We start from the raw sequence: 70,297 nt of genomic DNA, 5'->3' as shown, positions 1-70,297 counted from the left end.
CTAGTATCTCAAGTTCTAGTGCACGCAAGTTTATCCCATGTGCTAATTCTTGATCATGGTGATGAGAACTTCTGATTGTGACCTCAGTTTCAGACGTTCTTGCTCCATGCCCCACCCTGGGACTCCCATGCAAACTGGCTTACGGAAGTGCTCGCTGTTGAGTGCTTTGTGTTTTCTTCTCCTAGGTATCTCTGATCCTGCACCATTTTTAAGTTAATTTAGGTCAAGTGGTTCCTGTGCCAGGCAAGTGACGTAAATTTGAACATCAAGTTCGTGTGAGACATAGGGCTGGGATTTTGGTACCTCATAAGAGAGTTCCTCCAACATCTGCCTACAGAGACCAAAGAGAGAAAAGCTTTATTTTTATCTTCTTGGGTCAGTGGGTAGATTCCTGTCTCCCCTCATTTCTGCCCTTTTCCATCTTATTGAAGGTATAGCCCTCGAAGTGTGCTGGCTTTAAGTAGGGGACTCTGTTCTACCTTCTCACCTTTGGAACCCAAGGTCTATTCTTCTCAGTGGGAACATTGAAACCCAAGCCCTCAGACTTTTATTTTCCTTATTGGAAGCATATGACCCTTTAAACCTCTGTGATCACCTGGCTTTTAAATCATACTTTTAATTGAGCTGCCTGAGTAGAATTGACTGTTTTGAATACTTGCTGCACAGCTGTTACTGGGGATTTGTTTTCCTTGCTTTCTTGGTTAGTTCATTTTTTAAAGAAAATTATGAATTACTGTTCTATGAACTGCACATTTTTCTGCAGTATTCCCTCAAGCATTTTTTTTCCAGAAAGGATATATGGGAGAAAAACTTCTTGAGATTTTCTCCCTTAAAACATCATCAATTCCCCTTACATTTGATTGATAGTTCGACTGGGTATGGAATTGCAGGTCAAAATTGCTCCATTCTTGGCGGCATGGACTCCACCTCTGCTCCCTCCACTGAAGGATGAGATAATTAAGGGGACTGAAAAACCAATGTGTGTGATGAGGCTGGCAGAGGTCATGGCTGGTAGATGTCTGGCTCAGGTCTATTGAGTCGCAGGGCAAATGACTTACTATGCCAGTAACGTTTTGAGGGTGTGCTCTAAGGAGAAACCCATAGGAAAGTCAGGAGAAACACCAAAGCAGGATATGGTGGAGGACACTAAGCAATGACATGGCTCCAGCCTCAGCCTGTTCCTACGGGGAGTCTGCAGTGCGAGTGCCACCACTGAGCTGTCCCATTTTAAAGCGAAGGGGCCCAGGTTGTGTACCTCTTATCAATCAGCTGACAGCCTGCCCCCAGGAAGGAAGGAAGGTGTAACTTCCCAGGGGAGGGCAATCCTCTGGGCAGCGCAGCTATGAGTCTAATCATCATAGCAGCTGGGGGTGGGGGCTCTACAATAGACATCTGGGTGGGGTGCCAACAGTGTTATTTCAACATTTAATAAATGATTGTGCCTTTTCCTCTTCTCTCCCTAGCTGTGCCCTCTCTGGGAATACATGCCATTATGAACAGTAGAGAATACATGATGCCTGTTCTGGAAGAATGGGCCTCATATTAGTCAACCATAGAAGAGAACACAAATTCCTGTTTTGGATGTTACTGGGAATGCCAGAAGAATATGACATGCCTATGTCACATTCAGGAGCTTGGGGGCTCTAGGTTGGAGAATTGAGACAATTCCTGTCTGATGATGAATCAGATGAGTGGTAGGCACAGTGAATACTACAGAGTAAGAATAGGGAGGTAAAGTAGGGGAGACCTAGGGACAAGACCAGAAGAGAGGTTGAGTCCAGGTGGAGGAAGGCCTTAGACTGTAAGCAACAGGGCATCGCTGATGAAGCCAGCCAGAAGGAAAAGATGCACACTCCCAAAACCATTAGAGAAAACAGTGGCCAAAATATTGACAACTGCTAGATTTTCCTAAAGCAGTCAAGAGATCAGTGAGGACTTCCAGGGTCTGGGAGGTCTTCTGGGGACACTGGGATTCCAGCCAATCTCTAGGGGATGACGAGGACTTGGGTTGGGGAAGAAGGGATGGGGAGGGCATTCTAGTCAGAGGGAACAGTACAGGCAAAGGCAGGAGAGGGGGTTGAGCTCAGCATCCTCAGAGCGTCATGTGGGTCTGCTCTGTTGGGTGGTAAGTGCCATCTTGCTGTGAAGGAGGGGGCTCCAGGGCCCAGAGGAGCCCTCACGGAGACCTGAATCTTGCCACCATGTCCCCCAGCAGAGTCCCCCATGTGTCCTAAAGGGCAAAATTGTTTTTCATATTTAAGTTAAAAATGGATAATTCCACGGGGCTATGAGATCACCTGGAAAGGGAAGGGAGCTGGAGAGCTTTGGGTCTTTGTGCTGCTGGGAATTCAGAGACCAGTCCAGGGCAGCAGTAAGATCACCACTCCTGGAGGGGTCCTACAGTTTTCCCTCCTCAGGAGAAGATGACACGCACTAGGGGGAAGTCTAGGTGTGTAGCATGGATGGCGGTAAAATTTGCCAGCCACAGGGGAGGTCCCAATTTCTGGTAAGTGGCCTGTCTTTGGACTTGTCCTCTGAGGTGGTTTTCCCTGTGTCTTCATTCCCTCTTGCTGCTTGAACACGTCCACACTGTCTGTGTTACAGGCTGAGTCGTGTCCCTCTGTATTCATCTGTGGAAGCCCTAGCCCACAGGACCTCAGAATGTGACTGTATTTGGAGATAGGGCCTTTAAAGAGGGGATTAAGGTAAAATGTGGTCATATGAGTGGGCTCTAATCCAAGATGTCTGTCATCCTTAGAAGAAGAGGATGTCTGTCGTCCTTAGCAGAAGAGGACTTTTGGGTATACAGAGGCACCAGGGATGCATGCACAGAGGAAAGACCAGGTGAGGACACGGCTAGAAGGTGGCATCTTCAAGCCAGGAAGGGAGGCCTCAGGAGGAGCCAGCCCTGCCAACACCTTCCTGCCCTCTTTGCTTGGCTTCTTTCTGTTCTTCTGTCAAGATTCCCCTGCAATGAGACCTCCCGGGAGAGCTCCCCATTTCTGGGCTCCCTCAGCCCTCTTGCCTTCCTTCTTGGAGCAGTGACCTGCCCTGGGGGCAGGATATCTTGGTCACTTTCCCCTCAGCTGGCTGGTATTCTCCCTGGGAGGGCCTGACTTCTCCATCCCTGTGTAGCACAGGCCTGGCTCAGCGCATCCTGCATTGGCTCAGACGTGTTGATGGCTTCTCTAGGAATCGGTGCCTTTCCTGGCCGCCTGCCACACCTTTGCATGTGCTATGCCTTCTGCTGCTTCCAGACTGATTCCCGCTTATCCCTGCAGGGCCCGCGTTGGCGTCACCTGCTCAGAAGCCTCCTCCACTGAGCTGGTGTGCCATTCCCCTCTGCTTCCACCACAGCTTGCTGGCCCCTCTGTTTTCGGCACTGGGTGTCGTGACTCTTTCTGCCATGCCAGGAACTCTGCGAGAGAGTGTGGCCTTCCTCATCTTCATGGAGTCACCTCTTGTTCCCTGCACTGGATGAGCTGCCCTGGGGAAGGGGTGAAGTTAGGAAAGAAATGGCCAGTCTGTAACCAGAACTGAAAGGAAATTCGAGAGTTCAGTAATTCTTGGGTTTTCTAGGTTAGAAAATAAAAATATTTCTCATCTTTAGCTCCTCCCAGAGCAAGAGCAAGACACAGCTCTGTTAAGAATTCTAAAAGTATGAAGATGACACTTTATAGAGTTCCTCACCGGGGACAGAAGGGCTCCTAGCAAGACAGAAGGCATGGTCTCACTGAGCTCGATGCTGCCCAAGTACTGGAATGCAGTCTAGACAGCAGGGTGTGCCTCGCAAGGAAGCTGTGGGCATGCTTGTTGGCATATGGAGGGAGCCACGATCAAACACATGGAAAATCCTCATGTCTGAGAGAGAGCTCTGTTGGCAAAAGTGCTGCCAGCCTAAAAGAGATGGCGATGGTTCAAGATGTCAACAGATCTCTGAGTTCCTGATTTACTGTAGAAGTGCATGTTCCCCACTGCCCCCATCACACGGGAAGGGGAGGATGTTGGAGAAGGAAGGAGCTTCCCTGGAGTGGGCCCAGGAGTTGTGGAGAGTGATGTCAGGGATGCTGTCCCCAGGGAGCAGACCCAGGACCTGATCAGAGGGTAGTCCCTGCCCTTAGGTTGTTGGGGCCTGACAGTGTTTTTCCAGTAGTGTTTTGAATTTCTCTGGACAGTTGTGGTTCTTGGTCTCTGGATAAAGAGGAGCTGTGGACTTGCTGTATGCACACAGCCCTGGACCTCAAGGCTGACGCTGTGATTGCGTGAGGCTTCTGGAGCGTCGGGAAAGGCATGTGTGTGTCTAGCATGTGCACAGGAAGTGATAGGGCAGACTGAGGGAATTTAGATTATTATTCAGCAAACATTGGCTCCCTCTCTCTCCTACTGGAGACGATATATTTCCCACTCCATGGATATATGCTGACCTTGGCCACAGGACTTGCATTAACTGATGGAATGTTGGCAGTTCATGGATGAGAAAGGCTTGAAATGTGCTTGTGGTGTTTGGTTTGTCTTCTTGCCATCTTCACTTCACATGGTCTTTACCTTGGGTTGCTGCTGTCCCTGTCCTGGATTAGATTTGAGACCAAGCCACAGGGAGAAGTCAACCCCAGCCAGACCCACAGCTGAGCCAATCCCATCCTAGATCAGTGGCCTTTCCCAACTAACCAGCATCTTGTGAGTGACCATGCATGAGCGATGATGTTTTGAGTGACAGAGTTTGGAGTGGTTGGTTATGCAGCTATAGCTGACTGATACACCTTCCTTCCAGGGAGAATAGGTAGCAACCAAATAAATCACAGCCAGGCCTGTTTTCTGGGCTGGGCAGGAGCAGCAATTGAAGAGTTTCACAAAACAGCACGTAGTCAAAGCAGACAGAGCTGTGGCCCTTGATCCTTGGGCAAGCATTTGTCTCTCAGCTTTCACTTGGCCTCTCTAGACTCTGGTCTGAGTCCCTGCAAGCTGTTCTGAGAATAATGAAAAAGGAGAAGGATGATGGGGCTGTGGGTTCACATAAATACCCTAACAGGATCATTCCCCTTAAATGAAGATGGAATGTGCCTTGTTCTTTTCAATTATAGGAATAATAAACATTCTCTTCTCCTGATCAGCTTTCCTAACTACAGGCAATGCCGTTAACTGTAAAACACCGAACACAGACTCGATGTACTGTCCCCATTACATTACTATTAAAGCTGCCATCAGACAGTTATTGCCAGTGTTAGTTTTGAGCTACAGAAGGGAGATTTGATTTATCAAAAAATCCCACACCCATGTGACAGATTTATGGGACCTCAGCAAATGTTCTTTTAACGAAAATTATAATTTTAAATACTCCTCTGAAAATGGTGTCATTAAATCTTATGCCAGCCCATGTATTTAAACAAAATTCAAGTGGGTTTATTGTCTTCTCTTTCCTTTGATAATTAATCAGATGAAAGTTGATCTTTAAAATGGAGTTAGCAATTGCCTTGAAAAATACAAATTCTTGATTCTTTTTCCTAATCTGGCTGTCCCCATCTGCCTGTGGCCTCTGACTGGGTCCTTATGGGGCCAGCAGTGATTTTGCTCAGATAAACGTAGTGTTAAGTAAGACTTTTTACATTGTCTGATCACATTGCAGTGTGCATAGTTCTTCTGTGTCTCCCCTACCAGCCTGTGAACTCTCCCGGGGCAGGAATGAGATCGTGTTTGTGTTTGTGCCCCTAGGGCCTCTGAGGGTGCTTTACACAGATGGGTGCTCCATTGTTGATTAGGACTGAATTGCAGAGGTCCATCTCCCAAGGCCTTTGGGGAATGGAAGCCCCTGATGCATGATTCAATCACATCTGTGCAAATTCAAGCACAATTGCTATTAGCGCCCACTTACCGTAATGAAGGATGAGCGTTGGAGTCAAGCATGTGCATGGCAAGTCAGGGTAAGAAAGACGCAAGCAGAGGTCCTGCTCAGGAATGTGGGCTCTTCCCTGCTGTTACCCTGTGTCCCAGCCTGACTGGTGAAGACACGAGTGGGAGGCCCTGTTGTTAGGGCTAGAGCATTAGGTGGGGAAGGAGAGTGAGAACATGCTCTCCCTGCACCCTGGGTGCCCCCACATCGCCACTGGCTTGTTTACATGTCTTCCTCTTTTGCCACCAGGAAAAAGCAGCATGAAGGCCAGAGGCGCTTCATGTCCATTTTAAGCTACAAAAACACCCAGCCAGGCTCTGAAACCCCAACTTGGAGGGGCCCAACTCAAGTTGGCCCAGAAGCCATTCATGATTCTCTCAACCCACTGATCTAGTCCTTCCCTGGATTCTTATGAACTCAAGTTATGTCTTGGTGAGACGTTGATTATAAAGTCACTCAATGCTTGCTTATGTCTCTACACTTTCTTCTGACTGAATTAGATTGTAGCAACAGTTTCTGGTCTCCTTCCTGCATCTTCTGTCAGTTGTCTGCGAGAGAGGTGTGTGGGCTTTGGAGTGGGACAAGCCCATGGTCTCCCCCTAGCTCTGCCACCCGCCTGGATTTCCAGAGCTGATAAGTTTCTGAGAGCTGGGGCCCTATGGAAAGGCCCTGAGTAGGGTGGACGGAGAATCCCTAGGTTTGGGGCCGTCCAGACATGGTCACTCACTGCTAGAGCCTAAGGACATGAGATATGATGCAGGCTTGGTGACCTGGCTCATGGGTGGAAGTTTCTGTGTGCTGACGTGAAGCTGGAGTGCTGGGCAGGGGGCTGCTCTCACCTGCAGGCTGCAGTCCCCCAGAGCCAGCCCACCACCACAGCCTTTTCTCAGGTGGGTCTTTGGGAGTAAACCAAAAGGGTGAGGGTGTGGTGGGGTGAGGGAGCAAAACATCCCCAAACCTTGAATGAGTCTAGCTCATTCTTCTCCAGTGCTTAATACTAATGTGTGGCTGGGTGGGGCTCCGCTGCCGACTTCTCAGAGTCCCAGTGAGTCTTCTAGCAGCTGGCTCTGATCAACACAATGGCCCTCTTCTCCTTTCCCTTCCATCTGTGACAGAGGGAGATGGTCCCACATCCAAGAGTTTTGTTGGGCCCCTCCAAGTTGGGGTTTCAGAGCCTGGCTGGCTGTTTTTGTAGCTCAAAGTGGACGTGAAGAACCTCTGGCCTTCACACTGCTTGAGATGGCGTGGCTTGGAGGTGGGGCAGGTGGGCTTAAATAGGATTTACTGGAGGCCATTGGTTTGGACTGAGCTCCTGCCCTAGGCCCCACAGATGAGACCAAACCAGAATGGAGTCACTTGTGCTAGGTGCCACGTCATAAAACTGAACTTGGAAATGGGCCAGTTTTCTTAAAATTAGGAAAAATTTATCACAACCAGTCAGAAGGGGCCTGGTGTTCCTGAGCTGCAGGCAAAATAAGGAAGTCCCCTCTCTTTTAACCCTATCAGGAAAGTCACTTTGAAACCACCTGTCTGTCTTTTGTTCTCTGTGTCTGCTTCCCTCTACCCTTTTTGTCTGTAAAGCCTACCTGCTCTTCTCAGCTCAGTGGAGCATCCATTTCATACACAGGATGCTGCTTGATTTATGAATTGCTAATAAAAGCCAATTAGATCATTAAACTCATTTTGTTGAAATTTTGTCTTTTAACAGTGGGGAGAATGAACAAAAAGAAACAGCCTTTCAAAATAATCAAATGTACTAACTCCTGGGTAAGAGCAGCTTTGTGCATTTTGGAGGAGTTAGGAAAATGATTTTTGTCTTCTTACTGCTTTATGTAAGGAGTACAAACTCAAGAGCCATCAGCAGTTGAGCAAAGAATCACCCTCTGAAGCCAGAGTGGCTTTCCCAGGGCTGTCCCTACCTACACGGTATGATTCTTTGGTGGCTCATGCCTATAATCCTAGTACTTTGGGAGGCCAAGGCGAGTGGATCACCAGAGGTCAGAAGTTCGAGACCAGGCTGGCCAACATGACAAAACCTTGTCTCTACTAAAAAACAAAAAAATTACAAAAATTAGCCAGGCAAGCTGGTGTGTGCCTGTAATTCCAGCTACTTGGGAGGCTGAGGCAGGAGAATCACTTGAACCTGGGAGGCTGACGTTGCAGTGAGTGGAGATCACACCTCTTCACTCCAGCCTGGGAAACTCTGTCTGAAGAAAAAAAAAAAAAGATTGCACTATTTTCAGGTATGGTGAAGCCAACAGATCAGGAGACGGGTGCCACCGAAGGACTAGTTTGTTATACTCACAGATCCCAAGAGAAGGGGGCTTGCCACACCATAGGGGCCACATGGGGATGCACCAGGGTTGGTCAGGAGGCAAAGGAAGTGGAGGATACTGGGGTTACACCTGGCAGAGACAATGCAGCTGTCTAGATACAGGGTGCCAACAAGCAGCAGTGCCTTACCTGGCAGTGGGTGCTGTCTGTGGGATCCAATCAGTGAGGCTACAGCAGCCTAGAGCATATCATCCCCACGTGGCATCAAGCCATGTTCACTGTGCCAGGTGTTTTAAAGGTGCCTGATTTGTTTTGATCTGGCGTAGACACACAGACATGGAAATGACGGTCATGACGGAAGAAGTTTTTTATACTCATAGTTTCCTGGAAACAGGAGGCAGGACATGCCACATAGGGCCACATAGGGAAGCACCAGGGTGGGTCAGGAGGCAGAGGGAGTGAGGGGAAAATGTGGGCAAGGGCCTTTATTGTGGTTTCTTTCGGAAAGAATGGGTGAGACTGTGTAAGCGAGTTTAGCAATGGGTAGTTTGAATAATCTCAGCGACCTCTGCTGCAGAGGGGCTGAGCCCACTTCTGGTCCCTGGTGCTGAGAGTATCACAGTAGCTGGGTAGTGGTCTGGAGTGTGAGAGCCCCATAAAGGAGGTGGTTGGGGTTGTAGGCTCTGGATTGGTTGGTTTGCAATGGAAAGGCACACTCGCAGGCAAGTGTGAGATTGCTTGCAATCTCCAGGAGTTAGCTAGCCCTGGGAGGGGTGGGCCTTCTAGGGTCGGCAAGGCCCCAGATATCAAAACATCAGAACGCAGAAAATAAAAAGAGATGGTTCACACAAGAGTCAGAGTCCCACTGCTTACATTCTGGATACAGAGGGCGAGGGGCCTGTACATTAATCATGCCACATGCATACAATCACCCAGACATCTGTTTTGGATCCAAAATTCACACTCTTGCCAGTGTCTGGCACCCCCACTGCAGGCTTCTATGGAAGGGGAGGAGGGGCAATTTCCAGGGGCACGAAGTGGGGCGGAGGTTTCTTATGCACTCCCCCAGCCCTTTCCTTTAGCCTGCCCCTGCCTGCCCACAGCGCAGAAGACCCTGGCACTGCTGGCCCCTGAGGCATTTGAGCCGTGCTGGATGAGGTTGGGGGCATGGGCGACTCTGGCAGGGAGGAGAGTTGTATCAGTGTTATTGTTTAAAACTTCCCATGTGTGGTGATAAGAGCAGCAGACTGCCTGGTCGTCGGTTTTATTCTTGCTTTACTTTTTCTGTACATAATACATGCTCTTACCGCTTGCAGCAGGGGCCGATGGCTTCCGCTGCTGTCCCTGCCCCTCCCCTGTGGCATGCCACTGGCCTTCAGGATTCTGCAGCACCACTTGGGATGGGTCTCCTTTTCCTCTGTTGCTGGCTTCGGATCTGAGTGTCTTGGGTATGCTAATTCAGTCACCTCCAGCTACTGAAGTTTAATTGCTGCTGTCTTCTCTCCTGTTCTCCCATCTCTGTGGGTTTATGATTTTAACAAATCCTTTAATATAGTTTTAATGGAATTTCAGGAGGGAGAAAAATTAGATAAATACATTCAATCCTCCATCAGAAACCAGAAGACTCTTTAAGAATTATTTTCATAAACATCCTCATATCCCTAATGCTTCTCTGGAGCATTCTGGATCCACAGAACCTAAGCCAGAAGGACCCCAGCATATGAAGGTTTTTAAGTTACAGCAATTGAGATTTCCTATCATCCACTGAGTCCTGCCGACTTGCTCACTAGGCCCCTGGTGTGAAGACGTGGCTTGCATGGTGGAGGGGGCTTCTGGGACCACAGGTTCATGTGCTTGGAGTATTGCACAGCTCAGAAAGGGAGGGTGGTCTTCAGGGGACCCCACCACATTCGTCCTCCCCATCCTTATCCCCTATTTCCATTTTCTACCATCAGCCATTTAAGGCATATATTAGATCATATTGTTCCCCCGCTTAAAGCCCTCCAGCGCCTTGTCTCACTCAAAAGATGCAACTTTCTGACATGAACCACGTAGTTCTGCATGATTTGGGCTATGGTTCCTTCCCCTCGTCCTCTACCTTCTTCTCCTCACTCGCTCTGCACCTCCCACGGGCTGCCCTGGGCTTGGAGGGCTCGTTGGTGCTCCTCTTGCCCAGCCTCCCCACTTTCTGGTCTCAGATTGAGCATCAGCTCCAAATAAGGCCTTTTCTGAGCACCCCTCTGTCCTGGCCCTGCCTCCGCTGGGAGTTCCTGCCTGCTCTACGTCAGGCCAAGCCTGGTCCGTGTGGTTTTACCTCAGCTAACATCTGCCCACACGGGAGGGGAGGCAACGTCCAGACTCTAGACATTCCCTTGTAGCATGAGAGGAAAGCCGACAAGAATCCCCATATAAGGGATTGACTCAGTTATCTGTAAGAGGATCCAAGAGTGGACACTGAAGTGTGCAGGTGAAAACTTTGGGGAAGACCCATCAAATGGCCCAGGCACAGTCCTGAGAGGGTAGCATTGTGAAGTGACTTGCGTAGGTGGACAGTCCTGGGCGAGAACCTAACCTCTGCTGCTTCTTCTTTCTGTGCTAGTGTTATTTAAATGTCCTAAGCCTCAGTATCCTCATCCATTAAGTTGGAGATAAAAAGAGCAACCCTTTCATAGGCAGGCATTTGGAGATGGCATAGGTGAGGGCTCTTTGGCTCCTCCTGGCACAAAGAAACTCGGTACACAAGCAATCCTTGCCCTCTGGAGGTTCTAGGAAGGTGCAGTCGGTGGGTGCAGAGCTGTGGCCTGACCCGGATGGTGGAAAATGGTGGTGAAAAGAAATGGTAATGGAGGTGGAGTACAGGGAGGATGCACTGGATGGTCCAGAGTAAGGGTGCTGGGAATGAGAGAAGGGTTTTATTCCCCAGGACTGATAGGGGTTTCTAGAGGAGATGGGCTCAGACAGTCACGAGTACAGGTCCCTGGTGATGTGAACCAGGTGGGCACTGTGTAGGACGCTGTTGCTGGGTTCAGCAGCAGAGTCGGGAGTCAGTGATAAGTCTCGTCAGCATGTCACAGCTGCTCCCCGGGAACTCCTAGCAGCTTCCTGGCTCACCTCCTTTGGCAAGAGATGCTGTGATCTGCAGAGTGTGGGCTCTGTCTCTTGGTGTCCGTTGGTGTCAGCTTCCACACTGGCATTTGACAGAGGTGGTGCTCCTATGCCCCACTCCAAACTACAAACAGAAGTGAAAGCCTTCTGAATTCCCCAAGGCAGAGAAAAATAAGGAGCTTTCACCGCAAGCAAACGTGATGATATAGTTCTTTCTCTGTTTAAAACTCTCATCAAGGGGATGGGAGCCTAGTCAGTTTTTACCAGTTAACACCATAGCATGGGAACAGCCTTTCTTCTGGCAGGATAAGCCTTATGTCTTCATTTCTCATTAACTTGTCTCATTTCTGCTAAGATTCTATTCCTGAGAATTGCCTCTGTTTCTCTCACCTCCCTTCATGCAGCAGTTTCAGCAGGAAGTCAGGGTACAAGGAGGAAAGCTTGGTGCAAAGTCTTTGGACCTTTGCCTAATCTCTCTAGGTTTTGGTTTGAGATGCAGCATCTATGAAGCTGTGCACTCTGGATGTGTTCAGGTAAGCACACCTTACCCGCACACACCCACACTTTACAGTGGGCCAGCTGGTGGGGGCACGCTGTGTTCTGACATGTGTCCCAGGGGAAGAGAACCTTCATGGGGGGTTATGCTGAGACTGGGGATGGTCTCTATAATGCACCTGTCACACAGCCTGGCAATTGAAGGTGCTCGACAAATGAGTGACTAAAAAGGAGAAATAGAAAAACTGATTTCAAAGAGCAATGCCCACACTCAAGTGGAATTTTCCATTGCAGTCTAGGCAGCAGCCTAGGGGCGTAATGGCATAGGGCCAGCTAGCACCCCTTCAGTTGATAAAAGCGGGCACCCACAGAGGAAATGAACTGTAGCTACTGGGGTAGGGGAGAGGGATGACTTCATCTTAGTTCCCAGGTTCCAGATGCCATGGAAAAGTCTAGAACGCTCTTTGGAAAAAAGAAGTGGCCGACTAAGCAACGTTCTCCCTAGCCCCCAATTTCTTCCTCTGCAAAAAGAGGATTGTAAAGTATGCTCCGGGTTGGTATAGTTAAATGAGATAAAGTGACAAGTAGCTGAGGAACTAGAAAGCATCTAGGAAGATGCCTCCCTCTTGCCCAGAAGAGTCTCTGGCTGTATGTGGTGGAGCCAATACATGCATGAGGAGAGTTTTTTGAGGAAGAAGTTTAGTGTGACCACTGATAGAAGGGAGGGGCCATAAGGCATGTGTGGAGAACAAAGCCTGGGAGATTCAGCCAAGGCTGGAGAGGGCGGAGAGGAAGGGGAGGGTGGAGTGGGGCAGGGATCTGGAAGGCAGCCCTGCTAGGAGGCTGGGAACCCTTGTTTGGGCTGCTCCAGACTGGTCAGGCTCGGGGGTACATGAGACACTTCCAGAGTCCTGATAAATGATCATTTACTAACAAACTCTCCTGCTTGTCAGCAGGAATGTTGGTGGCCTCTGCTCATTGGCCAAGAGGAGGGCCACTCTGGAATGCTGTCAATGAATCTCTTAGAAGTGCATGCACACGTGCATACACACACACACAGATATACATAAAGCAGCTGCACCCTATGCCATTGTGGCTTTAATTTGCATTTTCTAAATGGCTAATGATGTTGAACATCTTTCCACGTGCTTATTTGCCACTTGTACATCCTCTTGTGTAAAATGTATCTTCCTATTTTCTATCCATTTTCTAATTAGATATTTTCAACTTTGGCGTTGCATTTTGAGAGTTCTTTTTTTTTTTTTTTTTTTTTTTTTTTGAGACAGAGTCTCACCCTGTCACCCAGGCTGGAGTGCAGTGGCATGATCTCAGCTCACTGCAGGCTCCGCCTCCTGGGCTCACGCCATTCTCCTGCCTCAGCTTCCCCAGCAGCTGGGACTACAGGCACCTGCCACCACGCCCGGCTAATGTTTTGTATTTTTAGTAGAGACGGGGTTTCACCGTGTTAGCCAGGATGGTCTCGATCTCCTGACCTTGTGATCTGCCCGCCTCTGCCTCCCAAAGTGCTGGGATTACAGGCGTGAGCCTCTGTGCCTGGCCAAAGAGAGTTCTTTTTATAGTTTAGATATTAGTCTTTTGTCAGAGATGTGCTCTGCACATATTTTCTCCCAGTCTAGAGCTTATCTTTTCATCGTCTTAACCGGACCTTTCTCAGGGCGGAAGTTTTCAGTTTTCATGAAGTCCAATTTATCAGTTTTTCCTTTTGTGAATTATGCTTTTGGTATCACATGTAAGAGCTCCTTTCCTAATCCTAGATTCTGAAGATTTTTTTCTAAAAGTTTTCTAGTTTTATTTTAAATTTAAGTCCATTATCCATTTTGAGTTAATTTATGGTGTGTGAAACTTACATTGAGGCTTGCATTTGCTATAGGTGTCCAACTGCTCCAGTCCCATTTGTTAAACAGGAATCTTAAACATTTTTGAAAGCACTAATCAGTCATTTTAATATTAATATCTGATAACTCACTTGTGGTCACTTATAGGTTTGTTTCTTTTGTCTGTTTTTTCTCTTGATCCTGTTTTTTTTGGGGTATACCTGTTAATATGTGTTTGGATACTGGACATTATAAATCAAACATCATAGGGGCTATAGATGATATTTTCCTTCATAAAGTGTTTACCCTATCCTCCATCAGTCAATGTAGAATAATAGACCTCTTTATTTTTGTCAGGGGCTGAATGCCTTGAAACTTCATGTCATGCTTTGTAGGGATTGGTTTGCCTCTTGTGCACATGCCCACTTTCAGAGTATAGCCTTCCCAATCAATATCCTGCAGTATTTACCAAGGATCATCTTCCTATGTGGGTCAAAACCTCCAATTTTTATTTCCCCAGCATCCAGATCTCTAATCAATTGCATTTCAGATACTTTCTGCTTGGGTTCTTTGCCTTTAGCCCTGTACTGCATGAAGGTACTTTGGAGGGTGGGAAAGAAATAGATGCAGTATGTTTGTTTGACTTTTCTGCACCTCCCTGCTTTCAGGTCTCTGAATCCTTCATGTTCCGTTTTGGCATATCTCAGACTCCAACTATTGTCTCCTCTGTCCCGTGATGTTGCAGAAAGCTCTCCCAAACTTTGAGGTCATCCTCAGTCAAGCCCCTGCAGTCTCCCTGAGTCTCCCTGCTGCTGCTGTAGCTCACCCATGCAGAGGGGCACCTGCAGCAGGACACAGGGCTCATCCAGGGCACCCCTTCTCTCCAGGACCTGAATGCTTAGGGCCTGCCTCTTCTTATGCCTTAAAACAGTATTTTTGTTTTGTTTTGTCCTTTGATGTAAGTTATTTCTAGTTGCCCTTGCCTGGAGTGTTAGTCTGCTATAAGTTGCTCTGTCATAGTTGAAAGAATTCCTCCAGACCCTATGTTTTGACCAAGGTTTGCCTGACTCTAAATTCCTTGACCTTTGTACTCTAGCTAAACTCAATATACAGTTTTCATGAAAATAAGAAAACTCTTTGACAAAAGATTCATACACAAAGACAAACACACCAATTCATGCTTCACATACATCACACCCAGAGTTTTCTATTTTTTACTGCACTCATCAGAAAACACCCACTCTGGATACTTTTGAGGTAATGGTCTAGGTCCTAATTTAAATACAAAAAGGAAAACACCATCGCTGCCTGGAGGGCCTGGCATCTCCTGTGTCCTGGATGGCACCAGCTCCCCAGGCATGTGGAAAAAACCACAGCCCCCCAGAGCTATGCCACCTGCCTGGGGGCTCTAACCCATTCCTGCAGAATGGCTGCACCTCCACCCTTGCTATATGGCAATGTCCTTGGAGTGCTATACATCTTCCAAAGCCACCTTACATCTGTGGACTCCCCAGTCTAGTAAAGCAAGAAGGGTGGAAGGGGAGCCTCAGCGGAACCGTGTCTATTCACACCCACCCACCCACTTGGCATCTCTTTCTCGGCCACAGGACTCCCAGCGTTCCACGCCTTCCTGCTGCCCCGGGAGCCTCTGTGGGTTCTTCTGTCTCCTCACTTAGCATCTTACCTCTCACCACATGCTTGCTTGTGTCACCCACTCCAGCCAGACCACAATCCCTGGAGATTCCTGAAACTCTCAAGGTCTCTCAGACCTCTGCTCCTCGGCAATGCCAATCAAAACACCCCTCTCTTCCTTCCTGCCCTTCTCTGGGCTGTCACATGGGTGTAAGACACCACCTCAGGGAAGCCTTCCTGGATCCCCCAGCTGGGTGAGAGGGAGGTGCCTGTGACTGGAGACCCACCGCTGCCCTCGGCCATGGCACTCTCTGCCCTGCTGCCATTTATGCTCTGTTTATGTCTAGGCCTCCTGCAGTCCTTGGCTGTCTTCCAAGAAGCAGCCCTTACCATGGGTTGGTGGTGTTAAGTCAGCCTGAGTCCAAGCCTTCCAGGCTGAGCTGCCAGCTCCGAGGAGCAAGTACAAACAGGGCCTAAGGAGACAGGTGTTCTCCTTTTAGGAGCTGGGCTGAGGACCCTGGCAGGACTTCGGTGGACTGAAGGAGAAAAGGGGAGTGAGGGCTTTGGATCTGCACCCATGGCATGGCCAAATACTGGACAATAAATATGAGGTGGGCAGGTTCCTGGGTCGGAGCACACCAGCCTGGCCAAAGCATCACACCCCCATCTCCTTGTGCTCAGATGGGGAAACTGAGATGCAGAGGGGGGCGCCCAGGCCACCTCTGGCCTCGTCTCAGGTATTGGAATTAGGTGAGGCCTGGATGAGCCCATAAAATCATCATTTTGGGACCAGGACAGGATGATTCTGGAGAGGAGTGGGAGGGTGAGGGGATGGGACATGGCACACAGGGTAACTCGGGAAGAGATGTCATCTCAGCACCCGGCAGGAGACAGATAGCACAGTCAACTAGGCTATGAAGAGGGGTTTTAATGAAGAGACTCTTTACAAAGGTGTAGGAGTAGGCAAACCACGAGACAGCGCAGTCTCCTAGGCCTCAGAGCTTTGGGGCCCCAGGACCCAGGATGGAGGGTATGGGGGGATGGGGTCACCGGGACCCAGAGATGAGTGAACTTTGTGACGGTGGTAGCTGCGGCCTCTGTTCACTTCTGGAAGACATGCGGGCTGCCCTGTTCCTGCTGAGGGAGAAGAAGCTGGGCATTTCTACCCTGACCTCCCACTACTCTGGCCTCCTCCCTGTCTCTCTAACTTCCTCCTGGGAGTCTCCCCTGGCCAAACCCAACCCAGAGCAGAGGGCAAGGCAGCCATGCTAATGGTCCCTGTGGGTCAGGGCAGGGCAGCAGGGGTGAAGGTGGGGTGTGCAGGGGACAGGGACAGCTGGGAGGAAGAGCACTCTGTAGTGAGGATGGGAGGCCTGGAGCTTTGCCATTTCTGTGTCCTGGGCCCCTGGCCCCAATATGTCTGCATATATGGAGGCTGATGAGTGGCACTCCTGAGAGTCCTGGCCCTCGATCCCACTCTGTTCTGCACGCCAGACCCCAGGAGGTCAGCACTGGGGTTCCAGGCCCTGAGACTCCCAGGGCACACCCAGCTTTTCCCTCTGGGAGCCCTAGAATTGGGTCGGGGTCTCCTTTCCCAGTACCTTTACTGCCTCCTTCTTCCTTTGCCAGTAAAAGAAACATCTGGGCCAAGAAACAGGGTGGAGTCAGTCAGGGAATAGGTGTGTCTTCCCTGGGGATGCTGGGGCTTGGAGAGGTCACTCACCCACCTCCAGCTATGGCCAGGAGTAGAGCACTGCTGAGACTCACAGCCCACAGGGAGGTCCGCCGGTTCCTGGCTGGGGTGTGAAAGAGGAAGCCAGGTGTTTGGAGGCCAGGCAGGGCTACCTCAACTCAGAGAGAAGGCCACCATCCTCTCATTCTTTGATTCGTTCACTCATGATGTGTTTGCAAACACTTACTGAGCACGCTGTGCGCCCAGCACATATCTAGACAAGCAAACAATCATGGTGTGGGGTTCAAGGGAAATAGGACAGGACATGGGAGGGGAAGTGACAGTGAGGATGGCTGACAAGCCTCTGGGGTGGGAGCTGATCAGGGAAAGCTTCTTAGAAAACAGGAGTCTGAGCTGGACTTGGAAACACAAATAAGGGATCAGTTCAAGGGCAAGGCTGTGTCCCCGGCACAGGACACGCTCAAGGATAGAGGTATGGAGCTGCCTGTATGCACTTAGTGTGCCTGGGGAGTAGGGGGCTCCCGAGGAGGGTGGGCTTTCTCTAGGGGCATTTGGGAACCACTGCTGGTTATAAGCAGGGAGTGTCATGGGTAGACTTGCTCGTTGAGAAGAAGTTCAGAGTGTGATGTGGCCTGGAGGGACAGGGAGGCTAATGGGAAATGTTGCTGTAAGTTAGATGAGAGATGAGGAGGCCTGAGAGTGGAGGTTAGAATGAAACTATGGGAACACATAGAAGACTTATTTAGCAAGACATGGTGATTCTCCGTGCTAAGTGGAGGGAGATTCCTGGTTTAGGAGACTGAGGGCTTGAGTGGGGCCATTTGTTGAGAACGGCCCTGGAGGAAGAACAGGTTTGGGGGTTTGATGGGATTGGGCATTTTTCTTTTTCTTTTCTTTTTTCTTTCTTTTTTTTTTTTTTGAAACAGAGTCTTGCTCTGTTGCCCAGCCTGGAGTGCAGTGGCATGATCTCGGCTCACTGCAACCTCCACCTCCCGGGTCCAAGCGACTCTCCTGCCTCAGCCTCCTGAGTAAGGATTGGTCATGTTTCTAGGCATGGCATCTCTGAGAACCAAGAGGCCTCCATGAGTGATGTCCTACAGGCAGATGCCTCCAAGGGGCTCTGGAGCTTGACATGAGGACATCAAGAAATCCCAGAAGGTGCTGCCTTCACCCAGGGTGAGGATAAAGAACAAGAAAAGCTTGAGTTGGGCAAAAGAGAATGACAGAGACAGCAATGGCTCCAGAAATGCAGGGCAGGGAGGGGAGAGGCTGGACAGGGTGGTGGCCACTGACCTGGGCAGAAAGTGGGGTCATTGCAGGAGAGGAAGTGAGTCCTGCAGTCAGCACAGCTGGTGACCTTCAGTGTGGACTGTATGTCTATGGGAGGGGAGGGACAGGGGCTAGGGGGTGCCAGGTGCCTTTCATCCCTCCCCCAGGCCCAGTCCCCATGCATACTCACCACAGGACTCATTGCAGGCTGCCAGGGAGGGTGAGAAGGTAGAGAAACTGAGGTGCTGGGGAGGCAGACAGAGCCAAGGGGTTCTGGGGTGCAAGTAGGAGATGGAGCCGGGAAGGCATTCATGGAGAGGGGTGGGGCTCCTGGGGATGATCGAGGGGGCTGCAGAGTGAAATCTGCATGCCTTGGGTCTTGGCAGGTGTGGAGGGCTGGGCCGTGTGCAGGGATCGTCCCCACCCCTTACCCTTCTCCTTCAGCCCATCAGATATCTTATTCAGCCTCTCAGTAAAGAGATTCTTGTGCGTGTAGATCTCTTCCAGAAGTACTGTTTTATCTGGGTAGAGCAGGAGGGAAGGGGTGTTCAGGGTTACAACTTGCTCAAGGTTGGGTTTTCAGACCCTTGTTTCTACATGGAAGTTCCAAAGAGCACACGGAGACAGACTGCATTCATCTCCCACCTTCACAAGACCTCCCACCCATGGCCACATGGGCCTCTGAGAATGCCTTGGAGGGTGGGCCTTTGTCAACCCAAGCCCCAAGGCCCTGGGGCTCTTGGCTTCCTCACCATCTCGTAACGTTTTAATGGCTTGGTGTACTTGAGTGAAGAATTTGGCTGTTTCTTCTTCCAAATGGTCACGATCTGAGGATGAGATACAGGTCAAAGGGAAGTCAAGGGAGTAAGATCCCAGGTCAGGTAAAGAGGCCACATCCAATCCCTGATCTCCTGGCTGTGCCTCACCAAGGTACCAGGGTTTGAGAAAATTATTATCCTCTAGGAACAAGGAGTGAATACTTTGAGAAAGTTCTGTGGGTGGCCCTGGGGTCACCCAGAGGATCTGCAGGTCATAGTCTATCAAGGCAGACAGTTCTGGCCAGCAGCGGAGGCAGTTCTTCCCTTCAATGGCAGGCAGGAGACAGATGATCAGGAGAGGCAGCATCTTCTGGGTTCCTCCTACTGTGCCCCAGTGCCCTGCCTGGAAGTTCCACGTGGAACACTGGTGTTCTGTCCCCTTGGCAACCACATTCTCTTGGCAGGACAAAGTGCATTCTGTAGGGCAAGGCAAGGCTCAGCTGTGGTGTCATGATATGAACCCAAGCGTTGGGATCGGACCCAAGTGGGAGCCTCGGTACATAGTTCTTCCTCTGAACTTGGAGTCACATGCTCAGCAGGGAAGGTCCTTGTGAGGATCAGAAGGATGGCTGCACTGCCTGGTGGTGGATGCTCAGCTATCCTGACTGTGTTCATCTGGTGTGGAAGAGTTTAACAGAGCTGAAATTTGAGAGGCAGAAAAGAGCAGCACAGTGAGAGGGTTAGCTGAGTGAAGAGAATCAGAATCTCTTTACACTTTTCCACAAAGAAGTGGTCAACCAAGGAGAAGTTAATGGAAGAAACATGTTTTCATGGCATATATAAACAGGCAGCTGTCTCATGTTTGGTCAAGCCAGAGGGTCTTAGCTCTTAACACCACAGTGCAGGCAGAGTATAGACAATTCTACTCAGCATTGCATGGAAGTGCAGAGAGAGAAGTCACGTTCAGAGCAGTGGTTCTTTTGTGCAATGCACCCTGAAAAAAGGCAAAACTCCCTACTCTTTTGTAATAAAGAAAGCCAGTGGGATCCTTGTCACTCCTCAGGGGGCAGGCTTTGCCCTTCTATGCCATGCTTCTGAGTGCCTTAGGCTGGATCAGGGGCAGCTAAGACCACTAGGCATTTAAGGAATGCCTCTAATATGACCAAGAGACAAAAACCATAGCAAGAATTCAAAACAAAGGCAAACAAAAACTGCAGGAAATAGGAAGAGTACAGAGTTATGACAAGAAGCAGAATAAAACTTAGAACCTTGCTGGGCATGGTGGATCACACCTGTAATCCCAGCACTTTGGGAGGCTGAGGCGGGTGGATCACCTGAGGTCGGGAGTTCGAGACCAGCCTGACCAACATGGAGAAACCCCATCTCTACTACAAATACAAAATTAGCCGGGTGTGGTGGTACATGCCTGGAATCCCAGCTACTCGGAAGGCTGAGGCAGGAGAATCCCTTGAACCTGGGAGGCGGAGAATATGGTGAGCCTGAGCCTAGATCATGCCACTGCAACTCCAGTCTGGGCAACAAGAGTGAAACGCCAGTAAAAAAAAAAAAACAAAGAACAAAACAAAACAAAAAGCCTTATAACCCAATTACCATTAAATTGACAAAATATTGTTTTTCCCAGACAAGAAGAAGTTGCTATGTAAAAGAAAAAGTTATTGGGGACTAAAAATATGATAGCGTAAATTTAAAAATTCCATAGAAGTGTTGGGAGATCATTTCAGAAATGTTCCAGACAGAACTACAAAAAGACAGAGATGGGAAATAGGAAATAAAAGACAATAAAATTAGATAATTAATCCATGAGGTCCAACATCCAGCTAATACAAGTTCCAGAAAGAAAATGAAGAGGTGAAAATTATTTATAATAGAAGTTGTGTTGGAAGTATATACAGAAAGAGATTCTATTGTGTAGGGGGAGGGATGTGGCATTGAGGTTTACTAGAAGAAATAGTTGAGGCTGGGTGCGGTGGCTCATGCCTGTAATCCCAGTACTTTGGGAGGCAAAGGGAGGTGGATCACTTGAGGTTAGGAGTTCAAGACCAGCCTGGCCAACATGGTGAAACCCTGTCTCTACTAAAAATACAAAAAATTAGCCGGGTGTGGTGGCGCGTGCCTGTAATCCCAGCTACTCAGGAAACTGAGGCAGGAGAATCGCTTGAACCTAGAGGGCGGAGGTTGCAGTGAGCTGGCATTGCACCACTGCACTCCAGCCTGGGCAATAAAGTAAGACTCTGTCTCAAAAAAAAGAAAAAAAAAAGAAGAAATAGTTGAATTAATAAACTCAGGTTGTGCTAGTCAGGTGGGCTCTGTGATGGGAGGGAGATTCCGAGTACTGCAGAGATGTTGCTCTATCCCTGGCTTTGTATGGAATCAAGGATGAGGAATAAGCCTGTTTTTTTCTACTCAGTCAATACCTCTGGAAAGGCAAGGCCTGGAAGGGTCCCAAAACAAAACTTCCATGTCCTCAGGATGCATCACCCTCTAGGCACATTGGTGTTTGTCACACCAGAAAGTTCACGCAAGACATGGTGTTCAGAATTTTTACTGGAGTTTCATTATGTAGGTGTGATTGACTGAATCATTGGCCATGTGATTGAACTCGATCTCCAGGCCCTGTCCCTCCCTGGAGGTTGTGCTGATATTCCCTGGCTCAAAGCCCCAGCCCTCTAATCACATGGTTAGTCTTTCTCTTGTGGTCAGCTCCTATCCTGAGTCATTTCGTTAACATAAAAGGGTATGGTTAGGTAGGGTCTCATAAGCCCACCATGAATAATAGACCGTCCTATCACTCAGGAAATTTCTGAGGATAAAGAGATTGTCTCCCAGGTACCAGGGACAAAGGATAGCCAGATTCTTTGCATACAACAATAGCACATAAAGTTCTGATTACCCGTTAACATTTGGGCATGAATTCATTCAGATCGAGGCTTTGTAATGCTTCTGTGGTCTCCTGGAATCTTCTGGGAGGATCTCAAGTCCCAGGTACAAGCTTTTGCTTTGCCCATGCTGAGTTGTGGAGATATTAGAGTAGAGGCAATTACAAATCCAGGGACAAGTGGAACATGACAAGGGCTTCTATCTTAGCAAATTAACTCACTTGGTTGGTAAAATCATCTTAGAGGTCATTGACCTGCAAATCCTTTCCAGTTGTTATAGGAACCTTGTCTGAAAGGACAACATTTGATATACTCAAGAGACTGGCATCTGGTTGGTCAATGCCTTTATAAAGGGTTGGATTTAGTTGTTTGATTTTTTAATGGAAAAATTACAAAAAGTTCATCATCAGATAACCTATCATAAATGAAATATTCATTTCATTTTCTTTCCGGTTAAAACTTGTGTCTTGAAATGCTTTGTTGTATCTACTTAGAATGATCAATGGGGATGCCTGGGGGGAATCTCTCTTGCAGAATTTGTTGGTAGAGAACATTAAAATTGCATGAAGCCAGTCATGTAATTTTGATAACCATCAAAAGGATTTTGACTAGAATTGGGGGGAATTTAAAGTGAGATGATGCTTCTGGGAAAGGTGAAACCTTGGGTGTTCAAGGAGGCAAGTTTCTCAATCTGTAGGGCACTCCCTCGTCTACCCCTGCTGCTGGGCAGAGACATTCTCTCCCTAGTTAGTGGCTGTGGCCAGAGGATCTGCAAAACAAAGAGTGCCTGGCTACCTCCCTCTGGTCCTAGAGAGTCATGCAGGGCTAGGGCTGGCCGTCGCCTTGCCCAGGACTCAGTGTAGCCCATCCACTGCTCCAGGGAGAAGTGGCTGAGGCCCTGAGGGGAACAGATGAGGGTTCAGATTCATGCTTTGTGCCCTCAAGACAAGTGCCTGCCACCCCATTCCTATTCCTTCTTTCTCTTGAGTTCTTTCCATTTTCCTGCTATCGAGCTCAGCTCTGCATCTGTGAAGCCTGCTCAGGTCTCTCCACCCACAGAGATTTCCACGTCCTCTCATTTTTGTCAGGGCCCATGTTTGTTCTTTCATTAGGCAATTAGCGGCATGCGGACTTGTGACAGGCTTTCTGTTGATTCAAAATGTCATTAAAATCTGCTGTAACCTATGCTTTCTCAGGTCTTACCAGCCTGCTTCTAAAAACAGGGTTACAGTCACAACAGCACATCCTTGGGCCATCTCCTTTTGGCAAGGTCTGCTCTCCTGGCTCCCCTGGCTGTCAGAGTCTGGGTGGCCCTCAGGGGCTGTCCCACTGATGCCATGATGCAGCTCATGTGGCTGGCCTGGGACGTCTGCTCCTCTCTCTGTGGCGCTGGACTCACCTGCCACTCCCCACACACCACCATGTTCCCAGCTTCTCCCCTGTTTCAGTGAAAGGGGTTCTCGCTCCTTGAAGGATCCCAGGGCTCTCTTGATAGCCTTCACGAGGCCCTGGACCCTGACCATGGCCCTGGAGAAATGGAAAAATGGCTCCTCTCATTTAGCCACAGGCCCACTGCAGAATGTCTGTTTCCCAAGCTCTGAGTGGACCCGAGGCCGCTGCCTGTCTTCTCATGGAGGTGAGCGGCAGTCCGGGGAGCGTGCCTGCTCATCACCCTCTTGGCTCCTAACCATAGCTTCTTTCTCACAAAGTTCCTTTTCCAAAAGGATGAGCCTCCCCAAGAGTCTTGCAGACAGGCCTAAACTCTAAGGTAACTGAGACAGTGGGGACAAGGACTGCATTTATGCTGGTCAAAGCTGATTTTGATGGGACAAGTCTCTGGTTCCCAAACGGGGTATTTGTTTTCTCTGGAGAAGTAGGAGCAGAGATAGAGGCCCCCCGCCCAGGCATAGGATGTCTTTACCCTACCTCCTTGGGCTTTGGTGTTTTGTTTGGGACCATGGATACAGCTGAGGATGAGAGCACGGTATCTCCTCTCTGAAGAGGTGGCCATCAAAGCTCTCATGATAAACACCTGAGGTCAGGAGCACATGGCCAATGCCAGGAAGGTTGAACATCTTTGAAGGACAAAAGGGCTTCCTGCCCAGCCCTGCTGACATCCTTCTCTACAGCAATGTGTTCTCCTTATCTGGGCAGAATGAGCCTCTGTTCTTCCCACACACATCTCTCAGGGGTGGTGGCACTGCAGAGGGTCTAGAGACCCCTGCTCCAGTTGGGTGACTGCCCCTCTGTCAAGGCAGGCAGGGTGCTGTGTAGTGCTCCCTGGGTGGGGAAGAATACTGCAGACATTAGGAACATTGTCGTAGGAATGGAAGGGTTCTGTCCCTGAAACTTACTGATTATATCTGTTTCCTTGCAGGTTGTGGCAGATGGTATGTTTCCAAAGAAGATGGAGCCTCATGTCCCACCCACAGACTCTTCTGCAGTGGAAACTGGCCACTCCCCCAACAAGAGGTGGAGTCCAGTTCTCCTCTCTTTGGTTTGGGCTGACCTTATGGACTTGTTTGTAATTAGTAGGATGCAGTAGAACTGACTCCTTGTGACTTCCAAGTCTAGGTGAGAATGGCCCTGCAGCCTCCACTGGTCCTGCTGGGAAGCTCATTCTCTGGATGCTCACTCCTGGGACACTCCTTCTTGGGACCCAGCCACCATGCTGGGAGAAGCCTTAGACATATGAAAAGGCCACATATGGATGCTCTGGGTGACAGTGGTCCCAGTCCAGATACCAACATGTAAGTGAACAAGCCTCCATATGACTCCAGCCCCTAAGCCTTTCGAGTGTTCCCAGTTAAGGCTCCAGATATTGTAGAGCAGAGCAAAGCCATGTCCAGGCCTGTGTCCTTTTGTGCAGCAAGAGATTCTGGGAACACAGGGCTCTGCAAAGTGCACAACACAAAGACTTGTTCATTCAACAGGGGAAGGACTCGGCCTTATTAGTGGTATCCCAAGCCCAGTGGGGCCCCTAGCTGAGGGGGCGCTGCAAAGTGGGATCGAAGGGCTCAGTCAGGGCAGGAAATCAAAGTGGTGGTGGTCTGTTGCTGCCTGTGTGGCCCCAGTCCTGGGGACTTGTGCATGGAGAAGTTTGGGATCTCCAAGTGTACTTTGACTACAGAACCCCCGACAGCCACACAGAAGCCTACAGGCCTAGGCCCCAAGTGAATGAACACTGTGGCCACTCCCACCCCACCCCCATCCTCCAAGAAGAAAAAGAGAAGGAGCGAAAAAGGCAGAGAGGGTACACTCTGACACTCCCTGCTGGAGAGTAGGATGGTGGAAATGGGGAATAAAGGTTCATGCCATCTTTACTCAGATGGATTTATTTCAAACCTTATTGACATTTCTTTTCTTTTCTTTCTTTTTTTTTGAGGCAGAGTCTAGCTCTGTTGCCCAGGCTCTAGTGCGTGGCGTGATCTCTGCTCACTGCAACCTCAGCCTTCTAGGTTCAAGCGATTCTCCTGCTTCAGCCTCCCGAGTAGCTGGGACTACAGGTGCACGCCACCTCACCTGGCTAATTTTTGTATTGTGTTTTAGTAGAGATGGGGTTTCATCATGTTGGCCAGATGGGTCTCGAACTCCTGACCACAAATGATCCACCTGCCTCAGCCCCCCAAAGTGCTGGGATTACAGGCATGAACCACCATGCCTGGCAGACATTTCCTTTCTGTATGATCCTGGGCTCGATTCTTCATGTCTTGAGCTCAGTTTCTTCATCTTTAAAATGGAGCTAATTAGAGTGCCATCTCTGGAGAGTTTTGAGATCTCTGTCAGGCGCTTAGCATAATGTAGGCCCTCAACTCCTCTAAATCCTTTCTCTTCTCTTTGGAAGGACCTTTAGGCAGCTGGACCCAGTCGCCAATAATAACAGCAATAAATTATGAAGGGCATGCTGTGTGCCAGGCACAGGGCTTAAGGCACAGACCCCTTTGACACCACCATCACTGGGAAGCTGCCTGCTAGTAGGCCAGTGTGCTGGGGCAGGGGAGTGGATCAGCTGTAAGGGAAGGCCTGCAGTGTCACTGACTAAGCTTCAAAGGAGTCTCTTGGCATCAGTAGAAAATATGAGGTCCCAGGCGGCAGTGCTTGGGCTTCCTCCTTTTGGTCCCCCAGCCATGGGACTGGGACCTTGAGCACACATCTGTGCCATAAACTCATGGGTGAATATGCCCATACCTAAGGGTGAGCCAGCACGGATCACAAGAACTGACTGCTATTGGCATTTGTGTCCGGGAAACAGTGGATCTCTCTGGGGCCAGAGCATATGGCAAGGTATTTAGCTTTGAAGGCTGTGACAGGTGGGGCTGCTGTGGGCCAGGCCCTCATGGAGACTCCACTGGTGCCCAAGGAGAGGCCTCATGACAGAAGAGAATCCCACACTCACGGCTGCTGGGCGAGTTTCCCAGCCTCCCCAGGTGTCCCACCTGGCATGTGGTCTTTCCCACATGGCTGTGAAATGCCATTTATTGTGTGCCTGCTGCCTGCCAAGGGCCGTGCCAAGAGCTTTGCAGAGACGATGGAATGTAGAGCCTCCTGCCCCCCCTGGGAGCTGATGCTGGCTCTCGCAGGACCTGCTAGGAAGATCAAAAGTGGAGAGTAATGAATGGGGCACACACAGCCACGGTCTAGCCACGAGCAGGTGCTCAGCAAGGGTCAGTTGCTGTTGTTAGGTTTGGATTGTTGGCTCTGCAACCACTCAGGGGAGGGTACGCTAGGGTCCTGCCCTCCCTTCCTGGTCAGGGGCTGTGCTATAGGATGCTGCTGCCTGCCAGGTCCCACTCCTTGCCTTCCTGATCAGTTCCCTCCTCCCTGCTCTTTATCCTCCCTACCCTCGACTGTATTCCGGGATTCAGCAGAGCTGTGGGATGCATTTTCTGATGGAAGTTTCCCTGCAAAGTGGTGAGGAAGGTGGTCGGTCTGGTCTTGGGCATCTGCTTTCAGCTCCACGGGTCTCCATGCCTCCTCCCACTCCTTCCCAGACTCTGCTCCTGGAACCTTCTCACCACCGTCTGAGCCACAGTTGCTTTTTGGAAAAAAAAAAATCTGCCCTCCATCACTTACATGTCAGTATGAACAAGCATGTGTGCTTTCTGCTGGGGGTGTTTGACTTCTTTGCTGTGGCCCGGCCTTGCCCTTTGGAGTTTATGCAACAAGGGGACACAGTCATCATTTCAGAGCCTGCTGTGTGCCAGGTGCTCTATCCACTGAGTCACGTTTAGTCTTTACAGTAAGTGTATCAGTCAGGGTAGGCAAGGTCAGGCCCTGGTAACAAACACCTGCAAATCTCAGTGGTCTAAAACAACAAAGACTTCTTTGTCTTTTATGTTACTTAGCCATATGGGTTGGCAGAGGTCTCTGGTCATCAAAGCCGCTCAAAGGCCTGGCAGATGGCACAGTTCCTCCCTTGAGTGTTAGGGGCCACCCTGCTAGGGGAGAAGTGAGTGTAGGAGGTCCTTAAAAGCTCCGGCTGGGAAGTGGAAGATGTCACCTCCTTACACAGGTCATGCACAGATCTAATTGTACAGCCTCTCCCAGCCTCAAAGATGGTACCTTATGATGTGGCCTGGTGGGGGGCTCCTGCTGAGGACCTGCCCTGAGGAGAAGTGGCAATGTCTGGTGACCAATGTGGAGGACTCCCAGCCCAACCTGTGAGAAAAGTCTGCATTCCCATGTGACCCACTGGGACAGGAGTCGCTCCTGCAGGCAAACAAGGATGCAACCGCAGACGGAACCCAGATCCCGGACCCGAAGATCCGTGCTCTGGGTGAAGAGTTTCAACTTCCCAGCTCATTAATCTTTATTGGAAAAGTCATTTGGAGGATTCAAAAAGGGTATTGAACCCACACAAAGCTCCAGCCTAGAAAATTGTCATGTCCTCAGGAAACCCAAAGAAGAAACATTTGGGAGCAGTTGATGACGTGAGTCTCTGCCCTCTCCTCTGCTGTTCCTCCCAGAGAACTCTGCGGCTCAGGAAGGGGCAGCAGAGACAGAAACAGCAGGGGGCCTGGGGTCTCCATGTGGAGGCCCATTGCATGCTGAGCTCATGCCAGCGCGGGGTGCTATCCTCACTTTACATGTGCTGGAAGCAGGCCTCAGGTTAAGGGAACTGCCAGGGCCACACAGCTAGGAACCTCAAGGTGAGGTGATCAGAACCCCATCCTGGCCCTACTCCCTGCATTCCCCACTAAAGCCTTGTAAGATAACCCCCCTCATCCCCAATGCCCCTGGCCCAGGAGCGCTTGCCTAAGCAGGTGACTCTGGATAGGAAGATCTGGGGGTATTTACGGACCTAGGAGCCTCTCAAGAGGCTCTCAGTGCCCAGCAAGAACAGATGGCTGAGTCTGGCAGCTCCCAGTGCGGGGAATAAGGCTGGCTGGCCTGTGGCTTGGTGAGTCCTGGGGAAGCAGAGAAGGCACAGGCCAGAAGCAAAGCGAAGACTCTCAGGTGCTGGGAGTGCTGTGAGTCCTGGCCTAGAGGAAGCGGGTTCAGGATGGCATCACAGGGTCCATGGGCTGTGTGGATCCTGGGAGCTTGGAGCATGGACCTTCAGGCCCCACTCCAGGCTGGGGCAGCCGTTCTTGAAAGCTCTTTCTACAGCAAGGAAACCCCATCACTCCAAACAGGCCCTGAGGAATGAAACATCTGCAGCTTAATTTTTCTTTTCTGTTTTCCCCCTCCTCTGGCATTTTGCCTAAGTCTGCAGGACCAGGTGTGCTTTGCAGGGCAGAGAGCTAAATCCTCAGAGCAAGGCCCTCTTCCCTGTCAGCTCCCACCCTGCTCAGCACCCTGCAGAGCCTGGCAGGGTTGGAAATGGACAGGGTTAAGTGTGTAGACATTGTTGCCCTCGGTCTTCCGAGTAGCCATGTGTGGCAGGCACGTCTATCTCCATTTCAAAGGTGGGGAAAACGAGGCCTAGGGAGATTACAGTGGCTTGCTCCAGGCTGCCTGGTTAGTAACGGGGGAGCAAGGCACTGCCCCAGATGTCTGACCTCAAGGCCAGTGCAGCCTGCACACCCACTGCTGAGAGAGGAGGGAGGGCCCAGAGGTGTGGCGGCCGTGTGGGGCTCAGGGCAACGTGCTGCCCAGTTCCTGGGTGGTCCTCCTGCTGCTGTGGGGAGAGTGTGGCCCACTGGGGAGCCAGGGCTCTCTCAAGAAGGGGTGGGGAACTTGGGAGCCGCATTTTGGGGGAAGCGGGGTTGGCTTTCGAGTGGGGACAGGCAGCCCCAAGTTGACAGAGTGGAGGCAGCTGCTGCAGAGGAGGAGAGGAGGATTCCCCAGTCTTGAGGGAACGTAGTTTTCTGACAGGTAGACTTGGATCACTCAACTTTGTAAGGATTGGCTTTCTGACACCTGGAGACCCGCATCTGCAGCAGTGTGGGTTCCACGCTCACAGAGATTCAGGGAGAGTCTCAGCACAGCCCCTAACTAGTCACGTGGCCTTGAGCAAGTCAATTACCCTCTAGGGATAATAACAGAGTTGTAGTGGGAATTATTTAAAATAGGTGGTAGAAAGAGCTGGGCCCACACCAGCAGGCAGTAAGCATGAGCGCCTATGGTGAGCTCTGTTGTTATTACTGCAGTGAGATGGGGCTAGGGAGCGGCTTAGCACTGGAGCTCATCCAGCAGTGATGGGATGGTCTGGCTGGTGCTACAGGGGAGACCTGCAATGGGAGAAGGTAGAATCTGACCACATTTAGGTCCCTTCATCTCACTTTTGATAATGTTTTTGAGGTGCTGGTGATCCCTGGGCAGGTTACATGGCCCCCTGGGACCTCAGTTTCTTCCTTTGTAAGCTCTCCTCTCTTGCCAGGGTGATAGGACGGCACTTCAATCCAACAAGAGTCCTGTTGGTGACCGAAGCACTGTGTCTCAAAGGGAGAAGGAAGAATGGCTTTGTGCTGCAGAGGCAAGGGGTTAGGATGTCTTTCCCAGGGCACAGTGGTTCTGCCGATTCTTTGGGCTCTGATCTAAGCCTCTCCACTGGCTTTGGTCCAGGGGCATTGGCTTGAGAGCCTCATCTTCCCTGCACTGGACTCTGGTGCTCACTGAAGCAGAGTGCACGAAACTCCCCTTAAAAGCCTGGTAATGTGGCTCAGAATTGGGCCCTGCAGGGTTATTAGAGCCATCCATCTTAATTATACTGAAAATCACTTATGCGTTTTCCTTAATAACACTGCATTCATAATTTCCCAGCTCTGAGCCGTCTCCTGGCAGGGCTGTCACTCTCAGGGTGGAGTGTTTTCTGCAAGTCACATTTCTTTGTTCTTTCTCCCTTGGTGGGACGATGGGCTGGGCATGGCGGAATCCTTTCCTGTGGGCCATGGATGGAGGGTCAGGCCCTGGGGAGACTGAACCCTCCTGAGTGCTAGGTACTGCCCAGATTCTTCACACCCAGCATGTGATTTAACCCTTTGCATAACCCTGTGAGGTCCATGGGCTTATTGCCATTTACAGATAAGAAAACAGAGGCTCAGAGAAGCTAAGAACTTGTGCAAAGCAACTCCCTCAGAAATGGGGGCTTCAGGGAGAAAAGCTCCTCTTCTGATTTCCTTTGAGGTGTTCACAGACGCCCCCCTTGATCCTTCAACCCCACCGTTGCAGTTTCCATTCTGGCTTTGCCAGGGAGCTGTGAGAAGAAATGCTTTCCTCAGGCCGGGTGCGGTGGTTCATGCGTGTAATCCTGGCATTTGGGAGGCCAAGGCAGGTGGATCACCTGAGGTCAGGAGTTTGAGACCAGCCTGGCCAGCATGGTGAAACCCCGTCTCTACCAAACATACAGAAATTAGCCGGGTGTGGTGGCAGGCGCCTATAATCCCAGCTACTTGGGAGGCTGAGGTAGGAGAATCTGGGAGGCGGAGCTTGCAGTGAGCCAAGATCATGCCACTTCGCTCCGGCCTGGGTGAAAGAGTGAAACTCTGTCAAAAAAAAAAAAAAAAGAAGAAAAAAAAGAAAAAAAAAAAGAAAAGCTTTCCTCCCTTGAAGCATCCTCCCCATAGAGCCCCAGAAAACATGCACACAGCACACACGTACACACATGCACAACACACACACACACATAACACACACACACGCATACATTCTCTCTCTCTCTCTGTCCCCACTACGGACAACTCCCTCCCCTGTCTAGTATAGGGTCTCGGTTTCTCTAGTGCGTCAATGGGGAGGGCTAAGTCTGGGTCCCTCACTCGCTACTCACATGGGGGCAACCCTAAAGGTGACAGTAAATTGGACCATGCGCTGCCCGGGAAGAAAATGGACTTGGAGCCGGTCTCAGGAGGCAGGAGCCGGGGCACACGTGGGAGTAGACCTGGAGAGCGCATGTCTGTGAGTGCTCCAGTCCGGGGGTTCTGGCCTGAGGGGGCTCCTCCCACGGGTCTCGAGACTACTGGGTACATAGAAAGCAGAAGCCAAGAGACAAATATTGGGAGGGAGAAAAAGCAAGACAGATGTAGTGTATGCCAACCACGTGCCATTTTGCCCTAGGGGAAATGAGTCGAGCCTCTGAGCTTTGAAGGGCTTGGGTCGGGAAGAGAGAAGGAAGAGGGAAGGGGAAGGAGGCCCTGAGAGCGGAGGTGTGGCGTGGGGAGGGAGGGACGGGGAGGCAGGAATCAGGAGGAGCCTCTGACGGCCCTGGGATCAGCAGGTGGTTTGGAGGAGGTGATTCTTGCGGGTGAGGAAGCGGGTGGAGGAGGCAAGAGAGAAGAGTCTGGCAGGGATCAGATACGGGACTTCAGGCAAGATTTACTGCCAGTGGGAGGGTCACCCAGATGGGGCTCCGGGAAGGCAGGGGCAGAGCCCCGTTCCTTCTGGGGAAGAGGCCAGCAGCTCTCCTTAGGCAGGAGCAGGAGCGCGGGGAGCTGAGGCCGAGCTGGCTGGCGCACGCGAGGGGGCGCTGTGGGGCGGCACCACCGGGTCGACCAGACCACGCCCACCCCGCTGAAGCGCCGCGAGGGTGCGTTTGGGGCTCTGGGTGATGGGCCCGACCGGGGTTAGGGGGCTGGGAGGGTCGGCCACGTGAGCCTGATCAGTCCTGTGGGGCCGGGCCACGCTAGGCACAGAGCCTTTGCTTGCAGCTGGGCTAGGGCCAGGTGGCCGGTGCTGGAGGGCGCTCAGCCTCTCCGGACATGGCCTGGCTCCTGGGTTCAACGCGCGGGGCCCTGGTTTGCAAGGCTGCGGAAGGGCTTGCCAGCACAGATTTCCAGGGGCTGCCCTGTGGGTTGCCCCTGACGCCCCCACTTCCCTTCTCATCCCAGACACTGTGGTCCAGGAGGTGCAGAGTTCAGGGCCTGCAGAGCACGTCCCCCCACGAAGCCATCCTTGGGCGAGCACCAAGAAAGCGGGCTGATGAATGGGCTTCCACCCCGAGGTCCAGACAGCTGCCTTCCCTGCTGACTCAGCTCGGGAAAGCTGCCGAGGCAGAAACTTTTCTAAGAGCAGAAAAATAAGGCGCGAGGCCCCGGCGCTGTCTGTGGTGAAGGAGCGAGGCTTGAGAGAGGCCCTGAACCCTGGAGGAGCCTGGAGGAGCCTGGAGTTCCCAGTCGGGCCCGCTCCAGCCCAGGAGGGAACAGTAGCAGCACAAGTCCGTGCATCCCGGATGGAGGCTTCATTTGCCCAGAGCCCTCCAGGCGCCTTTGGGAGCTAAGTTGTGGGTCTCCCGGTTCCCATGTGAGGAATCCGAGGCCCCGCGGAAACCCATAAACGACATCCAGCAGGGTAGGATGGACCCGCTGGGCCTGGCGTGGAGCCCACCTGTGCACTTTGCATACCCACTGCCTGCTCAGCCCCTCACACCTTCCCTTTTCAGCCACTCCCCGACTTGTAGGCTGGGGGTGTGGCCAGAGGCTTCCCAGGGCTCTGCAGAGAAACAGAATCAGTAGGAGATACATACATACACACATACACACACACACACACACACACACACACACATATACACATATACATGATATATTATTATATCTATGTATCTATGTATCTATCTATCTGGAGAGAGGGAGAGAGGAGAGGAGACAGGCTGGCAAGTTCAAAATCTGCGGAGCTGATGTCCCAACTCGAAGGCCGCCGGGCAGGAGGAATTCTCCCTTGCTCCAGGTAGGGTCAGGTCAGCCTTTTCTCCTATTCAGGCCTTCGAGTGATAGAATGAGGCCCACCCACTTAGGGAGGGTAATCTGCTTTACTCAGCCTACTTATTTAATGTTTATCCACAGACACATCTAGAATAATGTCTGAACAACTGTCTGGGCACCTCGTGTCCTGGTGGAGTTGACACGTAAAATAGGCAGAGCTGCTGCAGGTGCCTGGGCATGAGCTCCACCAGTCTGATCCTAATTTTTCATCCATAAAGAGCATGTCGTCAGCATGACTGAGGCTAATGAGTCGACACCATCTATGAGCCAACACCATCTATGAGCCATGATGTGTGTGGCCCACAGCGGCTCTGTCGGACTCACTATGGGCAGTCTCCACTGGCCCTCCCAGAAGGGATCATGCGGGCAGTAGTATCAATGCTTTTTATTTTTTTTTTTTTTGAGATGAAGTCTCGCTCTGTTGCCCAGGCTGGAGTGCAGTGGCACAATCTCGGCTCACCGCAACCTCTGCCTCCCAGGTTCAAGCATTTCTCCTGCCTCAGCATCCTGAGTAGCTGGGATTACAGGTGCTCGCCACCATGCCCGGCTAATTTTTGTATTTTTAGTAGAGACAGGGTTTCACCATGTTGGCCAGGCTGGTCTCGAACTTCTGACCTCACGATCTGCCTGCCTCAGCCTCCCAAAGTGCTGGGATTACAGGCGTGAGCCACCGCGCCCGGCCCGGCCCGTATCAATGCTTTTAAGTATTCACCAGTTGCTCCTTGGCCAGGATGACTGTAGCTGATGTCTGCAGGACTGATGATGATAAGCTAAGATGACACCTCCTCCCTGGGGGCCACAGAGCCACGATCTATAGATCTGTGAGGCCACCAGGACCTCTAGGGTCAGTCGGCCCCGCAGAGGCTGATTTTATCTGAGGGCAGAGGAGCCAGGGAGAGTTATAAGCAGGGCTCAAAGCACATCACATTTGCTTCACAGAGAGGGCTAGGGGTGCTTCCCTTCCCTTTATGGTGATGGGTCCCAGTCTGGGCTCAATGTGTAGCCCACAGGCCTCTTTGCTGGTCAAGGAGGTGGACTACACAGTGGGATGTTGGTCCCACACCACCTGCCCTGATGTGTCCCTGAAACCAAATCTGGTGCGAGAACGCCTGTACTTAAGTATATGAAAAATTTAAGGTGTTTTGAAAACAACTATGTAGGGCTGCCAGAGGGGAACAGATGTCATATTGGCACATAAACAATTAACTGGGACCAGCTGCATCCTTCACTCACCATCACCTACGCCATCAAGAAGAATGGCATTGTAGGGAACAAGATGAGGGCTATGAGTGCTCCGGGCCTGGAAATGTGCTGGTCACCACTATTCCAGACAAGAGGCTTCTTGTTCCCCCCCACCTGCAGAACTCAGTTTCCTCACAGAGTGGGGCACAAATCTCAAATAGCCACATAGCTGCCCTCAGGGGTACGGTTTTACTGGGGAGTCCAGACCTGGCCATAGGAGGCCATTCTCGACACGGCCATGTGCACAGAGCAGAGTTCCAACTACAGGCAGCCATAGACCAGCTTCCTGCACAGCTCTGAGGCCTCGGCCAACCAGAGTAATCCTGTGCTATATTTACCTGCCTCTAACATGGTCCCTGCCCTATCTATGCACCTTGCATTTTCTGTAAGCATCCAGCATCCAGGACAGGGCCGGGCATAGTGTAGGTAGGCAGGAATGTTTATTGAGTGAATGGATGAATGGATGGATGGCTGAGTAGTAAACAGATGAAGAGGTGAGTGGATAGATGAATAGGTGGGTTGATGGGTGGGAGATGGATGGGTGGATGGGGCCAAAGGGAAGCAATGCCATTATGGGTGGAGGGAGCTTTACAGACTGTTTTCCCAACCTCAGGGCAGAGGCTGTCTCTCCTCTAGGGCTTATGTGGCACTGGGGTCCCCTTTGTTCTCTATCTTTGAAAGGCCAAGGTCAGGCAGGCACCTGATTATGTAGGAGGTAGGCGATGCCTGAATCCCTTTCATACTGTGGCGCTTGATTTACCTACACATAAAATGAGAGCCCACACACTGACCCTTGTTGCCATGGCAGGGCCGGGGCAGCACAGAGTGTGGGGTCCCAGGGATCTGCTGCTGGGTTTCCAGTAAGCATGATGTCATGATGTCATTCCAGGAAAGGAGAGCTTCAGGGTCAGCAGAGCCAGCTGGAGATGACCTAGGGAATAAACTCAGAGAGACAATGCATCTTGGCCTCTGGCTGCGGGCTGGGATTTGAGATCTGGGGAGGTGAGCAGCCTGCTAGGGTGTGGGGCTCCCCAGGCCTGCCCTTCCTTCCTCTGAAGGCTTTCAGGCTGTCCACCTTCCATGCTCAGAGAGGCCTCCCCTGGGATTTGAGAGCCTTGTGAGCTCCCCTCTATGGGGAGGTGGGGTGACAGGCAAATCTGCTTTGTCCAGGAGCTCCTTCTCAGATATAGGTACTGATGCAAACCTTTACCATGCTATGTGTCCCTGTTAATTAGCCAGGTCCTGCTCGGTGGTGACCCAGCGTGCTTTGCCCTCCAGTCTCCCTGGTTGATGCAGGGCATGTGGGCTACTCTGGTGTTTGTCTGAACTATTGCTGTATGCCCAGCACAGGTGAGCACCAAAGAGGTGATCTTGGGTTTAGGAGGTCCAAGAGGGGAGTCATTCAAGAGGGGAGTCATTCAATCTCTCAGGGCTCCTGGTGGGGGCTTTTTGGATAGATGCTGAGCTGACTAGTTAAAAGAAAAAAGGGCACAGGTGGGCTTGGTCCTCCTACCTCTCTCTCCCCCACTGTCAGGGATGTGGGTTGTTCTTGGGGTGAGAGGGGGATAAGGCTGAGTCGAGTGGGTTACCGAATGGCTGCAGGGGGATGATGCCATCTGCTTGAGCCATGGGCCAGGTGTGGAATCTTGGAGCATGTCAGAAAGGAGAGAGGCTTTGTGGCCAGACACACCTGGCTTGCAACCCCCCTCTCAATGCCATGCATGTGACCTTGGGGGCATCACTTAACTTCTGTGGGCATCAGTGTCCTCATCTTCAAAAATGCAAATGGCAACATCTATTTAGGATATTTCTTATTAGGATTGATGAGATTTTATTAAAAATTTCTAGCACATGGGGGGCTCCCAGAAAAGCTAGCTCCTATCATTTTTTCAATGCGAGTAGTTCCTGGGTGAGCAAGACTTCCATTTCCCAGCCTTTCCCATGTTTGCAGAATACACAGAACATGGCACTGTTTGTCTGGCACAGGGGTATGTGGAGGCAGGAGGTGTCAGGAGGCTATGTTGGCTGCAGATGCCCCTCCTCTTGCTCACTGGGAGCCATTCCTGGCTGATCTGGGCTCCCTCTGGGGCAACTCTGAGCTAAAGACCCTCGCCTGGGGGTCTACGTGGAGCTAAACCTCTCTCTCCCTGCCTACGGGGTGCTGACTCATGTCTTCACCCAGGATGGATTCCAGACAGGACTCTTGAGGATGAGGCGGGGGCTCCTTCTTCCTGCTGTGACCTCCTGCAACCTGCACACATCAGGGGCACGGAGGAGGCAGTTGATTGTGCTGATCATTTCGTAAATGCCTCCTCCAAGCCAGGCAGCCCGCAGGGCAGTTTACGTGCATCGTCATCACAAATCCTTGAAATCATGAAAGAGAGAGAGGCACAGAGAGATTAATTTCCCACAGTCAACAGCTGCGACGGGCCAGATCTGGATTTTAAGAAAGTTCGAATTTTTAAAATTGTGGTAAAATTCACGTAACACAATTTATTATTTAAGCCTTTTAAAATGTACAGCTCAGTGGCATTAAAGTACATTCACATCATTGTGCAACCATCGCCACCATCCATCTCCAGAACTCTCCATTTTCCCAAACGGAAGCTCTGTCCCCATTCAACATGAACTTCCCATTCCCCTCCCTCCAGTCCCTGGGGCCCCCATTCTATTTTCTCTCCATGGATTTGACTATTCTAGGCATCCCATATAAGTGGAATCATATGGTATTTTCCCTCTATGATTAGCTTAACATAATGTCCTCAAGATTCATCCACGTTGTAGCATGTGCCAGAATCTTCTTCTTTTTTAAGGTGGAACAACATCCTTTTGTGTGTGATACCACATTTTGTTGATCTGTTCATCCCTTGATGGACACTTGGGTAGCTTTCCTTCTGGCTGTGGTGAATAATGCTCCTAGGAACATGGTGTGCAAATATCAGTTCGAGATCTTGCTTTCAGTTCTTTTGGGTATATACCCGGAAGTGGGATTTCTGGGTCATATGGTAATTGTATGCTTAACTTTTTGAGGAAACTCCCTGCTGTTTTCCACAGCGGATGCACCATTTTGCATTCCCACCCCAGTGCACAAGGATTCTAATTTCTCCACATTCTCAACGCTTGTTATTTTCTGCTTTGTTTTGTTTGTTTGTTTTCTTTTTGTTTGTTTTTTGGTAATAGCCATGTGAATGCAAGTAGCTCTATTGCCCGGGGACTGGGGGAGGTCGGGAGTGGAAGTGCTTTGAACACAGTAGCGGGGAGGCAGGTCTTCCATGTCTCAGCTTTGAAGCATCAAATGTGTCTTGCCCGCCCCCTCTTCCACTTCTTCCACCCCTGCCAGGCTGGACCACTGCACGCCCCCGCTGTCTCCTGTCTTCTCTTGGCTGCCCTAGATGTCTTTCCCTAGACGAACCTGACCGTGTCACTGACCAGTTTGAGGGCCTGAGCATGCTCCTTGCCACCTAAAGGCAAAGGCCCTTAAAAGCCCCCAAGTTGCACCACTGCAGTGGGTTTCGTGTGAGTGGTTGCCTGGTCAGGATCTGGCCTTGCCCACCTCCCACCTCACCTGAGCCACACTCCCTGCTGGGTGCTTGGCATCCGGCCAGCACACCCATCAGGCCCAGGAGGCTGCCCCTATCCTCCTTGTACATTTGCTGTTCCTATGCCTGGAGTGTCCAGAGCCCCACCTTTCATCTGGGGAGCACCCACTCATTCTTTGAGACTCTGCCCAGCTTGCTGATCCCATATGGGCTGACCTTGCTCCCAAGTGCCCCCCCAACACACAGGGCATATATGCGCCTGTGTGTGTGGTTGCAGGCATGTGTGTGGGGCATGTGCATGGGAGTGGCAGGGCATGTGTGTGGGAGGATTGTAGGAGTATGTGTATGTTTATGTGTGTATGGTTGTAGGAGTGTGTGTGTTTATGTATGTGGTTGTAGGAGTGTATGTGCATGTGCGCATGGTTGTAGGTGTGTGTGTGTTTGTGTGGTTGTAGGTGCCTGTGTGTACATGCGTGCATAGTTGTGGGGGCATGTTGTGCATGTGTGCATGGTTGGAGTGTGTGCCTCTGTGTATGTCATTGTAGGTGTGTGTGGTGTTAGGAGTGTGTGTGTCTGTGTGTGTGGTTGTAGGTGCATGTGTGTGTGTGTGTGCACGCATAGTTGTAGGGGCATATGTGTGCATGTATGCATGGTTGTAGGAGTGTGTGTGTGTGTGCTCGTATGTGCCTTGTGTGGATGCGTGCATGGCTGTAGGGGCATGTGTGTGTATGTGTGCCTGGTTGTAGGAGTGTGTGTCTGTGTGGTTGTAGGAGTGTGTGTGTGGTTGTAGGTGCCTGTGTGTGCATGCGTACATGGTTGTAGGGGCATGTGTGTGCATGTGTGCATGGTTGTAGGTGTATGTGTGTTTGTGTGTGTGTTTGTAGGTGTGTGTGTGTCTATGTGTGTGGTTGTAGGTGCCTGTGTGTATGCGTGCACGGCTATAGGGGCATGTGTGTGTATGCGTGCCTGGTCGTAGGAGTGTGTGTGTCTGTGTGTGGTTGTAGGAGTGTATGTGTCTATGTGTGTGTGGTTGTAGGAGTGCGTGTATCTGTGTGTGTGGTTGTAGGAGTGTGTGTGTCTGTGTGTGTGGTTGTAGGAGTGTGTGTGTCTGTGTGTGGTTGGAGGAGTGTGTGTGTCTGTGTGTGTGTGGTTGGAGGAGTGTGTGTGTCTGTGTGTGTGGTTGGAGGAGTGTGTGTGTCTGTGTGTGTGTGGTTGGAGGAGTGCGTGTGTCTGTGTGTGTGTGGTTGGAGGAGTGCGTGTGTCTATGTGTGTGGTTGGAGGAGTGTGTGTGTCTGTGTGTGTGTGGTTGGAGGGGCATGCGTGCATGTTTGGGGAGTTTGTAGGAGTATGTGTTGCATGTGTGTGGCCAGGTTGTGCTGTATTAATAAATAACCAATTATCTCAGTGGCTTTACAAAAGAACTTAGTGCTCCTTACAGAAGGTTGGCAGGGGCTCCACTCTTACTGTCACTCAGGGACCGAGGCTGATGAAGGTCCCATCTCACATGAGTTCTTCCATCACTGAGATGAATGGAAAGAAGTGTGATAAGTTGTGCACTTTCTCTTAACACTTCTGCCCAGGAGTGACACACATTGTTTTGCCTTATGTTTTATTGTTCAGAACAAGTCACGTGGGGAGACCTGGCACACTTGTGAATAGCTCTGTGAACAGCCATGGGGGCCGTGAGCCACTGGGGACCAGCTGGAAGGGCCTTCATTCCTCTCTCAACACCTGGGAACTGAGGCAGGACCCACGGTCCTGGGACGAGGTCTGGAAGCGCAGACCGGAAAGCTGAACATTCCAGCAGACTCTCTTCCTGGGCTAGAAGTTTGGATATCCTTGGAGGCACTCAGATTAAGTAAAATTCCAATTTGAAAAATACCAGTCTCTTCTGGACATTCCAAGAGGAGAGGGTCCATTTCGCACTTCGGTCCTGGGGACGTGTCTAGCCAGCAGGTGTGGGGATGATGATAGAAGGCGTGGGCTCTGAGGCCAGGGAGTCCACAGTCCTCGCCGTGACTGCTCAGCTGCTTTCTGGCTGTGGTCTTGGGAGGCTTCACTGCTCCACTTTGTTCGCCCATCTGTAAACTGGGGCTGATAATCATGGCACCATTCGAGCAGCTGTGCAGACTGAAAGAGGTCATGCCTGGACGGCACGTGGCCCCAGACCTGGCCTGGAGAGGACGCTTGGCCTCCGCTCATCATCCCTGGGGTTGACCTCATCGTGCTGTAACCAGCCCTGCTCTGTCCCTTGCTGGATGTGTGAGCGTGGACAGGTTGCTAAATGCCTCCTTTGGTTCTGAATTTCTCATTTGAAAATGGAGACAACGGCACCTCTATTCAGTGCTGTCCTAAGCTTGTGAGGCCGGTGGTGAGCCAGCATCCGGTGCCTAGGGAGGGCGGGAGGTGCGCGGGGAGCACAGGCAGGGCCGGCTGTGTGGCCACCCTGGGGACACGGCCCGCCACACCTCACATCTGTGCAGAAGCCTGCTCAAAAGTGATTCTACTCTTTTCCTTATTTGGGACAGTGCCTTTCCTTCCTTTCATTAAAAAATAAAAAATCTCCATGGGACATAGAATCCTAAGAGCCAGCCGTGGCGGGAGGTGGCTCTGTGGACCGGCATACCTCTCAGTGTCCCTCCTGTGTGATGCAGGAGCTGGAAAGACTGAATGGGCAGGGAGTGTTCACCATAACAACATCCTTTTCCCCATCCCATCGGCACAGAACTAAAGTGTTCTCGACAAAGAGGGTGGGGGAGAGAGGACGTTAATTCCAGAGTGCCCGGGAGCCAGGACGGGCGCCTTCATTAGAAAGTTCAAAATCACATTTTATTTCCATTTTGATGAGATTTTTATGAGTTCGAAGAGATGAAGTCGAATCCCATGAGTGTAATGGACCCAGAAAGATCACAGATACAGGATTGAATCCAACGAACCATGAGGAGTTTAGTAAATTAATTAAATTTAAGAAAATAGTGATTTTTTTTTTTTTGCTACTGGATTAAAATTTCTAAAACGTCTTAAAAAGGCAATGGCAATTCTCATTCATGGGAAGTAACAATGACACCAGCACTCCTTCAAACTCTCTCTTGTGTTTGTTTTATGAAACTGCATTGGTGGGAGAATGTTCATGGTGAGGATGGTGAGGGGCCGGGTGGAGGAAGCTCCTCCTAAATGCTCCTACACAGTTTGGTCCCTGAATCTAAGTTCTCGAACCCACAGATGCTGGGTCACAGCTCTGTCTGCCAGCGAGGACTAGGCGTGCAAAGCAGGTTTACTGTGCATGGGTTACCACTTCGGCCCACTGACTCTGGCTGTAATTTCTACTGCTTGCTCAAGTCTGGTGAGATGGAACACTCACACAGTGCATGAAACAACTTCATTCCTCACAGACAAGGAGCAAGGGGCAATAGAAGCCTAGGATTCATGACAAAGGTCCCCTAAGGCTCAGGAAGCTGCTCAGGGCAAATGTCTGCACATGCCCACTTGCACCACAGCTGAAGGACTCTGGAAAGCAACCTGCCCTGGGTTTTATACCCCGAGGGCACCATGACACTCTGGACTAAAGCACTGAAGGACATCCTGTTGCGGGAGAGACTGGCACAGAGCTGGGGCTGGTCTGGGCTGTTCCTCCTTACTCAGGACGTTGCATTCCCAGCACATTCTACGGTTACTCTTGAGAACTACAAGTGAAAAAGTGGGAGAGAATGGATTGACCCAGGGCCACCCACAGAACTGTCCTGCAAGGGGCAAGATCAGAATAGTTTTGAATTGGGGTTGTTGTAGTTGTTGTACAAACAAAGCTGACCAGTCACCCTGAGGGGATGCAAAAGTAGCCCAGCCTTACAAAGGAGAAGTTTGGAAGAGGAAAAACCGGTTCAGGAGACAGCCCCCATCTGACTAGAATCCCACTGTGATCTCTGCACTTCACCTCCTCAGTGCATTTTAGCCTCAAGAGGAGATAGTGGTAATAGGTGGGTGGGGTGGCGGGGGGGGTTCATGTTGAATAAATACTTCATTTATGCTAGAAACTCTACATATATGATCTCATTTAACTAAATCAGCAACCAAACTGTGACCTAATTATCGCCACATTACAGACAACAAAAACATACAACTACGTGGATGTGTTTCATTGTAAACTCAAGACCACAATCCCCAAGTGAACTCTTCATTCTGCCCAGCAATCATGTTGGTTGGCAAACGGGCTGTAAAGGGCCAGGTGGTAAATATTTCAGGCTTTATGGGCCACCCGTCTCTGCTGCTCTCACTCAACACTGCTGCCATGGGCACTACAGAAATGAAGAAGTGTGGCTATGTTCCAATAAAGCTTTATGTATGGAAACTGAAATTTAGATTTCATATAATTTTCACATGCCAAAAATTATTCTTCTTTTGATTTTTTCTCTCAGCCATTACAAAATGTGAAATCCTTTCTTAGCTCCTGGGCCATATATAAATCAGGCAGCAGCAGGATTTGGCCTGAGGGCCATGGTTGGCGGACTCCCACTGCAGGCCAGCCCTCTCCCAGATCCTACAGGACTCTTCCATCCTTTCCTCCACAACCTCCTCCCTCATCTTCACACTCATCTGAAAACCTTGCTTCCCACTTCACTGCGAAAGGAGAAACAATCAGAAGAGATTACATCCACAGATCCCAGCATATCATCCCCTACCTGTTACCATCTTGTCCCACATCTTCTGCCCTCCTGTCCCTTTGCCATAGAGGGTCCACCTGGGTTCTAACTTCAATTCAGCCCCACTCCTGGGGGTCTAGAGCTCACATCCTCTGTCTTCCCCAGGAATTCACTCCAGCAGTCCTTGCCCCTCTCCTGGCTCATTCCCATAAGCATTCAACTGTGCGGTCATCTCTCTTGTCTTAAAAAATAAACAAATACGTCTTCCTCACATTGCCCTATCAGCTACTGTTAGAAACAAATGCTTCTTCCTCCAGTGCTGAAAAGAAGAAATAGCACTTGAACATAAATTTACTTTTCTCAGCAAGGCAATTTTTACTTCTATAGAAGGGTGCAACTCATGGAGGGAACAATGGCAAGAACACACCTAAACAAGGGAGGGAAAAGGGTTCTTATTCCTGATGCGGGTAGCCCCTACTGCTGTGTTTTTCCCCTATTGGCTAGGGTTGGACTGCAGAGTCTAAGCTAATTCTGATTGCCTATTTTTAAGAGAGCAGGAGTATGAGCCAGAGTGGTGGGGTTAGTAGTTTGGTGGGAAGGGCTGTTACAGAACAGGTGACTCAGGATGAGTTAGGATGGAGCAGGTGACCAGGAGTGACTCAGGTCGGAGCAGGTGACCCAGGGAACAGATGTAAACTACTGATTAGAACTGGCGGCAAAGTTGTTTACTGAAACTAGAGGCAAGGGGGTGAAGAGAACCAGGAAGTTAAACTTTAAAATGGAGAACCAAAGAATAAGAGGGCCGAACATACTGAATACTGATTCTTTGAAGAGAAACTTGGAGTTCACTATATCTAACATACTATACCATTTCTCTGCTCCCATTTGTAGCAAAACTTCCTGAAACAGTGTACACCGACTCCAAAGCTCCTTCCCTCATTTTCTCACTTTAAAATGTTTGTTATTTTTAAATTGAGGCAAATTTAGATAGAGGAAAGTAAACAGATTTCAGTATACAGTTTGACAATTTTGACAAATATGTATTCCCATGAACAGCATATGTATTCCCATGAACCCAAATCAAGATATGAAATATTTCCATCCTCCCAAAAAGCTACCTTTCAATCCTTTTCAGCCAAGGCAGTCATTGTTTTGATTTCCATCACAATAGATTAGTTTTTCCTGCTCTCGAACCTCCTATTTATAGAATGTGTCTGGTTTCTTTTGTTTAAACAATGTTTTTGGGATTTGATCCACCCAAGTATCAGTGGTTCAGCCTATCTGTTTTTCTGGAGACACCCTTGTTTAAATTTATTACAATTTGTTTAATTTGTTTATTGATTATCCTGTTTATATATATATATATGTATATTTTTCTAGCTCTGAGCTATTATGAATAAAGCTGTTATGAACATTTTTATGTAAGTTTTCTTGTGGGCCTACACCTTAATGTCCCTTGGTTATATTCCTGTGTAGGGTAGGTGTATGTTTAACTTCAACAGAAGTTGCTAATCACCTTCCTACAGTGTTTTAAGCCTTTTCACTCTCCCGATACTAACACATAAGAATTCCAATTGCTCCACATCCTCATCAGCACTTGGTATTGTAAATTTTTAATTCTAGCCCTTTGTGCAGTGTGAATGACATCACTGCATTTCCCGGGTGATGATGTTGAGCACCTTTTCATGTACTTCCTGGCCATTTGTGTGTTTTCTTTTTCTCCTTTACAATAATTGGGTTGTCTGGCTGTTTCTCATTGACTTGTAAGAGTTCTTTACACATTTTGGATATAATTTTTTGGTCTGATATATGTGATTCAATAATTATTTCACAGACAAATCTATAGCTTTCCTTCTCCTTTTAAAATAATAGTGTGTTTTTATGAGCAAAAGATTTTAATTTTGATAAAGTGTAATTTATTCATTTTTTAAATTTTATGGCTTATGCTTTTAGGACGTGTCTAATAAATCCTACGATTGTAAAAATATCCTCCTATTTTTCCTTCCAGAATATTTTTAGTTTTAGCTTTGATATTTAAGGCTATGGTCCATCTTGAATGAAGTTGTGTGAATGGGGCAAGGTGATAGCCAGTTAATTTCTTCCATGTGCTCTGCGGTTATTTCAGCACTGTATGTTAAAAAGACTGTTCTCTCCTCACTGTTTTTGTGTCTTTGCCAAAAATCACTTGGCCATACGGGTGTGGGTCAATTTCTGGACTTTATTTTCTGCTACTTTGATGTCTTTTTCTATCCTTGAGCTAACAGCCCACAGTCTTTATAATTTTTGCTTCATATCAAGTTTTGAAATCAGCTACCATAAGTCCTCCAATTTTGTTCTCTTTCTAGATTGCTTTGGCTATTCTAGGTCCTTTGCATTTCTGTATAAATTTTAGAATCAGCTTGTCAGTTTCTATAATAAATCCTGCTGGGGTTTTGACTGGTGATTTCATTGAATCTATAGATCAATTTGGATAGAATTGGCATCTGTTACAATAGTCTTCCAATCCTTGAGTATAGGATATCTTTCCATCTATTTAGGTCTTTACTTTCTTTTAGCAATGTTATATACTTTTTTTGTGTAGAGGTCTTGCACATTTTTTAGTTAAATTTGTTTCAACATATTTACTTTTTTGAATGCTATTGGAAATTATATTAGTCCATTTTTGTTATTTAGAATATCTGAAAGTAGGTAATTCATAAAGAAATTTATTTCTACAGTTATAGAGGCTGAGAAATCCAAAGCTGAGAGACCGCCTCTAGCAAGACCCTTCTTGCTGATGAGGACTCTCTGAAGAGTTCCAATATCACATGGTGAGGAGGTTGAGGTGCTACCAGGCTAGCTCAGGTCTCTCTTCCTCTTCTTGTAAAGCCACCAGCTGTGCTCCTGTGATAACCAAACAATCCACTAACCCATTAATCCATGAATGAATTAATGCATTAATAAGGGTAAGGCCCTCATGATCCAATCACCTCTTTTTATTATTATTATTATTTTTTGAGATGGAGTCTCACTCTGTCCCCCAGACTGGAGTGCAGTGGCGTGATCTCAGCTCACTGCAACCTCCACCTCCCAAGTTCAAGTGATTCTCCTGCCTCAGCCTCCTGAGTAGCTGGGACTACAGGCGTGTATCACCATGCCCAGATAATTTTTGTATTTTTTAGTAGAGACGGGGTTTCACCATATTAGACAGGCTGATCTTGAACTCCTGACCTCGTGATCCGCCCGCCTCAGCCTCCCAAAGTGCTGGGATTACAGGCATAAGCCACAGCGCCCAGCCTCCAATCACCTCTAAACGGCTCACCCCTCAACACTGCTACATTGGGGATTAATTTCAACATGAGTTTCGGAGGGGACAAATATTCAAACCATAGCAAAAATAATATTTTTTAATGAAAAATTCATTTTCCATTTGTTGCTAGTGTTTAAAAATAATACTGATTATTTTATTTTGACTTTTAACTCTCCAATCTTGTTAAATTCACTAATTATTCTAGAAATGTGTAGGTTTCTTTGGATTTTTCTACAATCATGTCATCTGCAAATAAAGACGGCCTTACATCCTTCTTTGTCTTGCCTTAGAAGACTACTGAAACCTTCAGTACTGTACTGTATAAACTTGATAGGAATGAATATCTTTACCTAGTTCCCAGTCTTAGAGGGCAAATGTTGAATATTTCATCCTTATATATGTTGTCAGCTATGTATTTTTCATAGAAATTCTTTTTCAGATTGAGGAAATTTTCTTCTACCTTTTGCTTGCTGAGAATTTTTATTTATGAATAACTACTAAGTTTTTTTTTTTTTTTTTTTTTTTTGAGATGGAGTCTCACTCTATCGCGTCTCACTGCAAGCTCCACCTCCCAGGTTCACACCATTCTCCTGCCTCAGCCTCCAAAGTAGCTGGGACTACAGGCACTCGTCACCACGCCCGTCTATTTTTAGTAGAGACGGGGTTTCACCGTGTTAAACAGGACGGTCTCGATCTCCTGACCTCGTGATCCGCCCGCCTCGGCCTCCCAAAGTGCTGGGATTACAGGCGTGAGCCACCGCGCCTGGCTGAATAACTACTAAGTTTTATAAAATGCTTTCTCTTAATCTATTGAGACTATCACATGGTTTTACATATTTATTGTGTTAATATGTTGAAGTATATCGATTACTTTTTAAAATTTTTTAAATTTGTGTGGGTACTTAGTATATATTTATGGGGTACATGAAATGTTTTGATATAGGCATGCAATGAGTAATAATCACATCATGAAAAGTGGGGTCTCCATCCCCTCAACATTTAGTCCTTGTGTTACAAACAATCAAATTACACTCTTTTTTTCTTTTTTTTTGAGACGGAGTCTTGCGCTGTCGCCCAGGCTGGAGTGCAGTGGCGTGATCTCGGCTCACTGCAAGCTCCGCCTCCCGGGTTCACGCCATTCTGCTGCCTCAGCCTCCCGAGTAGCTGGGACTACAGGCGCCCGCCACCACGCCTGGCTAATTTTTGTGTTTTTAGTAGAGATGGGGTTTCACTGTGTTAGCCAGGATGGTCTCGATCTCCTGACCTCATGATCCGCCCACCTCGGCCTCCCAAAGTTCTGGGATTACAGGCGTGAGCCACCGCGTCTGGCCAAATTACACTCTTTTAGTTATTTTAAAATGTACAATTAAGTTATTATTGACTATGGTCACCCTGTTGTGCTATCAAATAGCAGGTCTTATTCATTCCTTCTTTTTATTGTACCCAACATTTATTAATTTTTAATGTTGAGCAAACCTTGCATTACTATGATATACCCCATACATTTGTTTTTCATCTGTTTCTGGATTCAATTTGCTAATATTTTGTTAACGATTTTTTGCATCTCTATTTAGATTAATCTGCAATTTTTTTACTGTACTACTATTGTCAAAGTTTTGTATTAGGATTGTTAGTCTCATAAAATGAGTTGAGAGTGTTTCCTTTTTTGTTCTCTGATAGAGTTTGTATAAGTTTTTTTTTTTGCAATATTTGGTAGAATTCACTAATAAAGCCATCTGAGTCTGGAGACTTGTTTGCTTTGTGTGGGTTTTTTGTTAATTTTTAAAGTGAGACTATTTTAATTTATGGCTTCTATTTAAAAAATAGAAAGTTCTTGAGATTCTTACTTCTTCTTGTGACAGGTTTGGGAAGTTGCATTTTTAAAGGAACTGTTCCATCATCTAAGTTAATAAATTTCTTGACATAAAGTTCTTCGTAATATTTTATTATTATCCTTTTAATGTCTGCAGAACATTTCTAATTTCATTTCATTCTTGATATTGGTAGTTTCTACCTTATTTTCTTTTGTTTTCTGGATCATTCTTGTTATTTTATTAATCTTTTGAAATAATTGATTTTTTGCTTTGCTGATTTTCTTCATGGCTAGTGTATTTTCTATTTCAGTGACTTTTTTTTTTTTTTTTTTTTTTTTGGGACAGAGTCTTGCTCTATTGCCCAGGCTGGAGTGCAGTGGTGCAGTCTGGGCTCACTGCAACCTCTGCCTCTCAAGTTCAAGTGATTCTGCTGCTTCAGCTTCCTGAATAGTTGGGATTATAGGCATGTGCCACCAAGCCCAGCTAATTTTTGTATTTTTAGTAGAGACGGGGTTTTGCCATGTTGGCCAGGCTGGTCTTCAACTCCTGACCTCAAGTGATCCAACCGTCTTGGCCTCCCAAAGTGCTGGGATTACAGGCGTGAGCCACCCTGCCCAGCCTTCCTGTGATGTTTTTAAACTCTGTAATATTCATTATTTCTTTATTTCTCTTTTTGCTTTAGAGTTATTCTGTTTTACTTTTGCGTGGTTCTGAGGTGGAAGCTTAATCTGCTGACTTAAAACTTTCTTGTTTCCTTATATGTAAAATTAAAACTATAAATTTCCTGGTAAGCAGTGCTTCAGCTATTTTCTACACATTTTGATTTGTTGTGTTTTTCAGATAAGAACAGTGAATGATTTCCTTTTGAGTTTTTCTCTGCCCTGATATTTGGAGGGACTTTTTTCCTAGTTAATTTTTAAAATAATTATTTGTTTATTTTTTAAATTTAATTCCAGAGAGCATGAAAGCCTCCCTTGTAAGATTTCAATCCTTTGAGGCATGTTTTATGCACCAGCATATGGGTTATTTTGGTTAATGTTCCATGTGCATTTAAAAGGAGTGTGCATTCTGTGTTCCACATGCATCGACTGGGCCAAATTCGTTAATTTTGTTGTTTCATTCATTGATATTGTACTGATTTTTAAAAATCTGTTTTTCTGCCAATTATGGAGTGTTAAGATCTCCAACTCTAGCTGTGAATTTGTCCATTTCTCCTGTTTAATCTGTTAAATTTTGCTTCATGTTTTTTTATTTATTTTTATTTTTTTAGATGGAGTTTTGCTCTTGTTGCCCAGGCTGGAGTGCAATGGCCCTATCTTGGCTCACCGCAACCTCCGCCTCCTGGGTTCAAGAGATTCTTCTACCTCAGCCTCCCAAGTAGCTGGGATGACAGGCATGTGCCACCACGCCTGGCTAATTTTGTATTCTTAGTAGAGACGGGGTTTCTCCATGTTGGTCAGGCTGGTCTCAAACTCCCAACCTCAGGTGATCCGCTTGCCTTGGCTTCCCAAAGTGCTGGGATTACAGGCGTGAGCCACCGCACCTGGCCTATGTGCACTTAAAAGGAATGTGCATTCTGTGTTCTACATGCATCAATTGGGCCAAATTCGTTAATTTTGTTGTTTCATTCATTGCTATTGTACTGATTTTTAAAAGTCTGATTTTTCTACCAATTATGGAGTGTTAAGATCGCCAATTCTAGCTGTGAATTTGTCTATTTCTCCTGTTTAATCTGTTAAATTTTGCTTCGTATATTTTAAAGGCTTGTCATCAGACGCATCCACATTAGGGCTGTCATATGCTCCTGATTGATTAATCCTTTCATTGTTGTGAGACATTCCTCTGAATCCCCGGCAATGTCTTGAAGTCTGCCATAGCTGTTATTATTTTAGTCACAGAAGCTTTCTTGTTATTAGTTTCTACAAAGTGTATATTTCTCTAACCTTTTCTTTTGACTTATATTGTTGGCTAGATTTAAACTCTGTCTTTTGTAAATAGCATAGAATTATAGATTGTTTTTAAAAAAATCCGGTTTGACAATTTTTGTCTTTTAAGTGCTTAGTTAATTTCCATTTAATTATTGAAATTGTTGGATTTAAGGCTATCATCTTGCTATTTGTTTTATATTTGATCATTTGTGTCTGTTCTTTTGTTCCTTTATTCCTGCCTTCTTTTGGAGTAATCTAGCATTTAAAGAAATTAAAAAAAAAATTCCATCTTATTTTCTCTGTTGACTATTTAGTTACGCTTTTCTGTATTATCAGTATTATTTTTGCTACCTTAAGCAAAAATATCATAATCTACCATAGGTTATTATATTGTTTAATGTATAAAGTAATTTTCCTTTCCTCCAGCCTTTTTGGCTATGACTGCCTTATATTTTACTTCTACATCTATTATATATTCTATATATTTATATTTTTAGTACTTTTACTATAAACAGACAATAATTTTTAGAAATTAATTAAAAACAGTATTCTTTTATATTTACAGTCATATTTAGCATTTCTGGTGCTTTTTATTTCTTCCTGCATGTCTGGGTTTTCATCTGGCATCTTTTCTGTTCAGTCTGATGGACTTCCTTTAACACTTTTTTGTAGTACTTGTCTGCTGGCAATACATTTTCTCATTTTTTATATTTGCGTGAAAATGTTTTTTTTTAGCTTTGATTTTTTTAAAGTGTTTTTCACCTGACATAGAACTCCGAGTTTGCTTTTTTCCCCTTTTGGCACTTAGAGATTGTATGCTTGTCTTCTCGGTTCCTTTTTTTTTTCCTGCTTGAAATGTGGTTGTTTTTCTAGATATAAAGTGTCCTTTGGCTCTGGATAGCTTAAAGATTTTTCTTTGGTTTTTATTTTCAGCACGTTGCCTATGACATGTTAGGAGTGGTCGTCTTTGTATTTATACTGCTTTGGGATGTCTGGGTTTAGATATTTCATCAATTTTCAGAAAAATTTTGGTTATTTTCTCCTCAAGTATTTCTTCTACCCTCCCACTCTCTCCTTCTTTGATATTGCTCCATATGTATGGGACACACAAAAATTCTCTGTTTGTGTTTTAGTTAGATAATTTCTGTCAATATGCCTTAAATCCACTGATTTTGTTTCTTTGTGTTAAGTCTGACGCTAAACTCATCTAATAAATTTTTCATTTGTGTATTGTGTTTTTCAGTTCTAGAGTTTTGATTTGGTTCTCTTTTTGTAGTTTAAATTCCTCCTTTGAAATCCTTCATATGTTCGTTCACCCATTCTATACATTTTTTTCCTCTTAACTCTTTAATATATTTACAATAGTTAAAAAAAGTCGTTGTCTTCTAATTCCAAAATTTGGATGATCAACATTATTCATGCTTTTCCTCTCAATTGTAGATACATTTTTATGCTTCTTTGAATAACTAGTGTATTTTTAATTGTATGATGGATATTGTGAATATCTTGCAAAGACTCTAGATTATGTTATCTATCTCTCGAGGTTGTTGAACTTTACAAGGTGTATGTATGTATGTGTGTAGCAGTTGAATTGCTGTTGTATCAACTTGGTCTTATATTGTTTCCTCCTTTTCTCTCCGTAACTCTTAATGCCAGATGATCCCAGCGCTCCTTTCTTCTCTGCCCTATTTATACTTTCCTCCTGGGTGAGTTCATTCAGTTTCGTGAACTTAAAATACTCTGAGATGGCATCTGTAGAGTATTTTGTAATTCAGTCCGGACTTCTCTCTTGAAGTCTATTTTTTTCTAGATTCAATAACTGCATACATCACATCTCTTCTTGGATGTCTCATAGACATCTCAAACTGAACATGTCTAAAACTGCCTAATGGTAATCCCCAAGACCACAGGGAAAATGTCTCCGGGCCATGTCGGAGACCTTCACAGCAGCCCCTCCTATCACAGGCCTGGAGGCCCACAAGGAAAAAGTGGTTCTGTGGGCTGGGCCCAGAGTCCCCATGTTGTGTGCATCCTAGGGACTTGGTGCCCCATCTCCCAGTGACTCCATCCATGGCTGAAAAGGGCCAAAGTAAAGCTTGGGCTGTAGCTTCAGAGAGTGGAAGCCCTACGCCTTGGCAGCTTCCACGTGGTGTTGAGCCTGCGGGTGCACAGAAGTCAAGAACTGAGGTTTGGGATCCTCCATCTAGATTTCAGCAGATGTATGAAAATGCCAGAAGATGTATGGAAATGCCTGGATGCCCAGGCAAAAGTTTGCTGCAGGGATGGGATTCTCATGGAAAAACTCTGCTAGGTCAGTGTGAAAGGGAGATGTGGGGTTGGATCCCCGACATAGAGTTCCTACTGGGCACTGCCTAGTGGAGCTGTGAGAAGAGGGCCACCATCCTCCAGACCCCAGAATGTAGATCTGCTGGCAGCTTGCACTCTGCACCTGAAAAAGCTGCAGACACTCAATGCCAGCCTGTGAAAGCAGCCAGGAGGGAGGCTGTACCCTGCAAAGCCACAGGGTCGGAGCTGTTCAAGATCATGGGAACCCACCTTTTGCATCAGAGTGACCTGGATGTGAGACCTGGAGTCAAGGGAGATCATTTTGGAGCTTTAAAATTTGATTGCCCTGCTGGATTTCAAACTTGCATGGGCCCTGTAACGCCTTCGTTTTGGCCAATTTCTCCCATTTAGAATGGCTATATCTACCCATTACCTGTACCCCCCCATTGTATCTAGAAGTAAGTAGCTTGCTTTTGATTTTATAGGCTCATAGGTGGAAGGGACTTGCCTTGTCTCAGATGAGACTTTGGACTGTGGACTTTTGGGTTAATGCTGAAATGAGTTAAGACTTTGGGGGATGGTTGGGAAGGCATGATTGGTTTTGAAATGTGAGGACATGAGATTTGGAGGTGCTGGGGTGGAATGATATGGTTTGGCTGGGTCCCCACCCAAATCTCAACTTGAATTGTATCTCCCAGAATTCCCACATGTTTTGGGAGGAAGCCAGAGAGAGGTAATTGAATCATGGGGGCTGGTTTTTTCTGTGCTATTCTCATGATAGTGAGTAAGTCTCAGGAGATCTCATGGGCTTATCAGGGGTTTCCGCTTTTGCTTCTTCCTCATCTTTCTCTTGCCGCCACCATGTAAGAAGTGCCTTTCACCTCCCGCCATGATTCTGAGGCCTCCCCAGCCATGTGGAACTGTAAGTCCAATTAATCCTCTTTTTGTTTCCAGTTTTGGATAAGTCTTTATTAGCAGCATGAAAATAAACGAATACACTGCCCAACTATGCTAGTGGCCTGGCAGCTGGGCTGGGTGAATTAAAATTTTTCTTTTTAATTTGAGCTTATGTGAAGCAGCCTGAGAGGAATGGGTGTTTTTGTCCATTTGTGTCTCCAAAGGCATTTCTGTGGTAGCTGGGGCAGGGGGTTGGTGAATGCGGACACTCAGCAGGGAGCCTGGAGTATGGAAAACAGGTCAAGTTTTGCCATCAGACAGGCTAGAGTTAGGGTCTACGCTTTTTAGTAGTTGTGTAATCCTGGGCATGCAATATCAACTCTGTAAGCCTGTTTCCTCATTTGTAAAATGGGTATGATGAAGCCTCACCTGTAGGATTAACTGCCTGACACATAGTCCACAATCCTAGCTCAGTGGAGGAGGGTCAGAGGCAGCAGACACTGGAAGACAGTCCCTTCCCTTTTCCTTTAGCTTCAGGCATTTCTTGGCTTCCCGAGGAGCGCCCCCTAGCAGACTGGATGATCCTGTGCAAGGGCAGTCCTTGGGCCTTTGCTGGGTGGAGGATCAGCCTGCTTTTACATGGCGTAACTTTTTGAGGGGCTCTGACCTCATCTGAAACATCTCTGAAGAAGCTAACCATGCCTTCTGCCATTTCATCCACACCCCTTAATTTTTTATTAGACAATATATTTCAAGCATATGAATAAATATATAGTAATATCTGCATGTGTGATTTGAACAGTAACAATAACTCTGTGAACACCTGTGTATCCACCCTGCAGCTTGAGCAATAGAACATTACCAGTAACTCTGAGGTCTCCAGAGTACATCCTTCTCAATTGCAATCACTCTCTTGAAATTGAACTTATCAATCCTTTACTTTTTGGGGTAGTTTTTGTTGTTTTATAGTTTTATTACATGGGAATGTATCTCTAAAGGTTATAATGTTTAGTTTTGCAGGTTTTTGAGTTTTATCTGAAATGGAATAATTTTGTACCCATTCCCTTTGGGCTGTTTTTTTCAGTTGGATACTACATTTGTGAAATCTGTCTCTATTTGATATAGTATTCTGTTCATTCATCCTCCTATGGATGGATGTTTGGGGGATTCCTGTCTTTGTGAGCAACGCTGCATTTTCTGCATGTGTGGTGGTGATCCTACTCACACATTCCTGCTGATTCCCATTTGGTATCTAGAAAGAGGATGGGTGGGCCACACACCACGTATATGTTCAAGTCGCAGGACAGTCACAAATCATCTTCCATGGTGCTTTCCCTGTTTACATGTCCACAAGCAACGAGCTCTCATTATTCCACATTTCCATCAACTTTTGTATTGTCAGGCTTAATTTTAGCCAATCTGAAAGGTGTTGAATACATCCTATTGTGGTTTCCATACTATTTCTTTACAGGAAACTTCAAGGACCAATGTAAAGTCTAACTCCAGCTGGAGATGTGTGACGCCAAGTCCCAAATATATGAGGCTTGTCTGCCTCTGCCTTTCCTAATCGGACAGCAGCTAGCCCTGGGTGATGGGGCAGAGGCTGGAAACATAATTTGATTGGCTTTGTCTCTTTGAATTTGGAGATTTGTACTCCCCACCCTGCATCTTTGCCCAACCTGCTCTCAAATGTTGATTAATTTACCGTAAAGCCGTGGAGTGGCACAGCCCAGTGAAGGGTGAGAAATAGGGTTGGTTTGTGGTTGGTGACTGGCAGGCCATCCATCACTCTAAGGGGAAATTGCTCTTTTAAGGAGAAGTAGTGAATTGTTTCTGGTCCCAGCGTAAGTCAAGCAGCCATGTGGAACAGTGACAGTCCTCATAGCCCTGGGCTGGGTCTCTGATAGGTCATTTGTTCCTGCTCAAAGTGTCACACTCTGCAGATTTGCTATGGATAGGCAGTTTGATGATTGGGGAAAAGAAGTCACAGTGACTTGATTTCAGCCTCCTAATAGAGATGTTCCAGGGCCTTCCTCCTGCCCACCAACTCTCCTCTGGGTCTGTTCAGTGCCACGTTGGGCCCCCTTCTTCTTTAAGATGGCCAATAGCTGTTCATTTTTTAATTCTTTGTTTCATTAACACAGTGGCTCCCAGCTGGGTGATTTTGCCCTGCAGGAGACATTTGGCAATGTTTGGAGACATTATTGATTGTCACAGCTGGAAGGTACTACTGGCCTTTAGAGGGTGGAGGCCAGGGATGCTGCTTAACGTCCTAAAATGCACAGGACAGCCCCAGCAACAAAGAAGCATCTAGCCTAGATTGTCCACAGTGCTGAGGCTGAGAAACCCTGCATTAATTCACTGGAAGTTCAACAAACATTTGTTGACTACTAGTGATGGGTCAGGAACTACTCAGGCACAGAGGACAGTTGTTTTCAGCTCAAGTTTTTGGGATCTTTCATTCTCAGTGCCTCCTTGGCTACCTGGACCCAGGAGGTTTCATGCCTACTTTGTCTCCTTGGCCAAATGGGAAAGCATTTGCTTTTTAGACCCCTTCCTTGGTCATTCCCTATCCTAATCAATGCAGATCCTTCAACGAGCCCAAATCTGAGAGGTGACAAGGAACCCAGGAACCAGTGGTCCAGGTGCAGGGGGGTCAGCCAGAGTGCAGGCATGGAGGCTGACCATGGAGAGTGGTACTGTGGCCATGTATGATGGGTAGTGGGGTGTAGATGCTGAAAGCAGGAGTCTGGGGTGGATGGTCTGGGATCTAGTCCTGGCTTGCCCCTTGCCAGCTGTGTGAGAGTGCCTCAGGACCTTGCTTCCTCATTTATAAAATGCAGATAGTAAGAACACTGAAGATCTGGGGTTGTTATGAGGGTTACATGCACCCTTACATGTGGACAGGTCATCTCAGTGTCCAAAAGAAGGTTCTATCTTATGAGTGGTTGGAAATGTGGAGACTGAGTGTTTGGGAGCATTCTGGCCTCATTCCTTCTGAGGCTGCCTTTTACCCCCTTAGAATGTTGCCATTTCCACCTACCTTTATTTCCTCTTAGTGAGTTTCAACACAGAACAAATGATATCGCAGAGGCCCAAGCGCTGCTCACTTATTTCCCTTTGGCTCTGGGCCCCTCACTAATGGCATATACATGGGGGGTCATTCTGGAGCCTGGGGCAAAAGGAAAAATTGGAAATTAGAATCTCATCTTTGTTCTCATTTTGTTATTTTATTCATTGTGTTTTTTGCATTAATTTAGACTTTAAAAAATATTTTTATTTATAATTTATTTATAAATACAAAATTCTAATTTCTTACATATTTATTTATAATACAATATATAATGTAATATAGATACAAGAAATAGTATTTTCCTTGATTACTGAGTTTTTTGGTGCCCCTTTAAATTTTGTACCTGAAGTGAGTACTTCACTCGCCTCACTCTAGTACCTCTTGGAGGTGGCAGCCCTGTTCTATGCCACCCCACGAGGAGGCTGGGGGAGGAGGTACTGGACCACCCCACTCTTGGCACTGCCAGTGCAATGAATGGATTTCTTCTGCTAGGGATTTTGGCATATGATGGCTAATTTTAGCTGTCAGCTAGACTGGGTTAATGGATACCCAGATAGCTGGTAAGAGCATGACTTCTGGGTAGGCCTGTGAAGTGTTTCTGGAAAAGACTGGCATTTGAGTCAGTAGATTGAGAAAGGAAGGTTCACTCTCACCCAATATAGGTGACACTGTCCAATCCATTGAAGACCCATATAGAGCAAAAAGAGGAAAGGTGAATTCCCTCCCTCCTCCAGAGCTGGGACACCCTCCTTCTGCTTATTGGAACTCCAGGGTCTCCAGCATTCAGACTCCTGATTTGCACCAGCGACCCTCAGGTTCTCAGGCCTTTGGCCTCAGATGAGAGTTCCACCATCAGGTCTCCTGGTTCCCAGGCCTGCAGACTTGGACTGAGCCAGGCTACCAGCTTCCCTGGTTCTCCAGCTTGCAGGCAGCAGGTCACAGGACATCTCAGCCTGTATAGTTGTGTGAGCTAATTCCCATAGTAAATCCCTTCTCATTTATCTATATCTATATCTATCTCATTGGTTCCGTGTCTCTGGAAAACCTTGACTGATATGACATATACCTGGGCCAACTTTATCCAACTCAACCTGGCTTCCTCTTTCAAAGTTCCCCATGACTGTGAGTAACAAGTTATCTTTTCAATGGCAGTTGTGTCCAGGCTGTTGGCCTCACTGTACCTGAGTTACAATAAAACCCACAATTTACAACAGCTGGTCATTTACTGTCTCCAGGGATTGCCTCTCCCTGGGCTGAGAAAGGCAGCCTCTCAGAGCTACTAAGGGCGCAGATGTCACAACATCAGAATCCAAAACAGGCTGAGTTCAAGGAACCTGTCCTCTTGGCCATACCTGCCCTGAGCAGGGCTCAGTAACCAAGAGAAACTGTAGCTCTAGACTGGGAGCTGGAGAGAGGAGGATCCCTGTCTTTTTGGTGGTACCCACTTGAATTCTAGCTCCTGGAGTGCTTTCTCTAAGACAGAGCTTGGGACTGAGGGACTGAGCTAGTTCTGTCCGCAGATGCTCCCTATTCTTATGAAGATTTGGTAGATTTCTTGAATAAATGCTTCTCTATTTTGGTATGCCACGGGAGCAATTTCCAGAGACTTTAAATGATTGTTTTTATACTTTCTCTAGGTGAATTGTTGTTTGCTAGGGAGAACATGTGCTCCAGTCCTCACTGCTCCATCCCAGAGGTCAGTCTCCTGCAGTTAATCCTAATACAAGGTATGTTTCATTTTTATTGTGACTTTGTTCTGGAAAAACTTCATGATTTCTAAAGTTTGCTATTCAGTCAGTGAATATTGATTAAACACTCCCTGTAATAGTCATGATACAGTTTGGGCAGATATACAAAATATGAACCAGTGCCCTAATAGGCTAGAACTCGACTTCCCTCTTGTGTGGGTGTCCAGCAGGTGGCCAGGGCTGCTGTGAAGCCTGACAGCATTGGACTCAGACTCCTCCCTTTCTGCTCTGATGTGTTCAATGTGCAGTTTCCATCACATAGTCCAAGGGAACAGGTCCAGCTCCTTCCCTCAAGTTCGCATCCTGGATAGCAGCAGAGGAGGCAGGGGCAAGGAAGGGCATCTCTTTCTCTTTAAAGACTTGTCCTGAAACTTGCATGTGTTGCATTGACCAGAACTTGGTTATATGGTCACAGCCAACTGCAAGAGGACCTGGGGTCTAGCTGAAATCCAGGTGTTCTGTTGTTAAAGAAAAAGGGGGCTGCGGACATTGACTTGCTGGCTGTTAGTGCCACAGCCAGTGTGTGCCAGGCATTGTGAGCTGCTGGGTATACTTGCAGAAGCAAAATAAGATGAGCCCCTTCTTAAAGAACCAATGAGACCTTCCCATTTTAGATATGACCCCAAGAGCTGCATGTCCCTGGAGGTGGTCCTGGTCAGAGCCTGGTACCCAGGAATGGACACTCAAAAAGCTATAGTTTTAGGAGGGATTTGGACAAATTCATCTTCTTCCAAAAATCTCCCTGTGATCACATTAGCCATAGCAGAAGTGGAGAGATTCACCCAAGCCCACAGTGCACATTTGTTCTTGATTCAGAGGAATGGGGGGAAGAAGTAAGCTTTTACTTAATATCTCCTCTGTCCCAGCTCCAGGCTGCTTGCTGTGGACATATCATCTCACCTCATCCCACTCCCACCTCCCCTCCATGCATACAGAGTGAGAAGCAGGTGCCATTGTCCTTCCTGCACAGAGGAAAAGCCTGTTATTCAGAGAGGTTAACCACATGCACAGAGATGGGGAAGGAATGTGGTGTGGGCAATTGGATGACCTTGACTGCAAGTGTCCCTTGGTCCCCCCCAGTGTGGGGCAGTCTGGAGGCTCAGCTGGAGCAGCTCCCCTCAGCCCTGTTCAAAAAGCTGCACCCTCAGTTGCCAGGGTGGCAGAAGACAGCGGTGCCCAGGCACCCGGGCAGTTGGCAATGCCCATGCATGGTGTGTGTGTGAGTGGGGCTGGAGAGAGGCAAGGCCATCGGCCTTCACCATGAGCAATCCCTGACAGCCTTTTTAGTGATTTGGATACATAGTCTGCTAATTACATTAGAGAGAATATGAAATTGGGAGGGAACATAAACACCAGTGAGAATAACAGAAAGAATTCAACAGAATCTCAGTGGTTATGAGAATGGGCTGAAAACAATGAAGTGAAATTCAAGCTACAAAACAAATTAGACGAGAGATTTTTAAGGTGCCAGGGGTGACAGAAGGAGGAGAACATCCTACCTGAGTTTTAATGTGTGCCCACAAATCCCTGCCAAGCAGAGCTGCAGGTCAGCATCCCGGGCAGGAAGGACAGACAGCATTTCAGCCCCAGTGTGCTCTGGGGCAAGCTGCCTGCGCGGGGGTGGGCACCTGGAGACCCCAGCACGCCCTCCTGGGCCTGGAAAGATGAAACAGGCAGAGAGAACAAGAGGGAGAAATATCTCACATATTATTCAGGAATGAAAGATGCCAGGTGAGGAGACCCAAAGAAATAAAAATGTATTCAGGTCCCAGAAGCCCCAAGCAATCTTCCTGCCCATGTGGTGGTGAGGAGGGGGCTGGTGGGGACAGCTCTCCACAGGGTCACTGAATCTTTCTGGGCCTCAGCTTCTTCATCTGTCCAACAGGCTTTTCTCTGGGGCAGGAGGGAGGGGGACCTCTTCACTGCAGGAGCTTAGGAGGGGCTGGAGAGTCGGAGCTGGAGGAAAGCAGGGAGAATGGGCCTTAAAGGGGGCAGATGAGGTAGCACCCACTTCTTTTCTGTTTGGGCTGGAGGAAGGGAGGCGGGTTACCCTTGTTTGGCTTCCCCAGCAACAGATCCTCAGACAAAGATTGGATTCTTCTGGAAGTGATCCCAAGCCACACTGGTAGGAAATGGGAGGGGAGGCCTGGAAGGGCAGGACGCCTTGGTTGTAAAACAAATTAGCACTGTGGACGCTTGGGTTTACTCCCACTGGGGAACTTTGGGGCCAGTGAAGAATGCACACCTCACAAGTACCTCATCCAAGGGTGAGGAAGCTGGGGTATGTGCACACTGCACCCTGTCATTGGTTGGGGGTTGCTTTCTAGGGGGATTCATTCCCCAGCACCTCTGTGCTTCAGCAGCCAGAGAAAGGCCCTAGGCAAAGGGATGCAAAGACTGGCACATGGGAATTGTCCGGGGAGCCCTGAGGTTGCAAGAAACAGAATGGAGGAATGGGCACTGATAGACCGTGTAGCACCAAGGTGGGGGAAGGGAGGGACCAGAGCAGCAGCCTGGCCAGATGACAGATGACAGGGATCCTGATATCCCATTCAGCCAGCAAGCAATGAGAGCATCTATTTGCAGGGAATCTAGACCTGTGAGTAATGACTTGTGTGTCAGCTTCATGGAAAAATTGGATTATTAGAAACAGCTGCCAAGAACGGGAGTACATTCAGGGGCCTAGCCATGCCCAGGCATTCTAGCTGCCCTGGGAAGCAGCGGTTAGGAGTGCAAACCTCAGATATCTAAGCTTCTTCTGGCATTCCCAGGCTGTGTGCTTTGATTTCATCCCTTCTCTTGTGGGTGCCTCTGTTTCCCAATCTGCAAAACAGGGATAATGTTGGTCTGCACCTCTGGAACAAACGGTCAGTCCATGCTTCAGTTGTAAGACATCGGAAATGTGAGAGAGTCATGGACCTCTTGTCTTCCAGATGGAGACATGGCCACAAGACTCTCAGGGGATGGGCCACCTGTTGGTGGGGGACAGCTCCAGGCCGCCCCAGCTTGGCCTGGCTTCGTCTTCTGCCAGGTGGACTCTGTGTGCATGGTGTGTGGGATTGCCCAGGGTCAGCATCTGCTTTACCCTAGACTCCACCTTTTCAGAGACTCCCTAAGAGAGGATGGCCAAGCTTCCCTTGAGCCCTGTCAGGGTCCACATCCCAGACTCCTCTCTGGGTGGGTTTCCACCTGTCTGGGTTCAGCAGCCACCACAGCCCTTGCCTCCTTCAGGCTAGCCCCTGAAATTCCCTGACACGAAGCCTGAGAACTGCCAGGGTCCAACTCTGCCTCCCAAGGAGCACAGGGACCTGGTGGTGTGTGCCCTCAATGTGTTCTGCCACCATTATAAGCTTCAATGAGTATTCTGCCTTCAGAAATCCCCAAAGGAGAAATGTGCACTGGTTTCCACATCCACATTCAGCCCCCCAGCTCTGGGGGTACATCTCAAGTCCTCCCCCAAGTGTCTTCCCACAAGCCTCTTTTTTCCGGGCTAGCCCACGGGGACCCTGCAGCTTCTAGTGCACTCAGCCTCTAGCCAGGCAGGGTGTCAGGCTTCCTCCCTGGGGGTGTCCCCAGTCTGTGAGGGGTACTCATGGAACCTCTCACTTTTCAGCTTTTCTGGGGAGGGGCAGTGGCTGTGGGCACAATGTCCCTACATGGCACTTCTGTTTATCTCAATTCCTACAGTGGCTCTCTACTTCCTTCTTCCTTCCCTCCAGTCATCTCCTTACCTGGACTGGGATGGGGCGACTGTTAGCTGTGCAGGGGCCAGCCCACAAAAGTGACCCATGACTGGTTGGGCAGCCTGGCCTCTGCATTCAGTTAGGACAGAGTACAGGAGTGGCCCAAAGGCCCAGGACCCTTAGGAGACTAACCAGGGGCAGGTGTGAGATGAATTGTCTTAATAAAGTCGGGGAGGAGGGGAATGCTCCCTATTGAAACATCCCCATTCTGTGGGAAGGGTTGGTGGGGAAGTAGGTCAAGTGTTGGTCCCTGAATGCCAGGAAGCCACTTCTCATGGAAATTACCTGCCTTGAAAATTGGGTCATGCTTGCACAGCTGGGACCTGTGGGATCCCCGAGCTCATCTACTCTGGCCTTCCCCTGCCCCCAAGCACCAATTAGAGTGTCTAAGGCTGGACTATTTTTAGCCACCTGTGAGCTGGTCATGTGCTGAGAAGGAGTTGGAACGTGGGCACTGCTGAGCGTCCTACAGCTACAGAGACCTGAGCCATCCCCCTCCCAAGGCCTAGGTAAGGCATGGAAGGCACAGACCTTGGAAAGATGGTGAACATGACATCTTCATGCAAACGGAGTTCCAGAGAGTCTTCTAGAAGGCTGACCCACCACGCCACTGACCTAAGCGCACAGTTGATCATCATTCCCTACCAAAAACCTTCAGTTACTCCAACCCCTGGTCTGGTTGAAGAGGGTCTCCAGACTTGGGTGCTCCCACTCATGGCACATACTGCCTCCTATTCCCACCAACTCCAGCCACCTGCAGCTTCCCAAACCCTCCAGGTTCCTCCTGAGCACACACTGCAATGCCCTTTCCTTTCATGCCTGGCTGGAACGTACTGACTTTTACCTTAAAAGTCCTGTTCTCTGAATATTTCACCCCTTAGGATATGAACATCCCACCTTGAAAGGGTTTGTTTAAATGTCAGTCTCCCTTATTGGGCTCGACTCTTCAAGGCCTTAGGTCAGAGCTTGGGACATGGTAGGTGCTCAAAATGTGTGATGGATGGACCTGTGCCATGCTCATCTATTGGGCAAGGGTAATGATCTGGCGTGAGAAAGTCATGAGAAGCTCTTGGAAAATAGACACTCTCCTTCAAATGCTGGAGCAGCTCACTGCCACAGGGTGAGGTTCTGGTCTCAGCAGAGTTCCTGGCTGACAGCCTCTGTGTAGGGAAGGTGGGAGGGGAATCTGACAGCCTTGGTGTAGGTTTGAAGGATTTGGGGGCTGATCATGAGGTGGCAATAGCACCACAAGCTTTATGTGGGTGGTGCTTTGACAGATTCGCATGTCCCTCACAGCAAGAGGTCATCTAGAGGCTATGGTATGAGGGTTACCACCTGAAGGAGGAGGAGGACAAGGGAACCCCTGGGGGAGAGGGGGCTTCACGCAGGGGCGTCATGTGTCTAGGTGAGGTTGTTCAGCACTTTTCTAGATCAGAGAGCTCCAAAGGGCAGCAACAGCTTGAGGTCTTAATAGCTCTTGGGTTGATCTTATCTATGGCTGCAGATGCTGGGTCCAGTTCTGCAGAGTGTGCAAAGCAAGCAGGCTATAAACAGCTGAGAATCTACTTATTTGGGCTATTTTTAAAACTATTGAATGTGTAAACATTTGAATGTGATTCCAGCAGGCTTTTGAACTAATGGGTCTTAGCTTGCTGTGAAGAAGTAACCAACCTAGGGGCCAAGACACAAAAGTCATCTTTGGCTCATTTATGTAACACGGGGGGAGCGCCAGGCTCAGCTGGGGTCAGCGTGGTTTGTATCTTTCATGTTTATGCCACAGACTTCTCTGTTGGCTGAATTGATACAGTTGAGGGGATTCCTACACGTATTTGAACACCTGTATGATTTTAGGACAACTCAACACATATTTACTGAGTTTCCAATGATTAAGATACAATGTCTGTCCTCAATTATTGCACAACTTGGTGGGAGGAACAGACCACAAATAGCTGATCACAACTCAATATGATGAATGATGTCTACAGGGCACACTGGTGGCTCAGGGAGGGAGGAAATGAGCAGTGATTGGCAGCAGGGATACCATACCCAAGATCGTGAAGATTTAGAACTCAAAGTGGATGTGCTCAGATACAGCAGGTTCACCCCACAGGGGCCAGTTAACCTCAGTGGGTTTCAGGGCCAACCGAACAGCTCACCATGCAGAGGTGGGCCGAGAACTTGGAACCTGCTGATGTCTGCACAGCTCTGCAGCCTCTGCAAACTGCTTTCCCTCCATAAGCCTCAGTGCTCACTTCTGTAAATCAGAGTAAAAATCTGCACCTCTTCTGCACACCCTCTAAATACTGGTGCCTCTCAGGCTCAGGCTCTGGCCTTCCTGTATGTACAGTCTTTCCCAAGGTAAAGTCTGGTGTCAAGGCTTTAAATATCACCTTGGCGCTGATGGTCCTAATTTTTTTAATCTTCAGCACTGAGCCCCTGGCCTTTCCCTAGAGCTCTAGACTTGTATTTTCAATTCCATTCAGCTTTATAATTTCTTACCTGAAATTCTGTGCACTAGATATGTGTTTTAGAATTCAGAATTTTTAAACTGTAGAAACTTAATAGCTCCAGCAGGATCTGTTAGAGCATCCTGTAATCAAACATATTGATATTTCTGCAGTGAAACGTGGATATTCACTCTAAGTGGGATTACAAAAATCTGTGTTAGTTCGTTTTGGCATTGCTATTGAACTGCCTGAGACTGGGTAATTCATAAAGAAAAGAGGTTTAATTGACTCACAGTTCTGCAGGCTGTACAGGAAGCATGGCTAGGGAGGCCTCAGGAAACTTACAATCATGGAGGAAGGTAAAGGGGAAGCCAGCACGTCTTACATGGTGGGAGCTGGAGGAAGAGAGAGCGAAGGAGGGGGTGCTACACACTTTTAAACAACCAGATCTCATGAGAACTCACTCACTATCATGAGAACAGCAAGGGGGAAGTCCGTCCCCATGATCGAATCACCTCCCACCAGGTTGCTCCTCCAACATTGAGGATTATAACTTGACATGAGATTTGGGTGGGGACACAGAGCCAAACCATATCAGGTTCCTTCTCTGAGCTTCATTTCATATCAGGTCAAAATTTGCTGGTAAATGAATTACGAAACACTGTTTGGTTTTCTGTGGTTTGTAGATTTTGGAATTATACATTCAATGAGGCTTTGTGGACCTGTGCTGTCTCTCCATTCATTTTCTGAGAGGCACCCCAAAGTTAACATGCTTACTGTGACCTTTGATTTTAACACTCCCCACCCTAACTTGTTGCTTTTCTGTTTTTCCCATCTCAGCTAATTTTATCACCATCCATACAGTTAATTTCTCAAGCACACATTCTAGCAGTTACTCTTCTTTTCCCTCAATTTCTCTTTCTTCTCCTCCCATGTCTAACCCATCAGTAGGTCATTGGCTCTTCTTGAAACCTGACCCCAAAATTCTCTGCAAGGGTCTTATAGGGCCCATCTTATTATACCCCATCCACAGCCCCATTCATGCATTACACAGTGATCACAAGGATCTTTTAAAATCCCTTTCCACTGAAACAGGTAGATAGAAGATAGTATCAGTCTTCTGCTTAGTCCACTGCAAATGGATAAAATCCGACATTACCAAGTCCTCTCAGACCTTCAACACTGGCCTTGCCTACTCCTCTGACATCATCTCATATGATTCCATCTCTTAGTCTGCATACTTCAATCCCACTGGTTTCCTGTTTTCCTACCATGCGAAGTCTTCCTGCTTTGGGGAATTTGTGCCAGGGGCTCCTAAGACTGAAATACCTTCCCCTAGATATTGTGTGTTTGGCTGAAGGTTCCCTTGCTTGGACAGGCCTCTGTCCATAATCTGCTTAAATAATTACTTCCTCTCTCTTCTCATTATTCATTCTGTCTCCAACAGATTTTATTTTCTTCATAGTACTCGTGGCTCTGGAAGTTATGTTACTCACTTGTTTACTTGTTCACGATTTGTCTGTGGACATAAATATCCCTGTAAACTAAACACTCTTGAGGGCATGCGGGGAGGGAACTGGCTCGCTCTGTTCCTAATGTCAGAGGCCTAACACAGAGACCTGCACATAGTAGGTGCTAAACAAATGTTTGTTGAAGAAAACAGTGAATGAATACATCTCCCATTAAGGGGGAATGCTAAGAAGCCCTATATGTGAACGATTCGGAACCCAGGCCTTGGCCTGGACAGAGCTGGGTTTGAATTGAGCTCTGGCCATGTGACCCTGGAAAGCTACTCAGTCTCTGTAAGCTTCCATTTCCTCATCTGGAAATGAACTTCATAGGTTGGTGGTGAAGAGGAGGTGAATTTGTGTGAAGCCTATTGCACCATCTGGCATGGTATCCATGATCAATCAATGCCAACCACTGCTACATTGCAGAGCACAGGGACACTTTGTGCTGTGAACATGGCCATGCCAGGCATGGCTGGATGAGCCCAGTTCAGCTCCCCTTACTAAAGTGAATTGGCTTGGTGAGTGAGAGGCAGTTGATCTGGGGATACTGCCATTGCCCTCAACATGCCTCCTGCCACGAGTTTTGCAAGGCCCTGTCTTGGTGAGTAATGAGCAGGAGAGCCAAGTGGAGGCTTGAGAAGGGGGAGGGCTGGGGTGGAGGTGGTAGGTTGGTGAGAGAGGTTGAGGGTGGGGGCTATTGCCAGCAAAGGTGCAATGTCTGGGATCTGATGTGATGGGGACACCAAACGTGCAGAAAAGTAAGGCTGGGTTGCAGAGCAGTCCCTGGGGTGGCTGCAAGCAGATGCAGCCTGAGGGATACATGTTGACAAAGAGCTGAGTGATGTGTGGTGTCCAAGGTGCAGGTCTGGGTGATGAACCAAGCATCCTGCTGTGGACTGGAGCTGAATCTGGGATCTAGGACTCGGGAAAATGAGACAATTTAGGGGGAAAAAAACAAATATGGAGGCAGTGAACAAGTTCTGGACACTTTCAGGATTGAGCTGCATGGGAGTTGGCAGAGAGTTCTTCTTCCTGGAGGGCTCTTCCTGGCATGGGGGTCATCTGCTAGTTTAAAAGCCCAAGGCTGGATGGACTGGTGGTGGGAATGGGGTGCATGTGATATGGTTGGGATAGACTCAGGGACATGGTAGGTTGAGCTGATAGGGTAGGTTGGGGGATGAAGTGCCAGGGGAGGGTTGAAAGGGCCCTGTAGTCAAACAAAGGGATTCCTGCAGCGGGCAGCTCATTGTGTGGCCACATCCACATCAGGGAGTCAGCTGGAGAATTGTGGGGAGAAAGGCCATAGACTCAGTGTTTAAAACAGAGGCTTTGATGCCTGTAAGAACTGCAATGTAGGCAAGAAGAGAGGATGCTCACCACCTCACATTGAGACCACCATAGCCCTGATCCTTAACACATGGAAGCTATAGGCTGTGGTCATAGGTTAGCAAACTTGATAGAAGTGAATGGCAGGAGGTGCTGTGCCATATATTTAAAAGAAGTCATGGTACTTGTCCATCAAGATATTGAGACCCATAACAGGGCTGCAGTGTTTGCCTGCGCAGTAGATGGCTGAGTGTCAGCTCTGAGTGTGTGGGCATTTGGTTGATGTTCCCATCAGCAGCTTTGACAGATGATAAAGGTGTGCCTAGAGACCTGGCAGGTGAGGTCCTTCCTCAACATCTCATTGGTGGACAGGAACCTACACCTGAGCCTTCAGGTGTACAGGAGAGACTTAGTCTGAAGGATATGGTGTCCTGAGCTGAGGGCTGTCTGGGAATAGCTCCCTCCACACCCTCCTGACCAAAGAAGAGAAGCCCTTGCATGCGGCCTCGATGGCCCAGCGCCCTCTTCTGACTCTCCCCAAAGTGACTGAGGCTGCCTCTGCCCCACCCAGCCTTCTGTTGGCTCCACACTCAGGAACACCCCAGCAGCAGCTGCCGAGGGAGCCAGGTGTAATCTCAGCTGCTTCAGCAAAGCACAAATCATGAAATAAAACACAGCCCTTCCTGGGAGGCTGCCTGTCACTGAGTGTATAAATGGACAGTCATGCTCCATCCGTCCTGGGTACAGCTGAGTGCTGTGCTTGCTGCCCTCCCCCACTCCTAGGATGCTCTCTCTCTCTTCCTCTCTTCTCTTTCTCTCTTTCTCTTTTCTCTCTCTCTCTCTCTGCACCCCTCACCCTTCTCATCTTCCAAGTCCTCTCCAGGCCTGCTTCCTCATAGTCTTAGCTCTGGAGCCCGTGAAACTGAGCTGCACCCCACAACTCTGTCTGTGCTGGGGCCATCTTAGTGAACTGGCAGTTGTTCCCAGGCTCCCAGCTCTTTCCTGCCCATCATGCACCATTTAGAATCTGATCTTTGGGCACCACCTTCTTAGCTATCCCATCCTCTGCCCCATGAGGAGGGGTCTCCCTTCCTTAGTCAGATGTTTTGGCTTCTGTGATGCAGAATCATGAGAACGGAGAGAAGATGATTAAAGTCTGGACTCACCAGCAAGGTTGGGCAGAGGGAGCAGGAGGCAATGTGGAAACTGAGGCCGGGAGGGGAAGAAGGGGATTTGGCACGGGCGCTGGAGCAAGGGTGAGAGTAACAGGGAGGCATGTGTTGCATTTGGAGTCTGGTATTCATCAAGAGTTGTGAGTAAAGTGAATCCCCCTTCATTACTTGTGGGTCTGAGCTCTGTTTCTTGAATGGGACCAGGCGGGTCTCTGGGTTCCTAAGGGTCGCCATCCTTTCTGGTTCTACTAGAGTGGGTGAGCTGGGCTTGACTCCTTGAAGGCAAGGAGTTGTGTTGCACCCTGTCCCCTAGTGGGTGATGGAGACCTTCTGAGAGTGCTCTGCAGTGGGCGAGGCTGAGCAAAGCCTAGTGACATCTAGGACAGACTCCGTGATCCTTCCCATCTCTGTCCTGCAATCCTGGCCCAGCCTGTTTCCATGACTACAGAGCACCAACAGAAGACGGGACACTGCCCTTAGCCTGGAAATTCTCTTCCCATTGCTTACTCTTGGCAATGCCTGGGGGCTGTGTGATTCCAGAAGTCAGGCTCACTTGCTTTAGAAACCAATTCTGTCAGAGATGGTGTGAACCCAAGAAGTAGGAAGGCGGTTTTGTCTTTTTCTGGTAGCTGACAGACTCATCCCTTCCTGCTCCTCCTCCTCCTTTGTCTTTCTCTCTTCTACTGTATGAAAGGCACCAGGGAGGCACTCAGGTGGTTTTCCTGGGGGACCCAGTGGTGGATCAGTCCCAGATCCATCTTTGGGGCTCAGAAGGCCAGGAGGAGAACCAGGTAGACCAGACTGGGCTGCAGCCAGCTCGGAAAATTTGCTTCACCCTCCTTCCACCATGACATGGGCATATGATTGTGCCTTCTCAGCCAGAGTTTCAAGGGACCCTGCTGGAGATCACAGAGTCAAGGGCAGCTGTGACACCTGGCCTGACGCCTTTGCAGCTGCCATCTCTGCGTCTTCTCAAAGGTGGGAATGATAGCACTGACTCTAAAGGGATGGGGGGAGGCCCTAGTGCAAATTGCAGAGCTTGGACAGCCAGCGGGGCTGATCAGAAGCCAGTTACTATTGCTAAGGGAAGAGACAGGAGGGGACAGTTTGGGGGTCTTGCCTCCTCAGTGGCTGCATTTGAGGGAAGGAGAGAACAAGCAAGAAACTGCCTTTGCTTTTGTGAGTCTACATGGAAGCATTGCAGACCACAGCTGGCCTATGGGAAGGTTTTGCTTAATGAGAAAGCAGATACAGGTGGGGGCTGCATGGTGGCATGCCAGCTGGGACAAGCTCTTTTTATGTCATCTTGAATATTATGCTTCAGATAATATGATTGCTTGCTCAGCATAAATACAATGGTCTCATCGCACTTTTTATTGAGATGAAATTTATATCCTGTGAACTGCATAAATCATAATTTTATGAGCCACTGAGTTGTGACAAATGCATACACTTCAATCAAGATAAAGAACAATTTCATCATTCCAGAAAGTTCGTTCATGCTCCCCTTTGAATCAATCCTCACCTGTCATAGACAATCACTCTTCTGATGTCTATCATCAAAGATCAATTTTGCCTGTTCCTGAACTTCATATAAGTGGAAGCTTACAGTGTATGCTCTTTGGTGTCTGGTTTCTTTCATTGAATAGAATGTTGTTGCCTATGTGACGATATGGAAACTTTGAAAAAATCTCTTCCAGTCGGTAGACACTTCAGTTATTTCCAGTTTTTGAATAGTATGACCAAAGCTTCCATAAACAATCTTTTACAGGTCCTTTTTGTGGACATGTATTTTCTTTTCCCTTTGGCAAATGCCCAGGAGTGGAATTGCAGGATCATGGGGTAGTGGAAGTGTAGAGAAACTTCCAGACAGATTTACAAAGTGGTTGTGCTGCTATACATTTCCACCTGCAGTGTGTGAGAATTCTCATCATCCACATCCTTACCAAGCGGCGGTGTTGTCAGTCTGTGCTATGGATTGAATGCGTGTGTCCTCCTGCATTTCACATGCAGAAACCCAGTGGGATGGCATTTGGAGGTGGGTCCTTTCAAGATAATGAGGTCATGAGACTGGAGCCCTCAGGAATGGAATTAGTACCCTTATAAAAAGAGATGTGTAGGCCGGGCGCGCTGGCTCATGCCTGTAATCCCAGCACTTTGGGAGGCTGAGGCGGGTGGATCACCTGAGGTCAGGAGTTGGAGGCCAGCCTGGCCAACATGGTTTAGTACAAACCCTATCTGTACTAAAAAAAAAAAAAAAAATTAGCTGAATGTGGTGGTGCATGTACCTGTAATTCCAGCTACTCTGGAGGCTGAGACAGGAGAATCGCTTGAACTGGAGAGGCAGAGGTTGCAGTGGCAGTGCGCCGAGATGGCGTCACTGCACTCCAGCCTGGGTGACAGAGCAAGACTCTGTCTAAAAAAAAAAAAAAAAAAAGAGAGGGAGAGAGAGGTGAGAGATTATCTCTTTGCCATGTGAAGATACAAAGATACAACAAGAAGTCAGGAAAAAGGTCCTCACCAGACACCCAATTGGCCAGCACTTTGATCTTGGACTTTCAGCTTCCAGGACTGTGAGAAATAAATGTCTGTTGTTTAAACCTCCCAATATGTGGTATTTTGTATAGTATCCTGAAACTGATTAAGGCAGTCTCTCTAAATT

At 48.2% G+C, this 70,297-nt stretch overlaps 1 protein-coding gene and 1 long non-coding RNA gene across 26 annotated transcripts, besides 2 other annotated features; one reads left to right on the top strand and one right to left on the bottom strand.

The window, feature by feature from the left end:
* Positions 1-16,136: 16,136 nt before the first annotated feature.
* Positions 16,137-19,344, bottom strand: TEX51 (testis expressed 51). 25 transcript variants are annotated; one of them, XM_011512272.2, is made up of 8 exons: positions 19,117-19,344; positions 18,943-19,017; positions 18,622-18,711; positions 18,381-18,398; positions 18,215-18,298; positions 16,952-17,024; positions 16,830-16,869; positions 16,137-16,365 (listed from the first exon to the last, which is right to left on the bottom strand). In XM_011512272.2, the coding sequence occupies exons 1-8, from the start codon at positions 19,313-19,315 to the stop codon at positions 16,330-16,332; spliced, it is 615 nt and encodes a 204-aa protein (XP_011510574.1). In that variant the 5' UTR covers positions 19,316-19,344; the 3' UTR covers positions 16,137-16,329. The 25 variants fall into 25 exon arrangements, 23 of the variants coding, with proteins under 23 accessions (XP_011510574.1, XP_016858637.1, NP_001403011.1 ...); XM_017003148.2 differs by having other exon boundaries at positions 16,137-16,362; NM_001416082.1 differs by having other exon boundaries at positions 16,956-17,024.
* Positions 19,345-20,411: 1,067 nt separating this feature from the next.
* Positions 20,412-25,138, top strand: LOC105373603 (uncharacterized). The gene is made up of 3 exons (XR_001739213.1): positions 20,412-20,441; positions 24,223-24,317; positions 24,420-25,138. It is a non-coding gene; the product is annotated as an uncharacterized LOC105373603 (long non-coding RNA).
* Positions 31,670-31,869: a silencer, noted in NCBI's record as "silent region_11928". NCBI's record gives its function as "represses an Ori minimal core promoter by ATAC-STARR-seq in GM12878 lymphoblastoid cells {active_cell/tissue: GM12878}" and the evidence as "EXISTENCE:reporter gene assay evidence [ECO:0000049][PMID:35858748]".
* Positions 42,520-43,719: an enhancer, noted in NCBI's record as "CDK7 strongly-dependent group 2 enhancer chr2:127632091-127633290 (GRCh37/hg19 assembly coordinates)". NCBI's record gives its function as "activates an origin of replication core promoter dependent on BRD2, BRD4, P300/CBP, MED14 and CDK7 cofactors, with strong dependence on CDK7, by STARR-seq in HCT116 cells {active_cell/tissue: HCT116}" and the evidence as "EXISTENCE:reporter gene assay evidence [ECO:0000049][PMID:35650434]".

Source organism: Homo sapiens, chromosome 2 (assembly GCF_000001405.40).
Source record: "Homo sapiens chromosome 2, GRCh38.p14 Primary Assembly".
In the NCBI taxonomy this organism is placed as follows: domain Eukaryota; kingdom Metazoa; phylum Chordata; class Mammalia; order Primates; family Hominidae; genus Homo; species Homo sapiens.
Note: the sequence above shows the minus strand (reverse complement) of the source record. Positions and strands in the feature narration are given on the sequence as shown.

Excerpts from the sequence above, each read along its gene's own strand:
- TEX51 (XM_011512269.2), bottom strand. The coding sequence starts at position 19,315 with ATGCTGCCTCTCCTGATCATCTGTCTCCTGCCTGCCATTGAAGGGAAG. Across the intron at positions 19,018-19,116 it reads TCTCAAACCCTGGTACCTTG|ATCGTGACCATTTGGAAGAA; the intron begins GTGAGGCACAGC and ends TCTCATCCTCAG. Across the intron at positions 16,366-16,955 it reads ACTCCTGGCCATAGCTGGAG|CAGGAACAGGGCAGCCCGCA; the intron begins GTGGGTGAGTGA and ends CTTCTCCCTCAG.